The sequence below is a fragment of the Citrus sinensis genome, chromosome 3, assembly GCF_022201045.2.
Source record: "Citrus sinensis cultivar Valencia sweet orange chromosome 3, DVS_A1.0, whole genome shotgun sequence".
NCBI classification, from domain to species: domain Eukaryota; kingdom Viridiplantae; phylum Streptophyta; class Magnoliopsida; order Sapindales; family Rutaceae; genus Citrus; species Citrus sinensis.
Window position 1 is genome coordinate 19,073,546 of NC_068558.1, and position 72,089 is coordinate 19,145,634.

At 31.2% G+C, this 72,089-nt stretch overlaps 2 protein-coding genes and 3 long non-coding RNA genes across 6 annotated transcripts; 3 read left to right on the forward strand and 2 right to left on the reverse strand.

Moving 5' to 3' along the window:
- Positions 1–11,707: 11,707 nt before the first annotated feature.
- On the forward strand, positions 11,708–12,665 carry LOC127900529 (auxin-responsive protein SAUR32). The gene has a single exon (XM_052435636.1). The coding sequence runs from the start codon at positions 12,153–12,155 to the stop codon at positions 12,507–12,509; it is 357 nt and encodes a 118-aa protein (XP_052291596.1). The 5' UTR covers positions 11,708–12,152; the 3' UTR covers positions 12,510–12,665.
- Positions 12,666–31,385: 18,720 nt separating this feature from the next.
- On the forward strand, positions 31,386–32,443 carry LOC112496186 (uncharacterized). The gene is made up of 2 exons (XR_003062682.2): positions 31,386–31,723; positions 31,801–32,443. It is a non-coding gene; the product is annotated as an uncharacterized LOC112496186 (long non-coding RNA).
- Positions 32,310–37,272, reverse strand: LOC102630119 (CDPK-related kinase 4-like). 2 transcript variants are annotated; one of them, XM_025093415.2, is made up of 11 exons: positions 36,640–37,272; positions 36,130–36,260; positions 35,804–35,845; positions 35,596–35,704; positions 35,314–35,392; positions 34,236–34,532; positions 34,021–34,130; positions 33,593–33,697; positions 33,329–33,391; positions 32,724–32,875; positions 32,310–32,630 (listed from the first exon to the last, which is right to left on the reverse strand). In XM_025093415.2, the coding sequence occupies exons 1-11, from the start codon at positions 37,132–37,134 to the stop codon at positions 32,624–32,626; spliced, it is 1,590 nt and encodes a 529-aa protein (XP_024949183.2). In that variant the 5' UTR covers positions 37,135–37,272; the 3' UTR covers positions 32,310–32,623. The 2 variants fall into 2 exon arrangements, with proteins under 2 accessions (XP_024949183.2, XP_006493176.2); XM_006493113.4 differs by having other exon boundaries at positions 32,724–32,891; positions 36,640–37,270.
- A 2,032-nt stretch (positions 37,273–39,304) lies between these two features.
- LOC127900955 (uncharacterized) lies at positions 39,305–42,131 on the forward strand. Its single transcript, XR_008052865.1, has 2 exons — positions 39,305–39,709; positions 41,691–42,131. It is a non-coding gene; the product is annotated as an uncharacterized LOC127900955 (long non-coding RNA).
- Positions 42,132–49,949: 7,818 nt separating this feature from the next.
- Positions 49,950–51,351, reverse strand: LOC127900930 (uncharacterized). The gene is made up of 2 exons (XR_008052835.1): positions 51,086–51,351; positions 49,950–50,103 (listed from the first exon to the last, which is right to left on the reverse strand). It is a non-coding gene; the product is annotated as an uncharacterized LOC127900930 (long non-coding RNA).
- Positions 51,352–72,089: the final 20,738 nt, after the last annotated feature.

Here is a 72,089-nt window from a genome sequence, read left to right on the forward strand (position 1 = left end):
AGACCTAGATAGAAGAAGATCTCTTACAAGGTATCAATTCACTTACAACAACTATACTATCAATTAGAAAGCTCAATTGTAGAGTATTGTTGTCATGTCAGCTACTAAAGCTGAATAAGTAATCAAAGAATCAACATTGTCAAAAGGCATGTTAAAAATGCTTGGAGTTGATCAAAGGTTTGTGGTGATATATTATGACAACCAAAGTGTAAGCAAAAACCAAACTTATAATGAAAAGACCAAGCATATTGACATCAAGCTACACTTCATTAGATTGGAAGTGTCTAAGGTTGTTCTAAGTGCTAAGTTTAAGCTAAGCTTAGATTTAGCAAGAATTTGTGAAAGGTGAATTACAAAAGAGCGAAGAGAAAAGTAGCAAATTTGAGAAAGTTTCAAGATCAAGGTGGAGAATTTGAAGTATGAGCTTGAAACTAGGTTCCAGAGAGTGTTGCTTTGTCAATTTGTATTTTGAGCTGTGTTTCACTTGTTGGTTAGAGTAGAAAATGGAATAGACTACAGCCATGCAATGTCAATCATTTTTCATAAGTGAAGTACATGTCATCATGTGTGTTTACTTATTAAGCAGCAACTCAAAACAACAAGCTTGAGGATTTTTCTAAAATCCTCCAGATCTGTGTATAATCTTAGAGGCTGTGGATGCTAAATATTGAAGCTTGTAATTTCTTCATGAATCTTGTTGTTTGTTCTTTATGATTGAAATAAGATTGCTGCTATCTCCAACTTGAACCACTTAAATACGTGCCTCTCGTTTACTTGTTTCTGTTTTAGCTATTTGTATGTTTCAAATTGCTATTTTTAAATTATTAATCAGAGAGTTCAATGAGATTTTATTCGTTTTAGATTGATCTTTGATCGATCTAAGGCTAACAATGAGCAAAAGACCCATATATTATCAAGAAAGAAATGATAAAATGGAAGAACATAATTAGATCATCTTTAATTCCTCCTTTGTCATACATTTATTTTGATAGAGTTCAAACATAATAGAAGTTTGTTATGGAATAACCCAGTAGTGTGCATAAATTGGCATACTTATTTATTTCAAGGAAGTAATAAGATGAGCAAAAGATAAGTAGAATATCTAGAAAGAGGTGATAAAATGGAAGAATAAAATTAGATAATCTTTAATTCCTCTTTTGCCATACATTTATTTTGATAAAGTTCAGACACAATGGAAGTTCGCTATGGAATAACTTAATAGTGCGCCAGAACTTTTTCATCATCTTTGTATCTTGGGAAACAAACATTCAAATCTTAATGCACCCAATAGTAGGAGGCAAATTTGTTTAAAAGAAACTGTGGTATCACATAAGTCTCGATTCGTGTTCTATTCTTTTGTCTTATTTAATGTTGTTATTTTATTATTGTAATTAATATTTCAGCTATAATATTTGTTACATCGTAAAGACCCAATTTGTGATTTATTATTTCAAAATATGTTCCTCTTATGTTGTATGTCATGTATTTTCCCCACAAAAACTTTAAAAGAAGAAGTAATCATATAAAACCTTTTGGATATTTGAATGTGGAGCCTCTTGGGTGAATATAAACAAACTTCTCAAAACATAAGAAAAAGTATTGCAATCAGGAAAACTTTAGCTTTAATAAAGCTCAGTCAACCCATTCTGAAAGTGATTTAGAATGTATTTGTGAAAAATATTTAAAAAATCTCTAGATTTATTCAATTTTATATATTATATTTTTATTAGAATTTTCCTCATTTAGATATAGTACTTGAGAGTCATTTTATCTTCTTATTTTAATTAGGATTTGGGTTTATTTATAATGGTCGTGTGTGCGCGAGTGTGTGTTGTTTTCATCTTTAGGATTTGATTTGAACCAATTTGGTAGTTGTCATTGGATACAGCTTAAATCTGATTCAAACAAATAAATTTATATATGACTTGTGCTAAGTTGGGTTATGTGTGTTTTTCTGATATTTGGGGTAGGTGGTTTAGTTAAGCTATGCTAGGTGATGAACTAAAGTAATATGCATAGTGATATGAGGTGGTCATATGAAAAAAAATGGGAGAAGCCCAGTAGATCCCTATAGGAGTTGATATGGGGGGCCAATGTGTACGTAAGAGTAGCTTAAGTGTACTAAATGGACAACTCTAGTGGTCTTACGTAATATTTAGTGTAATTGGGATAGCCTAGATAAGCTCATACGTAAAAGATAATCCTAAATTGAAAATGTCACAAAATAAACATAAAGACAAAGAACACACAACATTTACGGTGGTTTGGCCTTTGGCTTAAATCCACGAGAGTAACTCATTATCGTTCCACCATAAAAATGAGAGGTTATATAACATTTTACATTATCTGAGATAAATAACATACAAACTAGATTGCTATATAGAGATCTTCGATGTTGATAAAGATGAGGATGGCGAATAAGGATATGAAGAGTGATAATAAAGATAATGAAAGTAGAGAATAGAAAATAGCCTCTTAAAAAGAAAGAAGTGGGTGATGATCTAAAAAGTGGAGAAAGAAAGAGTGTGTAAGTGAGAGAGAGGAGAGTAACAGAGAGAGAAGAGATAAGAGGAGACGAAAAGAGGGCCCAAAATATAGGTGAATAAGACATTTATATAGTGTAGGCTAGTGGTAAGAAAAGTGTATAAAAATTAGGGCTAGATGTCATTTTTAGGATAAAAGAAGAGAAAATTCTAGAGTTATGTGTCATATTTAGGGGAAAAAAATAAGAATTGTACTAGGTTTATTCTTTCTTATAAATATCTTGATATATCCAAACTCGACTCTTAATTTTCTAAGCCCATCCAATTTAATAAATTCTTCCAAATGTCATCTTTATATTGCTCCAAGTATTGTTTCCATTTTATCCTTGTAATTATCTACGTGTCATTCATTACTTTGTCCAATATATCATTATAAATTTATAATATTTTAAAGTGCGGGAAAATTCAGAAAAACTTTAAAATCATGCAGCTTTAAATTTTAATTTCATAATATTATTAAACTCTATTGTTTTAAACTTTTCTCATACATTAAAATTTTAGACTAAAAAAATTAATATATATATATAGAGAGAGATTAAAATCTTTTCCTAATCTAATTTTTAAAGTTTCGAAGAGATAATAACACATGTCGTTTAAGTCTTTTCACCGTTAGGATTCATTTTACTTTTAGTTTTCCTTTCTAAAACGCGAAAACAAATATTTTGGTGGCTTACCTAAATTGTAAAACAAACCAATATTTGACAGATGTTAACTCTGCCTTTGTTCTCTTTGATCTATCGACCAAAGCTTTTTTTTTTTTTTTGGGTATTTCATCCACGATGTACGGCATAGCTAGTCTTTCTTCTTGAAACATATTTTGGGAAAATATGCTCTTTAAAAGCATATGTGTTTACTTAATTGTAATAAACAATTTTTCTGATTAATAAAATAAATGAGGTATTTTATTCAAATATCTTAATTGCATTAATATTTTGATTAAAGTCCATTTAATCATATTATATGTATTTATGTGATCTCCATGTGGATTCACAGAAAACATAAATACAAGTTATCTTATGATTAAATAAATTTAGTTCGCAGTTGATAAATAAAGTTGGGCACTTTATTTAGGTATAGACTGTAATGAATTCATTGAATGATTTATCTTAATCATGTATGAATTTATTGATGTAGTACGACTACATTGAATAGGATCACATATGAGATTTAATTAACCTTGAAATGACTGTCAGACTTATTAAATCTCATAGGCATTGATTTTACTGTAATCTTAATATTGAGTTAATTATGATTTCATGATTGTAATTGTTATTTCATTTGAGTTACCAATGTGCACGACACATACTTATTGTCAAGATTACCCGATATCTTGGTAGGAGCAATTATGAGTATTGGAGTTATAGATTAACAATATAGAATTTGTACAACATATCTCTTGATGGGTTTTTGGCACTTGATCATAGAATTCTCTGGCCAGAGTGTGTCAATATATTTAGTATGTTGAAAATGATAATTAGAAAAAACCAGTAAGTATCAAGGAACAAGATATTATTAAATTGATTGGACAGTTGAGATATCAATTTAATTAACAATGTGGTACAAAGGATTGTGCAGTAAAGAAATCAATGTGGCTTGGGACGAATTATTATTCGAGTATACAATTATGGAGGTCAGTTCCAATCTTTTAGTGGAGTATATTTGAAATTAAATAATTGGGCTAATTTAATTACAAGCCTAATTATTGTAGCCACTATTGTATGTTCCTAAATGATTCCCGGGTTAGCTCATTTAATTGACTGCGCCACTACTGGATTAATAAGCAAGATAACTAGATATTTGGGTTAAAAACCTAAATATATTATTTAGTGGGAGGCTCCATGTAATGTACTTGTGTCTAAGGGGTCTTGTGTTATTTTACAAGGTGGGCCCCTATGACAAGAAAGAAGTAACGATACTTTTGGTTTATTATTTTTAATTTAAATCAAACTTGATTTAATAGAATTAAATAATATAAAAAAAGGAGTCTAGGATTTCCACTAGATAAAGATATAAAATGGCTTATTTTCTCCCACAAGAAGGAAGTAGCCACTTTATACAGGTCAGAGAAAAAGATTTTTCTCGCAATTGTTGAGAGAAAAATTTTCTCGTGCTAGTTGCTTTAGTAGCGATAAAGGCGTCCACACGTCAAGTGCATATCAAACTTGAGTCATAGCTTAGAAAATTATTTGGTGGCGGATCGTGATCTACAGAAGTGGTGATGGCAGATCGTGATCTGGGAGCCTAAATCACTTCAGCGGAAAAAATCAAATTGGATTTTTCAGGGTACGATTTCTAGATTACAAATTCTTATATATTGTATGAGAGCGATTCTAAAAGTTTTTATAAAATATTTAAAAAACTGATTTTTCTCCAACAACATAAACATATGATCATATATTCAATTGCCATGAAAGTTTTCTTCTTCTTCTTCTTCTTTTTTTATTTAACTCTAATTTTCTTATTTTGTATGTGAATTGGGTATCAACAAATATTATCTCCATTAAATCAATTCTGAAAATAAAAATATCATTGAAATGGTTATAGCTTTTAGTATTATATAAAGGTGCATTTAGCACATTTTATTAGCTATAGTATATTATAATGCATTGCATTAGGGTGTATTACATTAAGTTATATCATAATACAATACCATGTTTGGTTTAGTATAGACTGATTGTATTACATATATTATTATTTTGTAGTACTAATTTACAATTAAATTAATGCTATTTAAACTTATTAATATTGATTGTTACATTATGAACTTTTTAATTAGTTATTAAATAATTATTTTTATATACTACTTTTATAATATAAATATAATTTAATAATATACTATCATCAAATAAAAAAATATTATAATATTATATTATATTATTGTAATATTATTATAATTGTTTAATTTAAATTTAGTATTTTAGTAAATAATAAATTATTAAATAATTAAAATACTTTTTACATACTTAAAATAATAAAAGTAAAATGATTCAAATTTAAAATATAAACAGTGTTTTAATATAATATAACCTACACTCTACCTCTTATGAGATTATTTTATACTCTTTTCATTACGTTAGCTACTTTTTTAATATAGTGCAATGCAATTAGAAATTGGCCAAACATGAGTTAGTATTAGAACAATATTTTAATACAATACAATAAAGTGTAATGCAAGTTGCCAAATGCACCTAAATAGAATTGTTGGTTGTTGTGTTTTTTAAATGTTGATTGAAAGTTTGAAACCATAGTTTTGATAGTTTTCTTTCATCGTTTTTTCTTTTAATTCCCAAAAGTCAATGATGAGTTACAAATTACTTCTATATTAGAATTAAAAATAGTAATTTATAAATTCTCAAATTGAAAATTTCTGTTTAAAAATTCTCAATCTAAATTAAAAACTAAATAAAACCAACAAAATTCTCAATCTATTTTGTTGTAGCAAGTTGTCGGGTCAAATTGATACCAAAAGCTTGAGCCTTGGGATTTTGAGGAAGCAAGCAAGAAAGAAGGAAGTAGAGTTCATTATAAAGAATTTTCAATCTTGCAAAAATTTGAAGAGAGAGAAAGCGGTAAGTGGTAGTTTACTGTCATTACTCATTAGTTTTGAAATTTTAGTTTGTCACCGGAAAGAAAAATTAAAGGAAAATTAAATCCTAACTATAGAAAGCGTTAAATAACATTTATCATTATCACTTTAAAGTTTTAAATTAGGAGACAATTTTTTTATTGGTCTGAACTACGAGGTAGTCCTGAGTGGGCCCCAATTATGGGAGACACATTTTAAGTCCGTACCACAATCCAGACTAATCTCCGCTCGCACCTGGTCAACCCGTAAGGGATAAAGTGCTGAACAAAGTAGTGACTTCATACGAGAGCGAAGCTTGAACCTCTAATCTCTCTTAAGGAATGAGAGTGTCAAACCACTCACACCAACCAACTTTGATTAAATTAGGAGATGATTTTAATCCTATAGAAATAGGGTTGTAATTTCATAATTAATATGGTACTCCATCATATTTTATCAACAATATTTCAATTAATTTTTTTTTCAACTATTTAATTTATCAGTGAATTCATCATTTTTCTGAGTAAAAATTACATTTTCTAATAAATTTAAAACATACGCAAGCAAAGTCTGATGTCAGTTTCACGCCATGTCAAGAAAGGAAACAAATAATAGGTTTTAAACATGTTTCAAATACGATTGGTCTTGTCATGAACCTTGTTTCAACACGCTACGAGAAAGCAACATGCTATTCCACAACAATTTTGCAATGAAATCTGCCACAATTAGCGGTCATCATGCAATGGGCTTGGGCCCCGCGTCCCGTACGTTAAGCAAAGATCCACTCAAGGGTATCTTTGACATTTTATCCTCCTTCGTTGTGGTTCTTATTAAATTAAAAAGAGAAGGCAGGTGTGTTTGAATTAGAGATGGCAAAATCCTTGGGTTTGGGGCTCATGGAGCTCCTCCCCAAATAGAAAAAATTTTGAATAATTTTTGGGGAATGAAGTGGAGAGTGGAGGGAAAATAATACTTAAATTCTTAATGAGGTGGAGTTTGGTTTTGTACTCTCCACCCCACCCCCACCTCAATCCCCATTATATATAAATATGTTTTTAATTCTTATTTAATAATTTTTATTTTATCAATTATAATGTCAATTAATATTTTTTTTAATTTTTATGCAATATAAACAAGATATGAATGAAAGAAAATCTTATAATATTTTTCAACTCTGAAATATTGTTATATTTTCTTTTCTCTTTTAAGGTGCTACGCTCTTTAAATATTTTTCACTTTTAATATCATTTTAAGATATTGTTTCAAACTTTTAGATATTTTTTTAAAAAAATTAAATACTTTATAATATGATGATGATTTTATTTTAAGTCTCTAATTTTTAACTTATTAAAATAATATATTTATACATATTATAAAATAGATAAATGGGGAATGGGACTTTGAATCCACCAAATTATTTATTAAATTTATTTATTAAATAATTTTACTCTTAAATTTTTTAAATTATATATGTTACTTAATAAAATTCACTTAAATATCTAATATACTCTCAGTAAATCTAATTAGGTTAATTTGCACTGTAAATCCCATAAATGAATTGTACAAATTCTTGGACAATTTCGATTTAAGATGCCAAGATCCATTGATTTTTTAATAAATATCTTAATAATCATGCTAGGCCATAACATCAACATCAACAGGGAAATTAAAGATGTACCCAAATTTTGTGCTTCATCGATCTCCATCCAACACTAAATTTGAAAAAAAAATATAAATCATATTTTAAATTAAAGAAATTTATAGTTTTTTGTGATTAAAATTATTCTCAAGTTCTCATCATTGACTTGCTAATCCATAAAACTGAGGTACTTTAGTAATTAAAATTTATTTTTAAATGTGAGTTTAGTGAGTAATTTTGTAGACTCGAGATAACTTATTAAAAAATAAATAAATAAGAAGCTGATGCCACGACTCTTGATGTCTATAGAGCATGTTCCACAAATGCTGTTTGTGACCCCTAAGTGATGACGTGTACATGACATCTCGCTTATGAACATGGGCTTTAAAAATTACGGCTTTCCACGTGGTCAGCTTCTGCCACTTGTGATCTACGTGTCCTACCCGCTTGCCTAAAACCTTTCAACGGATAGTTTGCTTCTGGTTCAGGTGATTACTGTAAGTTATCAGATGCAACAATAGATACATCCGTTTGACACAGCAACAGTAACAGGCTCCACCAGCAGTACTGTTAGTGTGTGGGCGTAAGTTACGTTAACGTAACTTAGCGCCTGCCGTTTGACTACATGTAGCAAGTTGCATGGAGCTGGCTACGTTACAGAAACTGTATAACAGAACTGAAATGACAAGCAAATAAATTAGATGCTGCCATGTGTAGGGACGCGTGACAAATTGACCGGTAATTATCCGGTTAAAAGAAAACCAACGAACTTCGATTGCTTGAGTAAGGATTAATTTCATTTTAACCCCATTATTATTATTAATCATTAGCACACACTAAGTTTGATGCAAGCCATCAACCCCACCCCAAAATAGTCAAATTGTTGTCTTACGCGGTCAAGTACAATTACTGGCCATTTCTAACTAGCACAAAGACATCATTGCCCTTAATTAAACATTAGGTCAATGTAAAAAAATAAATTAATTTATTTTTATAAAAACTAAGATTTATGTAAATAGATAGAAATTTATTTTTTTAAAGAATAAAATTTAGAAATGTAGTACTGTAATTAATGAATAAAATTATATTTTATGTCATATGAATATATGGGTAAATTTCATTGTATGCTCAAATATACTGATTATTGTTAATCAACTCTTGGTAAAGCATCTTTTTATTTTTATTCCTCTTTTTATGGTCAAATGATATTTTAGAGAAAAAAATATGTTGACTAAAGTTAAACTCTAATTGGTTAGTAAACAAGTTCATTTTTTTAAAAAATAGTAAACGAGTCAAATTTGATTTTAGAACCTTTTTGTTAAAAAAAAAATCTGACTACTAAATAAAAATAAATTTGATTTCACTAAATATTCGTATATTACTGTAAAAATTGACAAGTTATAAGAGATATTTTACCTGATCAATTTAATTCAATTAAGACATGATAGTTTTTTAATTCAATAGTAGAAAAGTTAACGGGTTAGGTGTGTTGTGTGTTTCCCCCCCCCCCCCCCCCCCCCCACCTCTCTCTCATGAAAGGAATGGAAATAGAAAATATCTTCGGTATGAGTGTAACATCGACCAGGCATTGTATTGTGTTTGGACGGTTTTGTTTTGTGTTCTTATTCTGTTGTGTTAAATTATATAATATATGATTTGTTTTCTAATGATATTGTATGTATTTTTACAGAATTGAAGGTGAGATTGTTGTGAACTTATTTATTTTTTATCATTTAATATAGTGATTATTAATTAATTAATTAAAAGATAAGCATTATATAATGAAGATTATTTGTTTAAGAGTAATACTATATATTCCAAATTTTTTATCCCAAAAAGCTATTCTAAATGATATGGTATTCATTAATTAGTTGGTGAGTACAATACAATTTATTTACTTAGATATTGTAAAGAATTACCAACCAATCAATGAATAACATATTATTTGGGATAGAATTTAGGATAAAAAATGTAGGATGTCTATCATTACTTGTCAAGAATCCAATTCCAAATAATAAAAAAATTGAGATATTATATTTTATTGTATCTCTTTTTATTTTTATTTTTAAATTTAAAATCACCCTTTCTATTGATTTGTTGATCGGCTTTATTATTTTAAAAATAATTAAAAATTTTTATAAATGGAAATAAAGTGTAATATAGATTAGATCCACTAATATGCACTTTTTACATTATTAATGCTGTAAAAAAAATTACAGTATTATTGAGAAACTCATATTAGATTCTTTGGTAAAAAAATAAAAGTATGAACTCATTCATTACTATTATCGTGTTACTCGAACCGAGTCGTTTAATCGACAATTATTTTTATGGCGTGAGTTCATATTGTGTTAGTGGATTGTATGGAATTTTGGCAGGCTACTTTTAGGTTTATAATTGAAAAAAAATACACACATTTGATTGATGAAGGATTATTTAGGTATACGCAAGTGTGTAGAGTTTTCTTCTTTGTAAAATTTAGAAAATGAGAATGCAAATTAAAAAAAAAAAATGCTTCAAATTAAGCGTATTTTAGTGCGCAAAAAATCTTACCCGTCATTGATAATTGAAACCATGTATTAATCACTAATGTATTCAAAACTAAAAGCGACGAATTTTTTTATTATTCAAGGAAATGCTATCGGATTATTATTGTATGGTACAGAGCTTGCAATTTTTTTTTACATATAATAATAATAAGTTTCTCCTTCTATATTTCTTTAAAAATGGATATATTTTTAAAATTATGATTTAGAAAAATGATGCTAACTTATATAATTTTTAAAATTTTTTTATATCTTTATTTCAATGGAAAGAGAAATCTCAATCACCCACTAAGCATCAATCCTTATCTTCTACTATTATTTGAAAAAAGGTGATAGCGAGAGCAAAGCATTAATTTTATTTATTAAACCTTTCATTGACATGAAATTTAACTTGCAATTCATATTGAACAATTTTTTTTTTAAATGTTTACATTCTACAAAAATTATTACCACTTGAAGTCCACTAAGAGTTTGATTAAAAGTTCAAAACATCGGGATGTATACAACTCTTTGGTGCTATTTGTTTTTTTATCAGAAGTCTGAATTTAACTTTTTTTCAGACATTTGTTTATTTTAGGTTGTTTTTTTTTAACTTATCACTTATTTTCAAATAATTTTATCTGAATAAAAAAAGTAGAAAAACTCCACTTTTATTTAAAGTCTGAAGTCTAAATGGAAAATTTTAATTTCAAATCTCAAAAATACCCTTAACAATTCATGTATTTTTAATATTATGTATAAACATAATATTTTTGTATTATTATTGAAGTAATTTTTTTAATTGTTTAAAATTTTTAATTCACATAATAACATTAGCTAAATTGAAATATTGAATAAATCAAATTATGTCCATTGTGATGAATCAAAAATAAAATAAAAATGTTGACTTTATAATAAAATTTGATGTTATAATTACATCATTTAATAAAAAATTAAATTAAGATCAACAATGATAGTATTTTTTTTAATGCTACCAAACTAATCAACATGTGAAAATTATAAATTATGAAAAATAAATATATGCACAACTTAAAAGTATATTTGTGTCAAACTATTAGCTTTTAAGTTTTTCTCTTCAGATATTAAAAAAGAAAAAACGAACATATCATTCAGACATTTTCTTTCAGATCTATTCTGACTTCAGTTAAATTCAAATTTATTCAGATTTCAAATAAAAAAACAAATGCAACCTTTATCTCTTAATATCAATAAAATATATTTATCTTTTGACTCGTTTATGATATTATCTTGTTGGAATTAATGTCAAAATTTACCTATCCATGAATAATAGAAGTCAAAGGAACCAAATCGCGTTCGGTATTTGAGCGGAAACATAAATTGTGACCTACACGCAAATACCAGCTGTAAAATAGCATATATCTTAGACGGCAAAAATAAGCTAACCCAAAGTACGACTAATTCAGCAAGCTGTTGCAATATATCTATCTAGAAAATTAGAAATCAATAGGAAACAGAACCTTTGAGTATACTCGAAGCAAACCCTAGACCTAGAATTCTCTTTGTTGTTCATTATTTTTCATTAATTAATTTTAGTCCTCCCCTATATATACACACACCAAACTTTGCCCTCAACAAAATTCTCATTCTCAATTTAATTTCCTTTTCCTCATATGTTTCATTATCATCTATCATGAGCAACATTCCAAGATCTCTTACTGACTCTTCTCTTACCCTCTTCAATCTTGCCATCTCTTCCTCCGACCCTTGGCCTTTTTCTGTTGTTTTCTTATAACCTTATTAATCAACCAAGAAAGTTATTACTTTCTTTTTTTCTTTCTTTCTTTCTTGATCGACAAGAAAAGATTAGGGTTTGTTCTTGTTTTTGGTGGAATCTTGAAATGGGAACAGGATACCATCACCATCTAAATTTTCATCTTCACTTACCGCACATCCATTTTCATCATCATGGGAAGAAAGATGAGATGAGAAATATTCCAAAGGGGTGCTTAGCAATCTTGGTGGGTCAAGAAGGTGAAGAGCAGCAAAAGTTTGTGATTCCTGTGATTTACATCAATCATCCGCTGTTCATGCAGTTGTTAAAGGAAGCTGAAGAAGAGTATGGATTTGATCAGAAGGGTCCCATCACTTTACCTTGCCACGTGGAGGAGTTTCGAACCGTCCAGGGCATGATCGACAAGGATAGATCTCTACTTCACCACCACCACCATCATCATGTTTGGTGTTTTCGAGCATGATTTTATTTGGCAATTCTGTAATTAAAGTCATCAATTTAATTGTGGTCTTGACTCTTGATTGATTATGTATTTATTTTCAGATTGTTGCCTTATTAGATGATATTGACGAAAAATTAAATGAGAAAAATTTCGGATGAGGAATGTTATACATTTCAATTTTTTTTTTAAGATTTCATCTCAAATAATATATCATTTAAGTGATTGATAATTTTTATAAAATTTAAGTAAATTAATTGTATTTTAATTAATTAATTAATAAATATTGTATTATTTAAAATATTTTTTAAGACAAAAAATTTGAAATATATAAACACTTTTTGATTTGTCTGGATTTATCTTCTCATCTTCATTTTCTTTTTTGTTTTAATTTTGTAAATATAACTAGATTTCTGGCTTTATTGATGCTCTAATGTCAACCCATGAAAGTGGGAACCTAGTTGCTAGTGGGCGATGTGTAAACGTATGAGACACGATTGATAGTGAATTAAATACTAATTATTAAATACTTGAGCAAAGCGTTTTACTTATGGGAGTCCCTATGTTACATTGAATGTACCATACACAACCCACAAGAATCACATAAATTATGAAACCTACATAATTATGTAATTTTTATTAGTTGTGTATGGTACATTCAATGTAACATAGCAAAATCATTTACTTATAGCTTTTGGAATTGCCAAAAGACGAGGTAAAAAACACGCATGGATAAGCATTTGTCAATTGCCAAAAGACGAGGCACAAAACACGCAAGGATATGCATTTGTCAATTCATTAAAATGATGGGACGCTTGGTGGATTTGGCCTATACGACTAATAAGGAGGGTCCCGCTACGGTACATAAGCCTGCACCGTGCAGCCGCAACAAGTATTGCTTGTTCTATTATGAAAAATATAAATTGTATATTCAATTAAAAAAAATTGTTACCGATAAAAAAAAAACAAAGAAGTTTCAAATAGTTAAAAAAATCAGTAGTGCTACACATTTTAAATTTTTTATCTTAAAAAATTATCACAAATGATGTGTCATTAATTGAGTGGTTGATAATTCTTTATACGATCCAAGTGAATTAATTGTATTATCTCACCAACCAATTAATAAATAACACATCATTTAGGATAATTTTTTGAGATAAAAAATTTAGAATGTGTAGCATTACTCTAAAAAAATAGGATAGATATATAGGGCAACTGTTGCGGACACCCTAATAAAGAACGGCGAAAAAAAAGGGTACTCTCATCATTTTGTTAAAATTAATATTATTAAAAAAAATCAAATGTTTTGACACGAAGGAAGCTGACATGTCCCTCACTAACTAAGGACGGCAATAAACTCCAGATTCGATTCGTATACGTAAAGATTTGGAAGATTTGGATTCGGAAAAATTTAGTTCCGTATATTTAAAAATGTGTATTCAAATCTAGATCTAGATGCAAGTGCATCCGAAAAATCCAATATTTGGATCTATATTATTTTATAATTAAATTATTTATTTAATTAAATTTCAATTGAAAAATATATAAGTTAAATTATTTATTAAATATGTATAACCATAATTAACTCTATAATCTTTATTGACTTTGAAAAATATGTTAAGAAACTAAAATAATAATAATAATAATAATTAGAAAATCGTGTAATAAATCGGTTTACCTTAGATTTTTTTATTTTTTATGTTTGATTTATAGTGTGAATTTTTTTTTATGAATTTATGGTGTTGTGTATGTTATTTATGTTGAATTGATGTTGAATTGTTGAATGTTGAATTATAATTAGATTTTATTTGATGTTATTAAGCAAATTGTTGAATTTAAATTTATATTTGAATTTGTTATCATGCGGATTCGGATATCCGAAAAATCTGCCTGCAATCCACGAGGATATTACCCACATTCGAATCGGCATATTTTTTGGTGGATCTAGATGTGAATCTGGATATCAAAACTTAAATCTAAATCCAGATCCAGATATGAATTTTGCCATCCCTATCACCAACAAAATCGAGTTTTGTGTTGTTCGCCCTGTTTGGTACTAAAGGGACGATCTACTCCTCCATGATTGCAACTTCGACAAGCTAGAACTGGCAAGAACACGACTCTTGTTAAAAACTAGACTTAAGGTAATCATATGTCATGGGTTGCTCAAATTTTCCACCAACGAAGGTTAAAATAGCGCACATGATATCGCTCAGTAAAAGTCCTTCTAAAGGTGGGATACGCCCAGCTAGGGGTGGACATGGGTTGGTTTGGGTTGATTTTAAGTCAATTTAAACCAAACCATAAAATTTTGGGCTCAACCCAAACCAACCCAAATATTTTTAACCCAACCCAAACCAAACCCATTTAGGTTTGGTTTGGGTTTGGTTTGAATTTTATAATTAAAATATTTTTTTATTTTAATAAATTTAACTATATCAAATTATAATAATTATTAATTATCATTAATTATTAAATTAATATTAAAATATGAAAAATGTAGTGGATAAAAATTATGAATAATGGATTTTACAATAACTTTGTTCTTAAATATTAACCATATTACAACATAAATTCTAAACAATGTCAATACAAATTAAAGTAAGATAAGATATCTCATCTCAAGTATCAAAGCAATCCATCAAAATTAAATTATTTAATTTTATAAATTTAAATCTTCCGAGAAATAAATCTAAAATTTTTTGTAATTAGAAAAAGCACCAAAATTTTAAATGCAGTAAGAAAAATTAGACATGAAATCTAATTAGTTTTAAATTTAATTAAAAAATAACAATTGAATCATATTTTATTTGATAAAATCTTATAATCAATTACATTTTTAATTTTAGTAAGTTACAATACAAATAGGACTATAAAATTATATTAGAGGATTTTATTAAAATATTGTTTGAGTAATTTATTAAAACGTTAATTTAGTCTTTTAACTCAAGTTGAGACTGTAAAAAATTGTTATATAATAGTGTACTGTACAACCAATTGCATTTGTATCTGCCCTGTGCAGCACTTCTATTATTATATAATAATAATAATTAGTAGTAGTATAATTACTATATAATAATTATTATTAGTAGTATAATTACTATATAATAATTATTATTAGTAGTATAATTATTATATAATAATAATTTTAGTAAAAAATTATAATTAAAATATTGATTTAGCCTTTTAGTTTGTTTAATTTATTTTTCATTGATATGTTACCTTGAATTTGTTCATAACCCATGGGTAAACTATACCCAAACCATTGTGAAATGGTTTCTTCCATAAAAACCCAAATTTAACCCAATTCATGATTTATCCAACCCAAACCATTTTATTTGGTTTGGGTTTGGATAAACCCATGAGTTGTGGGTTTATGCCCACCCCTACGCTTAGTAGTGAATCGCCTCATGCAATTGGTGTCATGGTGCACTTAGCAAGTGGACAGCCCAAGATTGCAAGCCAAAATGAGCAAGCCCATACCTATTTCTAGAAATCTTTACACATCTCCACAACTTGTATGTCTAGACATTTCCACACTTGTGTATACCTAGACCTCTCTAGAACCTAAGAGATATTTAGGCAATTTGCACCGCTTGTGTAAAACCATTTAAACCTAGGCAAGCTCCTCTATAAATAGAGGAAGAAGCCCTTCATTTTTCTCAACACCACACCACACACAACACCAAGTAACTCAAGCATCCTTATAAACTCTCTTGTATTCTCTTTTACGAGTAATAAAATTATCTTTGGCCATATTGCTTTTTCTTCTCTCTAATCTTTCCATTATCATCTTTTTAGGCTAGCTTGAGAAGTTCAATAGGCTTACTTAGCAATTTTTGTTCTAGAATTTGTCTAAGTGCCGCATCGGTTACTGCGCAACATACTCATCCCATGACAAGTGGTATCAGAGCTAGGTTTGCACCCACGCAATCTAGCTCAAGAATAATTCCCAACCTTTCTAGCACATCACAAGAGGGCGTTGTCGATGTGGAGCAACTAAAGCAAGCAAGTGGTTGCGAGGAGGGATGCATGTAGACAAAGTCCCACAGAAAGCCAAAGGCCTCTTCCATTGATGCCTTGGAGCTTTGCATCGCCATGCTCGAAACTTCGATGTCCGTCGCTCAGGATACCCTTGAAAGTTTGAAAAGTAAGGTCAACGGTCTCGAGGGCAAGTACACCGACTTCATAGTAGCTACACAGCTTCATACAAAGCGAGCTACGAGTGATTTGTGCGGAGGTTGACAAAGTCCGCTCAGATTAGGCTTGGCACAAGCACACACTCTCTGCTAGCCTGGCTTTTATAAACTCAAGTGATGTATGCTGAATCGACATGCCAAAACCCGACGACTATGATAGTGCATGCAATGCTACTGCCGTAGACAACTTTTTCTTCGAGCTAGAGCAATAGTTCAATGCCATTAGCGTCTGAGATAAGGCATCGAAGGTAGGCACCACATTTACATTTCTTCAAGGCACCATATAACCATAGTAGTGACAGAAGCATGGTAAGGTAGCCGAAGGTATCTATACTATAGCTACATGGGCAAATTTTAAATAAGAACTTTGAAACCACTTTGTGATTACATTAATTACTTCACTACCCTTATGCTTGAGATAACCAACATGTTAAATAAGGACTCTCTCTTCTATTTCCAAGCTGGCCTTAAGGATTGGTCCAAGGTAGAGCTCGATATGTGTAGCATTCAATCTCTCGATGATGCCATCGTTGTCACGGAATCACTTGCCAATTATTTCGTTCAACCCAAAGACAAGAGGCCTAACCAAAATAAAAGTTGGGAAGACAGTCAAAAGGACAAAGGTCACAACTGTAAAGATTGAGGGCAAAACAGCATTCTAACAGCAAGAGTTGGCAAAGTGAATTAGATGGGAAACAACCACCCAAGTATCGAAGCCCATGCTTTATATGTAATAGTCCTCACTGGGTATACGATTGTCAGGAGAAGAAGTCGATTAATGCCTTGCTGCATGGCTCAAGGGCCACTCCATACCATCAATAAAGGAATCCCAATCCAACATAGGTTCTCTCCAATGCCTTGGTGCACTTAAAAGCCACCTATCTACACCCACAAAAAAAGCCCTCATGTATATGAGTGTGACCATTAACGGCCAAGTCGTTCGTGCGTTGCTAGACACTAGGGCGACGCATAACTTCATATCAAAAAATGACGCCAAGCACCTAGGCCTCAAGGTGACCAATGAAGAAGACACCTTATAAGGTCTGCATATGACACTCGGAGCGTGGAGTACAAAGCTAGATTTCTCCATCGTACTTATGGACAACTTAAATAAGGTCATTGGCATGGAATTCTTTAACTAAGTCCATGCCAACAACCAACTCTCTAATCATATTGACGGGAGTGTGGCATGCAAGGTTCCCATTGAGTGCTCTAGGACTGCAGAGAAGACGCTTTCAGCCTACAAATCAAGAAGGCTTTCCTTAGGGATCCAAGCTTTTTTGTCTCTATTTAAGAGATGAACGAGGAAGAAGATCGCGAAGGCTCGCCCAGCTAAGTCCATTCGCTTATATAAGAAGTTCTCGATGAGTTTCAAGGATGTCATGCCTCCAAAGCTTCTAAAAAAGCTCCCACCTAGATGAGAGGTAGACCACGAGATCCAGTTAGAACAAGGTGCTAAAACACCAACCTTGGTGCCTTACTGCATGGCGCTGCCCGAGCTTTAGGAGTTGCGAAAACAACTCAAGGATCTGTTGAACGAGGGCTACAGTTGCCTATCTAAGGCTCTATTTGGTGCACTAGTCCACTTCCAAAAGAATAAAGATAGATTTTTACAAATGTGCATTGACTATCGGGCGCTTAACAAGATCATAATTAAGAAAAATATATGATCCCTTTGATGGTGGATCACTTTGGTTAACTTCGTAAAGTAGTATTTCACTAAGTTCGACTTTCGCTCCAGATGCTACCAAGTTCGAATTGCTAAAGGAGACAAACCGATGACCGCATGTGCCATAAGTGGAGGAATCTCCTCAAAAGGGAAGCCACTTAGAAACACGAAAAAGACATATGGTAGTTCGCGGAGCATATCTAAAGGTATAAGCATAAGAATGGGATGAGGACAATGCGAGCATAGGTGAGGGAGAAATATTACGGGACATATTTGCAATCGTTATGAATTTTACTTGTGCTAGATGACATTATGATTAATAGACAGCTGAAATTGCCGAAGTAAAAAAAAACATTGAAATAGTAACACAGCCTAATTAATCAAGTGATCATGTGCTTGAATGCCAACATTATATTTTTCAAAATAAAATAGGCACTTGAAAGGTTGTATTTGTTTTTCCAAGGGCAAGATACAAAGGGTGGTGGTGCTGTAATGAGTGGCCAAAATAGGCTTATATCATGTCAAAGACAAAGTGAGTTTTGAGTCATTTGTGTCTACTGTAATTTCTCCTTTTCCTTTCATTGAATAATTTAATAGAAATGGGTTCATATGTGAGTTATGTCCAATGTCAAGTCCACAATGTGCATAGAGTCAACAAATGAAATGGATATCTTATTCTTACACAAGAAAGCTAGTCATCTTAATGATCAACATTTTTTCACAACAAAATAGATCATGCTCAATACACTTAGGGCCTCAAATCAACCCTTTTTTATATTCTGAAAACCATGAATAACATACAATGAAACAGAGTACCACCAACTCAAATAGAACCAGCTTATCAAACCACTATAACCTAACTTACAACCTAAAAACAACCTATCCCAACTCACCCCATGATCATTAGGATAAAAAGCCAAATCAAATTTAAATGGATAGAAGCAATGATTACATTAGAATTTGAAGTACTTGCCGATAATGAATTGATTATATATGTTCAATGAAATATGTTCTCTTAATTCATACCTAAAATCATTAAATCTCCAAATTCTTGGCAATTTAACTACTATAATAAGAAAATTAAATTGACAATGAAGGCAATTTATTTTTCAACATTATCAATCATTCCACAATACTAAAAGGAATCTTAGAAGTAAAAAAGTTAGAGTCACCTCAACTCGTTGGAAAATCGCTTATCTCATTACCACATAGACCTAATCTTTTCAACTTTGTCAAATTTTCTAATTCTGCAACTAGAAAAAGGAATTAATACTTAAAAATTAGTGTGAGGGCTATTGTGAAAGTCCTGATCAGTATGCTTAGTTAATAACATTACTGATCTGTCATTACAGTAGCTCATCTAGCCTTTTTACAAAAGCCATTTATTTATACTGAAATATTGTACTTTACTTGGTTTTGGGACCTTTAAGTGATCATGTCCTTGAATGCCAACATTATATTCATTAAAATACAACAAGGACTTGAAAGGTTGAACAGTGAGTCAGGGAATTTTAAATGCCATTGTTAGGATTCATAAGATAAACTTAATATATCTAAAATGTAAATAATAATGGGAAATTGATAATTTTCACTAGTAATATGATGATGCGAAAACCACATTAATTCTAAAACACTAACAGATGGGAATAAAATTTTAAGGCAACAAGCCCCTTTACACTATTCAAGAAGATAAGTTCAAGCAACATGCAAACAACACGAAAATAAGAATGATCATTCTAAATTCTCAAAGATGCAATGTTTCATACACCCTTAGAAGAGAGTAAAAAAGAAAAGAAAAATTAAAAACAAATGAACAATAACTTCAATTTTATCTCGTTTTTCGAATAACAAAACCTAAGTCATCCTCATTTTACCAAAATCTAAATTAGCCAAATATCAAAGCATTACCTCAAATGCAGAAGTATCATGTTGGTTGTGGTTGTCGCATGATGGCTTTGAGGAGTCATGCTCTGTGTGGAGACATGGCTATGGTTGGAGTTCGTTGTTGCTTTGCGAGTGGCTGTAGTTGTCGATGGTGGCAGTGGCAGTTGTTGGAGGTATCCTTGATGGATGAGTTGTGGGCAATTTCAAGAGAATTGTGGCTTGAGAGTGTGACCTCGATCGATAAAGGAAAAAAAAATAAATTTGCGAACAATGTACTTTTGACTGAAGTAAAATGGTGTGTTTTAAAAGTCAGGGTTTGACTCGTGCTTTGATTCGGTGTAAATAGCATTTTTCTTAGAAGAAACGTGAATAACCTATTTTAGGCTGAAATGCTATTTGCATCAAGTCAAACTCTGACTTCAAAATGCATTGTCTTACTTAAGCCAAAAAAAAAAAACATTGTTTGCAAAGTCATTTTTTTAGGTCACACTCTTTAGTTATAATTTTCCTGAAATCGCCCACAACCCAACCATCACATGTACCGCTTGCCACCACCACTGCCACTACCAATAGCCATCATGCGACAGCCACAACCACTCACAAAGCGGTAATAAACTTGAAACACAGAGCACAAATCCCTACTATGAGACAGCCACAACCACTCATAAAGCGGCAACCACAACTCCAACCATGGCCATGACTCCACACAAAGTATGACTCCTCACAACCATCGCGTGACAGCCACAACAAACATAATACTTCAGCCCCTTAAGTAATACTTGGATCTTTGGCTGATTTAGGTTTTGGCAAAATGTGAACAATTTAGGTTTTGTTATTCGAAAAGCATGATGAAGTTGAAATTATTGTTCATTTATTTTTAGTTTCTTCTTTTTTGCCCTCTTCTAAAGGTGTATGAAGCGCTACATCTTTGAGAATTTAGAATGATCATTACTGATTTCCATATTGTTTGCATGCCGCTTGAACTTATCTTCTTGAATGGTATAAAGGGCCCTGTTGCCTTATCATTTGGTTTTCAGATATATTAAGTTTATCTTATGAACCCCAAAATTGGCATTTAAAATTCAATGACCAACTATTCAACCTTTCAAGTGCCTATTTTATTTTGATAAATATAATGCTGGCATTGAAGGACACGATCATTTGAAGGTTCTAGAACCTGACAAGGTACAACATTTCCATGTAAATGCAATATGAATTAGTGGCTCTTGTGACAAGGTTATATAAGCTACTATGACGACGGAGCAGTAATGTTATTAACCAAGCATATCAACACATCTTTCCACAACAGTCCCCACATTAATTTTCAAGTAATGATTCCTTTTTCTGGCTATAAGACTGGGAAATTTTAGAAAATTGAAAAGATTGGGTCTAGGTGATAATGAGTTAAACAACTTTCCAATGAGCCAAGATGATTGTAACTATTTGACTTCCTAGTTTCCTTTTAGTATTGTCGAATGATTAATGATATTAGAAAATAAATTGTCTTTGTTGTTAACTTAATTTTCTTATTATAGTAGTTAAAATGTCGAGAATTTGGAGATTTAATGATTTGGGGTATGAATTGAGAGAACATATTTCATTGAACATATATAATCAATTCATTATTGACAAGTACTTCAAATTATGATCTAATGATTGCATCTATCCACTTAAATTTGATTTAGCTTTTTATCTTAGTGATCATGAGGTGAGTTGGTATAGGTTGTTCTTAGGTTGTAAGTTAGGTTATAGTGATTTGATAAGTTGGTTATGTTTGAGTTGATGGTACTTTGTTTCATCGTATGTTATTCATGGTTTTCTAGGCTTATACTTGGTAAATGAGAATTTGCAGAATTTAAAAGAGAGTTGATTTGATGCTCTAAGTGTACTGAGCATGATATGTTTTGTTTTAAGAAAATGTTGATTATTAGGATGACTAGCTTTCTTGTGTAGGAATAAGATGTCCATTTCACTGGCAGACTCTATACACACTGTAGACTTGACATTGGACTTGACTCACATATGAACCCATTTTTATTAAATTGTTGGATTTTTCTATAATGCTGTATGTGCTTTTACAGCATTAATAGTGTAGTTATTATAGACCCTTAGATTTGAGTGATTTAATCTTAGTCATTCATTTAATATAATAAATAAATAAGTAATTAATTAAAAGCTAGCAAGTAACTTGTAACTTGTAGGTAAATATTAGTTTTTTAATTTTAAATTAATATTAACTTTATAGCATTTAATATAAGTTATCAGAACGAGATGCATGTAATCCAAGTTGATCATCGAGTTCATGATCATGACCCTACTGCTTGGTCAATTGAGATCTTTTTGACAGTACCACATGAAAATTCATTTTGTTGAGGAGCTGCTGAAGTTGTACAGGAAGAAACAGAATCCAATCTCTCTGGCCCGGCCAGTACATTTCTCCAAGTCGCCGCCCACTAGGGTCTGGCCGCGTTGGCAATCGAATTTGCCGGTGGCATTCTCTGCTGGAGAACGGGAAAATTCTCTTGTGCTCTGTGGAACTCTGTAGTGCAGCTGGATTCATTGCCTGCTGTGGTGGTTATATCTTATAACGTAGAGGCAAAGCTAAATTGGCTTGCTCAGATTATGACAGGAGTAGGAGGTGTTGCCACTGCCAGTAGATTTATAAATGGTATGAAAAAAACTACATTAATAAGTGCGCAAGATCATGTGAGAAGGAACTCGTCGAGCTGGAGATGATCAAATCAAGGAAGGCATTGAAGGGCGAGGCGGAGAAAAGGAGAACGGAATCAGAGGCTGAGATGACTCAGCTGACAATGCAAACTCAATTGCAGATAGTCCTTTGTCGAGGGGATGAATTCGAGTCAAAAGAGAAAGCGCGATGAAGAAGACGAATCACGAGTTTCTCAGAGGTAAAATTCTTGAACATGTCAATGGTTAATCATTCAGGAACTTGAGACACGCTTCAAGAATCCAATTTCCTTCAAGAACATGAGAAAAAAAACCAATGGTTAAATTTATGAGATAAATAAAGAGATTGTATTTTATCAAATTTTTATCTCTTTTTTTTAATCTAAAACAACCTTTTCAACTGGTTTGTTAACCGATTATAGCATTTTTTAAATGATTAAATTTTTCATTAATAAAAATAATGTGTACCGTTGATTAGATCTAATGGCATATATTTCTTACACTATTGATGTTGTAAAAAAAATTACGGTATTATAGAGGGACCCTAAATTGTTTAGTGAAAGGAAAAGGAGAAATTACAGCAAACACAAATGACTCAAAACTCAATTTGTCTTTGACATGATATAAGTCTCTTTTGGCCACTTATTACAGCACTACCCTTTGCATCTTGCCCTTGGGAAAACAAATACAACCTTTCAAGTGCATATTTTATTTTGATAAATATAACACTAGCATTCGAGCACATGATCACTTGATTAATGAGGCTGTGATACTATTTTAATGCTTTTTTTTTCTTGGGCAGTTTCAATAGTTTATTAATCACAGTATCATTTGGCACAAGTGAAATTTGAAATGCATTGCAAATATGTAATGAATGTAGTGATTAGATGGATTTGCTAACCTAACATCACTTACAATAAAGAATCCAAATCGCAAATTTGGCTTTATAGAGAATGTAAGAACTTTCAATAGGTAGAAGACTGTAAACCTAGCGAAGAGAAATTTGACTTATTAGTGGAAGATGTTAGGAAGTTGGCATTGGAGATTAGGTGTTTGTTTGTTTCAATTATTTCATAAAAACTCGAGCATATGTAATAATGTGAAATGTATAGGTGATTGTTTGACAACGAAGTTTGAAGGAGACAGACACCAGGATATGATTTTATTAAAATACTTGTGATTGTCATACTATGTTTTCTATTCAAATTTTATTTTTAAGTTGTTTTAATTTGTCCTATGTATCAGGAAAAGACTTGTAGATATATGTAATAACATTTTCCTTCAAAATATAATTTTTTTTATTGTTTCACTTTATTCAATTGGAAATTATATTCAAATTGTTGCTTTGATGCTGGAATAATGTTGTAGCATCTAAAAATAATCTCATTAAGCCCTAAACCCAAAAGATACAAATGACTAAACAACAAAGTAAATATAAATTGTATTATAGATGTCAATTAACTACATTCAACAATTGAATATCTAGTCTGGATTCGGAGGATCACAAAAACAAAATAACACATCAAAACACAAGCTAACTTTGTTAATTCATCAAGCCAACTTCAATGGGCTTCAATCATGTGCTTGGTTCATTAGTTGAAAACTATGTTCGATTAGCATCCTGAAACTCTTGTTATGGTAACTGTTGAAAGTTTTCATGATGAACTCTTCCATAATTTATCCAAGACTGATAGTAAAGCGAAAATAGGCATGTTATGGAAGTACCTGTTGTGCTAGCTATTATACAACCAAAAAAAAAAATAAACACAAATACATCAATTAGATGAGAATAAAAAAACACTAACAGCAGGTAGAAGTAAACACTAAATAGAAAATGACAAATAAAAAAATTGTCATACCCATATTGCTCTCTTGCATTGGGATTGTAATAGCCACTTGAGATGATAAATCGTGTACTTCTAAGTTCTACAAAAGCAAGCAAGATACATTTAAAATATGTATTAAATTAATTTAAATATTTTGATATTATAAATCACCTCTATAGTTGTACTTAATGAAACATTATTCAACTTTTGTTTTGGCTTTCTAAATTGCTTTTGCTTTTTTTCACAAGTTAGACAAATTTTATGACGAGTTACTACTGGATCCTATACGATTTCGGTACAATTTCTTGCCCCACCAACAACTATTGTATTGTCACTGTCACAGTGAATATTCAGAGATAGCATTCTTCATTACTTTCTCGATCCAAGCCAAAATATTTTTTTAACTTTCTATGTTTTTTTCAAGATACATCAACAACATCATAAAATGTAGCGCACTTTTATTTACATCATTAATGTTCAACGCTCCAACTCCTCACATCATAACTAATTTTCAATGTACTATAGCATGTCTACACATCTTTCCTTTATCTTCGTATGATATACTTTTTAGAAAGTAATTTTATATGGTTATGTGAAAACATTGCAATGGCGTATTCGTAAAGAATTCATTTACATTCAAACATTGAACACATACAATGAATTTTACCTTTGTCTTTTTAAAAAATAACTTTAAAAGTCTTTTCTTTACTCTTTTCATCATTTTCAATGACTTTATATTCTGATCCTCCATAATTGAAAACCTCACAATACATCTTATTCAGTAGCTCTTGTTAAAATTATTGATACTTAGAAATAATGTATACTTCTTCAACTTGCCTTTCCATTGCAAAACTAATAGGACATGACATCCATTGGCTGAAACACAAAGCATCTGCTTGCCATTCTATCTCAATTTTACCTTCCATTGCTTTTTCATATTTCTCCACAAATTACTTTAGAGTTTTTTTTTGAGTTAATATACCCATCAAAGAGAGTATTCATACTCTCATGACGTTGAGTGGTTGATTAACATTCCAGCCCAAAAAGTAGTTTTAACAAAACATGGAAACTAATGATATATTTCCTCGTATAAACTATTTAACCACTGATACTTACGAAGATCATATTTCTTTAACATGTCATGCCAAGCTTTCTCAAATTCAAGAGGAGTTTATGAATCATAAACAATACAATGCAATGAAACTCTAATGTCATGACATTTTGCATGCCTTCTCAACTTCTCGGCACTTTTTTCAATAGATGCCACAAAAACCATCGATACATACTATTTGGAAAAAACAATCTTAATTGCATTTTTCATCACTTTATCTTGGTTGATGACTCTAAGGGGAGGGAAGCTGGACATAATGATAGCCATGTATTAAATAACCATGTATATATCTCAGTGTTCTCTTGCAAAATTAATCCACGTCCTAACAAAATAGAATAATCCTGATTATTAACTCCTACAAAAGGAGCAAATGACATGTCATACTTATTTATAAGGTATATGGTGTTTAATGTAAAAACAAATATAAAGTCTTTGTAAGCTAACCTGTTTTTTGGATTTGTACAAAATACATTTTTTAACCGACCTTCCTCATTAAAGTCAAGACTGAAAAAAAAAACCCATCATTTGCTGCTTGCATTTTCTTAAAATAATTCTAAATTGTAGTAGCATTCCCTTCTCCGAGCCTCAATCGCCTTACTTTGTCAGCATGATTTCTAGCATCTCTTTCTAAGAATGAGACTTCAAAGCCAATAGCCTTAACAACAATAGACTTGAAATGTTGAGCCATTTTAATTGCTGCTTTTTTACATAAGGACTAATGGTACAGCCGCTATCTACACTTGCTTGGACTCATGGCATGGTCATTTTCAAGGTACAAATTTTCAATTACTCATTTTCGATTAACAAAATCCAAACACCCTCCAATTTTATCATTGCATCCAATTTTTTGGTTAGGTTGTAGCCGCAAAACATGATTGGTTTTCCTTTTTGACTTGTCGTTTCGCCCACAAGTAAATGTCACATAACTCATACTCCCATCGTTCCCCTTTTTACAAGATTTCTGCATCACTGGAAACCCCTCTTGTAGGCCATAAGCTTTTTAATATACAAACATTTCATCAGGACTACTAAACACATCCCAACCTTAGGCTTAGCAAAGTTTTTCCACTAATTGCTCATTATTTTCTTCAAAACTAGCCTCTTGTAAATCCTGCAATTCCTCCACTTCATCAACCTCATCCATTTGTTTCAAATTGTCTATTACTACTGCAAATTAAAATAATTCAAAATATTTCTAATCAATTAGCCCAAGTTCATCAAATGTACAGTGGGTTATAAACCCATTCTAATTAATTAAGCTAAAAATTCACATCTTGTATACTAACCATGTAGTGTCTTCAATTAGCTTATTAATAATATAGTGAGAAACAACTCAAGATTCAAAATGAAATGTAGAAACAAATGCTCACATCACAACAGAAGCATGGACACCTAGCTTTATTAGCTAAGGATGGACATGTAGATATGTCGATATAAAAAAAGGAGGAAAAAGAAAAGATCATTAACCATTATATTAACTTAATTTAACAACAACAGCAATATCATCATCAACTATTAATAAAATCTGCTTCATAGAATAAAACTACAAAATTCAAGCAAAATTCAAGTTTTGAAAATAATTTACTGCTAAAGGAATTGGAAATATAATACCTTACCTTATGGTAAATCCCTCGTAGAATTGAAACTCATCTTTCATGGACCAACCAAATCTTCTGTCAAGAAATGTTCGTAGCCACTGTAAATGCTGATCTCATATTTTAAGGACTAACCAAATCTTCTACCAAGAAATGTTCATTTTTATTTAAGCTAAATCCTATTGCCTAGAAGAAAGACAACAGTTAGGGGGTTTGTAGTTGGGGGGTAAAAAAAAAAGAGAAACGCAAAAGTAAAAGAGAAAGTAGATGTTAAATTTTGAATTAAAAAAATTGATTCTCAAAAGGGCATTGCTTTTCATAATCCTTAAGGTTTGAATCGGGATAAACATCGATGCTTCTCTTCTAATCTTCAAAACAACCATAGAATAAATTAATAAACCATATTTAATGCGTTTTCCAAAATATAAGTAAAATATATTTTTATGAGAAAATTTTAGGGCCTCGGTATTATTTTGTAGCCTCCATTTTTGTTTTTGTTTTCAAAGTTCTAAGTGTGAAACTTGTTCGATAGGCCATATTCTAAAAATAAATTGTAAAACACAGAACAAAAGTTGGCTAACAGTAATAAAGCCTAAAACAGGTTATACATATGTTTCCTCTAATCTTCAAAACGAATTATAAAATAAATTAGGAAACAATATTTAATGCATTTTCTAAAGCATAATTAAAATATAATTTTTTATCTTATCTTCTTCCTCTCTCTCCCTCGTCATCAAATCTCATCTCTAACTACCTCATCTTCTGCCCCTCTCCCTTACCAGGTTATACATGTTACTGCTTTTTTTTTTGTCATTTTTTCAATTGACATTGTTGTTTTCTTCAATTTAATCACCTCTAGGAAAATGGGTAAGACAGAAATTCATCTCTCTGGTAACAGACTAACAGTTGGGAATCAAGTTCTATAGATATTGATGCTACCGGACCTGATTGGTTTGTTGTTGGACTCAATGGAGAAGCATTATTAGCCTTTTTTTTTTTTTTTTTCTTGTTAGCAGTTTTAGTACAATTTTACTGTAGTTCTCACACATAATCTTGACATTATTGTTATGTCACTACAAATTAGAACAAAACGTTCTCGAGAACTTTCAAAATGACACCACTCCCATGTGGAGTCACTAGTCATTTCCCGTGTTTTCTTGCATAGAATCAGAAAAGAACCGGCTATCTATGCTCACAACTTCGCATTAGACCTCAGGTGACTGTCTTGTAATTTTGATAATTTTTTAATCCAATAATTTTATAATTGTTTTTTTTCATTAAGCATACGTGAGTTGTTGGTAGTATTTATCTTACCGCTAATATGTCTTAATTATAATCTTCTGTGAGTATATATAAAATTTAATAATTTGTTTAGTAATTAAGAGAGGTTAAATAAATCAATTTTATTAATTTTATAACTTTTTAACTATAAGTATGCACTTTTATGTTGTAAAAATTATTTTTAAAACTAGTATTACTAAATAAATACTAATTATTTTTATCATTTTCAATTACATCTACCGAACATGTATTATAGTTTTTATTTTTTAAACACATGATTAAAAAATAATACTAAATACACATTTAAATTTAAAATACAATAATTGCAAAATACCATTCTCATTCTGATTTTTGTTTTAAGAAATACCAATTAAAAAACAGTACCTCGTGTGCCCTAAAGCTTTCAATTAGATAAACTTAGAGAAAAACACAAGTTGAATTTTCCAGCCACATAACATGATTTCAAAATAAAAAATTAATTTGGCCAAAGAATGGGTAATAGTATTACAACTTTTAGGAACAAGCAGAATTGAAGATCAATTTAAACCCTTCAAGTTAGTTTGCATTTATGACAATATCCAAAAGATTTGAGTCTCACTACCATTCCTTTTTTAATGAGAGATTGAAACCTCTACACACTCACATGCGTCGTGTTGGTAATTTCATAAAATAGATACGTGTCATATTGTTATTAGTGAGCCATAAATGAGAAAAATAATAAAAAGAAAGAAAATTAAAAGAAGTAATAAAAAGAAGAAAAATGATCTCTACACTACTTTTATTTTGTCATATGTATATCTAACCATATCAAATTTTTGACATGTTCTTTTCATCACCTTTGTTTTTAAGTTTTTATCAATAAACTATTTTAATGCTAAGAAAATGACTATTTTACCCTAAACGAAATAGAAGATCATTTTATTCTATTAAATTTTAAAAAATAAAATTATTAATTACAAGAATACCCCTGAATTTAATAAAATAAATAAATTTCAAATCCAATATGTTAATTTTTTCTAATTATAATTTTATTTAAAAATTATCGTGTTAATTTTTAGTAATTATAATTTCATTTAATTTGTGTAGGGAAGTTTCTTAATATTAATTAGAGGGAAGTTTACAATAATAAGAGGGAGCTTTTCTCTCCATCTTAATTTTTATAAACTTTCCTATACTTAATTTAATTACAAAAATTAAATGAAATTATAATTAGAAAAAATTATAATTACAAGGTGTTAATTTTCTTATAATTATAATTTCATTTCGAAATTATCATCTTAGATTTTCATATTTATTCGTTTTATTGAATTTAGGGATATTCTTGTAATCATAATTTTTTATTTTTTAAAATTTTGTAGAATAAAATAGTCTTTTAATTCATTTAGAGTAAAATGATTATTTTTAGTGTCAAAATAGTTGATTGATACAAGTTTAGAAATAAAGATGGTGTAAAGAATATGTCAAAATTTTATGGTGGTTAAATGTACATATCACAAAACAAAGATGATGCAGAGATAATTTCCCTAAAAAGAAACTAAATGGTTCTATTATATTTTTCTTTCATTTTTTTTTCAATAATTTCAATATCAGTAGTGTATTTTTTTATGCATCCCCCAAGCACCTAAGGACATGAACGATCCCTTTAAGAGTATCTCCAAAAGACTATATTAATTTTACTTTTCAAATATCTATTTACTTCCCTATGTGGCAAAAAGAAAAGTGAAAAAAATATGTTATTCTCCAAAAGGCTCTTCAAATAGAAATAAGTTAATGTTATTTTAATCAAATAAATATTTTTTTAAAAGGAAAAATAAATGGTAATTAAAGAACTTCTCCCTCTCTCTCCAATAAAAGGTAATAAAATATAAATTGAAGAGGGAGAAAGCAACTCTACAAAATTGAAGATAGAATTATTTCTTATTTGAAGAATCTTAATTGGAGTATTTTTTGAAGTCTTAAATGCTGATGTAACTCTTCAAATAAGTAATTAAATATTATTTGAAGGGTATTTTGGAGATGTTTTAAATCTTTTTAATTTGACTAACAAACAAAATTTGACTCTCAAAATGGTAAGAGGTTGCAAAATATATTCATCTCTACCTTCTAAGAAAAATGAAAATTTTTGTTATGCATATATGACTACTTCTTAATCACATTGGCTTATTAGGTCCCGTTCTTTTCAGTTTGTGATATCTTTTCTTTTTTTTTTTTTTTTTTTTTAACTAACAAAATTTTGTTTGTTCTGTCTAATTTACCCGAAAAAGGATGATTTTAAATAAATTGGTAATTACAATATTCAAAACTTCCAAGAACAACAGAACCTTGTTTTGTCCTATATCATCTTTAAATTTTCAGTATAATTCTTTGCTATATAACTTATAGTGTTGCTTGACCAAGTGTTACTCACACAAATTTCTTTTAACTTTGTTGTTAATAATATAATAATAAAAAGAAAACATATGTTAAACTTGTTATATACAAACTCTGCTTTTAAAGATATTTTATATACTTTTTATATGTTAAAGAACTTGAATTTTGATAAAATAAAAAAAGAACAACTCAGACTAAGAGAGAATTAGAGCTTATAGAAATAGATTTTTATTTTACCCATATTCACAATACAATATATCAAATAGAGTGACGGATTCTTCGAGATTTCGATTATTTTCTTATTACGTCAAGAATTTTATTTAATTTCTTTTAAACCACTATATTATTTCTTATATATAATGCTAAAGGCTCAGAGTCTATCCATCTTGAACATTTGTTACAAGGTCTCATTTTTCAAGTTGTAAATCATAATGATATTTCTAACCAAAAATAAATCAGAAGCTGTTGAACGAAGAGGAAAAAATGGAGGGACATCTGAAGTAGGATCGAAAGGAGAAGATCAAGGAGATGATGAAGATAAAAATTTTATTTTGTTTTTTTTTTGTTTTTGCTTTTATTAAATCGAATTGGCGACTTACCAGAAAGCATTTGAAGGTAAATTCCAAACTTTACTTACCATTTAATTCTTATGTTATTAATGACTATACAAATAAATCATGTTGTGTTTGCAGGTGGTAATCCAACCAATCAAAAACAGGAACTAATCCTGGTGAGCTCAAAATTGGTCGCTTTACAACTCGGATTCTCGGTTGATGTCTTTGGAGCTCCTATCTTGTGGTGATAACGATGTCACCCACCATCTTGATCTATTTCCGCACCCCCATGGTCTATTATTAATATTGCAAGTATTGTTTGCCACAAGATGCATTGTAAATTATGAAGCATAGTGATGCATGCTCATTGTGCATGAAAATTCGAGTAAGAGCTCCGTTAAAGATCTAAATTGTTTTGCAGACCACTCGTTCTGGCCTTTTTTTTTTTTTTTTTAAAAAAAAGGAAAGATATTTACTGAGTTCAAATTATGTTGGTATTATTAGAATTATTAATTTTTAAATTTTTTTCTGGGGTATTTTTAGGAAAGGGGTTTCATGAGGACTTACTGAAAAGTGCTAGATGTAGCACCACTCGTATTTTTGGTAGCAACACTTCAAAATGTGCTCGTAATATATATATATGCTCATTTGACATGAAACTGGCATTTTATTTCAGCGCAGTTGTGTTGCCTCCTTGCCTTCCAATATATATTTATCTCTACACTACATTTATAGACGTTTGTCTCTGAATTCAAGAAGAATTTAAAAAAAAAATGAAAAACACTCATGACAAAAATTCAGTCAATAATTCTATCATTATTCGACATATGTTACCCGTGCCTTGTATTGGAACTCCGTACTGTCACACCATGCAAAAACCTCTTATATCCAAGAAAGCTCAGTTTCCCGTCTGAATTTCTGATGCAATCATTGAGTAAAGAATATGCAGCAGGTGCCAAATTTAATTCCTGCAGCGAGATAAGTATTTGAAATCTCAGTGAGTTGAAGAAACTTGAAAGTGATATAGCTGTTGGTGTGCCGCCAACCACAGATGTACTTACCAGCGCCAATTCTTCGACTGAAATGACCCGGTTTCCTTCCTGTTCAAAGTAGTCAAAGGCTGTAATTGCAATCTGGTCCCATCTCTCAAGTGCCTCAAGCTGATATACACTAGTAGCAGCAGCACAGAACTCTTCGTATGCCAGTTTTTGATCTGAGAGAGGTTCCATCTTATATTAAAAAATTAAAACCGCTGTTAGCATGAAGTAATACAAGAATAAATAAAATAATTTGTTTTTCCGACAGCAGTGTGATAGCACTTAAAATAGACAGGAAAGAAAAATAAAATGAAAAAAATGGTTATGATAATCAACAGAAATTTTTAGATCAATTGCCTTCTTTACCAATAAGTAAACAAGATTTCCAGGGAAACTCTTGAAAAAAGAATGTTTGATAATAAGTCACCTGTATGTGGCATGTCTAACTCATTCTTTATTTATCCAACAGTTCACTCAAATTGCATAAAAGTTTATAGAACGATATAGAATAGTATTACAACCTTAGAAAATGAAAAACATAAATATGTTGAATAATGTGCAATTTTATCATCCTTAACATTAATCTAACATCACCGAGAAGCGGATTAAGATGTATCAAGATGACTTACCACATTTAAAATTTCAAAAACTCTTGAATCTGTCATGGCATCAGTTGCTTGTCTCATAAGAGCCTGCACTTTGACATTATAAACTTAAAATGATCATGAAAACACCATGACTGATAAGCAACTAAAATTTATTAAGCTAATTTCTACCCCCAATAAAACTTTTCTTAAATCATTATGACCGCCCGGGGGGGGGGTTGTGGTGTTGGTGTTATGGGAAGGAAGCACAATGTGATGCTATTTTATAAAGAAAGAGCACCAACTAACCACTTTAAAATTATTCAGGGAGACACAACCATCTTTTGGCTCCAAGAGCATAAACTGTGCCCTAAGATACACGAGCTCTTCTTCTGTCAATGCTTTTGAAAGTGCCTGCAGCCGTAGTGAAAACCAGCAAAATGAAGATTATTAAAGAGCTGATCACAGAGGAAGGCAAGTCCCAACAACACATGGAAGTAGCTTCCCTGAGTCAAATGGTGGCTCACATATATAACATGAGCCACCTGAGTTTCAAAATGCCAGATAAAGACAAGCTTGTGGGTGATGCATAGGTACATTTTCCTGTGTTTTTTTTTTTGGTTTTTTACCTCTTTTTTTTCTCATTTTAAATTTTTTTCTCTTTGTGGGAAGGGAAAAATAATGGGGTTATTACAATACCATATGCCTTTGTTTGTGATGACAAGTTAGAAAATTACCTTTAGTGCTGCACGTTTCAAAGGTGTGGCACGAAGGTAAGACTTAACTAACTTGTAGATCAAAATATCCAAAGGCACAGGACGGTTCTCATCATGTAACCATGGGTGAGCTGCAAATATAAGGGTGTTTATTAGTTTTCGACCATAAATTACATCAATACCATTCATGTAATTGTATATACATGCATATCAATCTCATTTTTCTCTCTACTTACTTAGAGCTTGAGCGGCAGTCATTCTCTTCCTGTGGTCCTTGTTGAGAAGTCTTCTCACAAAATCTTTGGCTTCTGGTGATACAGACGGCCAAGGTGAATCATGAAAATTAGGATCAGCTCTAAGAACCGAACGAAAAATTCCTGATTCCGTGCGAGCCCAGAAAGGTCTGCTCCCACATAACAATATATATGTTATAACTCCAATGCTCCACATATCTCCTTCAACATTGTATGATCTATGAAGTACTTCAGGTGCAACATAGTATGCACTGCCAACAATGTCGTTGAGACGTTGATCTGACAAAGTACCAAAACTGTATGTTGTTTATTCCAGCTTACAGTTAATAACTAAAGTAATAATTTATTTAGAACTTATCGTCAAAGAACAGCAACCACAATGGTTTATGGCATATTAGATGCCTCTATGTGACTCTACAAACAAGTAAAATCACATATGGTGGCATAAAGAAAGAAAGAAAGAGACCACATGAATTATCATCAGAAAAAAATTAAAGAGAGCCCATAAAAATTTCAACAATCAACATTTCAGTAAATCGATACGGCATTCTCAATAATTGTTGATCTCAAAAACTAAAATTTATACTAATCTGTTATGGAAGATTTAGGAAAACCATTTTCTCACTAGGCAGGTAGACTTTGTAGAAATCATGATGAATGTCTTCACTAATGCAATCTTTTTAAGAAGATAATGCATTTGAGGAAGCAAAGAGGACTGCAGATGATGCAAATGATAGAACTTAGCCGACTTGAGGCCCTGTGTAGATGGATATAACAAAGTCATCCCTGTATCCAGTTGGGAAGTAGTCAAGGGCTCCTATATACATAATATCCCACTTGTTTAATAATTTTATACATCAAGTCTATATATATATATATATATATATATATATAAGAAACCAAAATTATCATTCGAATTTGGACGTAAGCTAAGGCCACAAAGAAGACGACCCAAACTTTTTCATATAACCATCAAAAGGCTAATGTTCACCACCAACATACCTATTATTGCAGGATAAACTTAAAGTTAAAAGCAAGTCAATCAAGATTTGATAGTTACCTGGCCGAACAAAGTCAGATAGGCCAAAGTCAATAACCTTCAGTGGAGCATCCTCCTCTCTTGTGGTAAAAAGAAAATTCTGCCAATGCAGTCACAAAAACAAGCATCATCAATTAAAAGTTGGAATGAAACAGTGGTAGCTTGTGATGTACATTTGGAAAGGCACCACCTATTTATTTTATTACATAGAAAAAACTTTAATTAAAAAAAAAGAATAATAATAACTTTATATGCAACAAAAGAGGAAAACGACAACACAATGCTTTAATCCCTATGTCATACCTCTGGTTTTAGATCACGGTGAACAACACCTTGAAGGTGGCAAAATGCAACTATATTTAATATTTTCTCAACAATTGTTTTAGCATCTTCCTCTAGATATCTGCCACCTCTACAATGAAGAAATAATAACAAAATACACTATGAAACTTAACTCAGAAAATCAAAAGTAATAAACAAACAGCTATAGAAATAATGCATTATCATTTACCTTGATAAAATTCTGTCCAGTAATTCTCCACCTTCACAAAATCTGGTAAAAAACAAGAAAGAATTACTATAGAATAAATGTTGCACTTTTTGATGGTACATAAATTATACACATATATTAAGCCACAATTTAAGAGACTATTTTAACTAATGAACTGCTTGGAGGATTTTTTGGGTGCCTAATGGATGGTTTCATTTCATATAGTGTTTAGATTAGGCAAATATGTACATGATTTACCAGCAAACAAGCACCAAAATGAAAAGTTGAAGCACGGTTACCACACATAAGTGTTTTAAAAAATAAACTACAACAAAGGAAACACATACTCCATGACTATGTACACGCTATTTGCATCCTCGAAAGCATCATGAAATTTAATCATATGTTTATGGCCAGACAAGGCTTTCAATATCTTCACCTCCCGTCGAACATCTTCAATCGCTAATGCTGATGTCATCTACAAAATTTACCATAACTTCATTACCAATGCTACTGATCATATCGAAAAAGAAGTATGCACATCAACATAGAGCATGTTTTCAACTGTTTCGCTTCTGTTTAAGTTGTCGCAGCACCTCAATCTCAAACATAGCCTTAGCAAATTGATCAAAAGAAGTTCATGTAAAGCAAACCAAAATAACATCTGTCTAAAATCTGGCTTTCCCAAATGACAATTTGTTACTTAGGAATACTATCAATATTGAAATCGATTCACAATTTGTATGTACCTTTATCTATCTGTACCACTACACAAAACTTGTTAAGAGCAACAACAATAGATAATTTTTTTTTTGTCATCATCAATCCCTTGTTAAGAACTATTCAAAAAGACACACCTTCGCTTTTGAAATGATCTTCACAGCCACAACTTTTCCCTTCAGGGTGCCTTTTTTACCCTTAGCGCAACAAGTATGACCAAAATGCCCCCGGCCCACCTCCTTGCCAAGCTCAAACTTGGCGCCAAAGTTCTTGCCATAACCAAAGTTCTTATCCAGCTGTCTTTCGGTTGCTTTTACTCCACCATCCCCGGAAGTCGGGCCCTCTTTCGGCGGCGCCTGCATGCCCGACCCGAGCCGCCGCTTGATTGCCGACATTATCGGCTTCGCCGGCGAAGGAGGGGGTAAAGGCCACCTGAACTTCCTCCCCGGAGACGGAGACGGCGCAACGCCGGCAGGAAGCGGACTCTGGAAGGGACTGCATGTGAAAGAGCTGGAATCAGGCGGTGGGTGTCGCGGGGTCGACGCCGGGTGGGGTTGCGACGGCGGCTGTTTTGGGTGGTCAATGGGAGTGATCGAGTCGTTGTTGACGCCTTTGCTGCAGCAATGACCCATCGTTGGTCTTGATCTTGAACGGTCAAAGTCAGAGCATTCGACAGTGGCGAGGTTAGTTAGTTAACGGTAGCTATAGAGCAAAATGAAATCGATCAAACACGAAATTAGAGTTTTAACGAGACACACTGGCAGACACAAAGTCGTTGAAAATGTTGTCTTGGAAAAAGAAAACTTTTTCTTTTCTTTGTGGTAAAATATCATTTAAATCCTTCCATTTTTTCATTTTCTCAATATCTGCGCATGTATTTTTGTATTTTTGTTACGCAGGTCGCCTACCCGTCTGAACTCCGAAATGATCAATTCAAAATCAACTATAAATTTTGACCATTTGTCGTTTCACACAAAGGGTGGTGGAAACAGACCGCCAGTTACCACTTAAACTCGTTAATGACTCTCTTAAACATTTGTACACATCAACGAAGAACATTCTAAGTTGTAATTAAAGTTGCATATTTAATTACAAATTTATGATAAATTATGGGAAATAGTTGTGTTTACATCTTACATGCTTTAATGTCTTTTTTTTTTTAACTTCAATAATTTTCTGTCAAATTCTCCAACTAACCACCACAAGTGGTATTGGAAGAGGCCGAATCAAATTTGGGTTGTAATTACAGTTCGAGTATCTATACGAATGAAACCTAAGAGCACTATGAAAAGATTATTATAATTTAACTCTTTAAATATTTATTTACTTACTTGTATGATCAATAAAGGACAATTTCATTTTATCTCATTTGAAGAATTTCATTTACTGAGTCATTTGGAGTTTTTTAATTTAATATTATATTATAATTTATCTCATAATTGATTAAGAGAGAGAAATATTATAATTGTTATTAATTTTTAGAGAAAAAAATTGATTAAAAAATAGGAACGAAGATGTTATCATGGTTAATGACAAAAATAAAGTTGCGTGACCATTTGTGCAACTCGCTTATAATATGTTCATATAGTACAATTGGGTAGATGCGAACTAAATAAAATGAAAAAGATATGCCGTTGAATGAAGAGAAGGCGACCTCGCACAGGCTTCCTTCATTTCTTGAATACACCGCTGTGAGTTTGTTGAGTTTTGAACAAGACTTTCTTAGGTAACTTATGGAATTCCAGTCCCGTGAAACTATTTTTGGTATATTTAACAAGGTTGAAATATATTCTCATCCCACTATTTTTTAAATCCACCTACATTTTCAAAAAAATAATTTTAATAAGTTTTCATAATTTATAAAACATATAAATCAACAAAAAATTTTGATAATTAATTAATTAAATTTATTTTAAAATTTTTTACTCAAGAATCTTTGACCATTAGAGTTATTTTACGACAATTTTTATTTAACTATTTTATCCTAATAATATAAAATAATCAAATTGCTCTAAAAAAACATGAATTCTTGTATCTAATAGTTTATGTACTTAATTTTATTTGATTAAATCTCTAAAATTCTTCTCTATTTCTATTTTTTAAAAAATAATATGAATTATTGTAATTATTTCTTAAGAGTGAGGTGGATCTACAAAAATTGTGAGGTAGAATATCTTTTGGGTAAATTTTGATTTATCCCCACTTAAAATGATATGATTTTTAATTTTCCCCCAAATATTTGAAAACGGCAATTTACCCATATTTACCAATAAGAAGATAAAAGAAAAAAAAAACCATCAATACACTACCCATTTCCCCTAATCTTTCGAATAAAAAGGGAGTAAATTAATATTTTTACACTTTTAGAGGGTAATTAAAATTCTGATTCTAATTGGATCAACATAAGACTAATTCTCTATCTATCCATTCTCACACATTGTATGTCAATGTTTCCTATAACATGATTTTGAAGCGTGCGATTATGAATCATTAATAAGTGCATATTTTCTCAATATTTTACTATTAATGTATCTAACTTTTTCTTGTTTTGGTCTTAAATAACTCTAATAATTTTAGTTAATTTTTAATTTAGTTAAATTTTATTATGTTAATTTTTGTCTTAATTTTTTATATTTTATTATTGTATATTTTATTTTTAATTTATAGTTGCTAAGTTAATTATATTATTTTATTTGATGGGGAATTAATTGAAGATTATGAATAAAAAATGCATAAAGAAATTTAATTTGGGAAACAATCAAGATTAAATTGGAAACCGACTGAAAGATAAGGGGAAATAAAGTCAAGAAGCCGTGGCAAGCTAGCTTTTAGTAGACATGCATTAGCAAATAACGAATTGGAATTGGCAATTGCACATGCATTGTTTTATATGATATGGAAAGCAAATTGAAGAAAAAGGAAATTTTCATATTTAATCAAGCATGCACGTAAGGAACAATGGCAAATAAATGGCTTTGATTTGAAATCAAAGTGGACGGAATGTGGAAGGCGTCAGTTTCCTTGTTGATCATGGATTTGGAGGAGGCAAAGGGTACTAAATAAGTCGGGCACCAAGAATGATAAAAGCCAAAATTTGGCTTCTGAATAAATATACGACCGGCAACTAAGAGGAGAATTGGAGATTGCAGTCGCAAGAAGAGAAGAAAAAAATAGAAGCAGAGTTTGCCTTTTGAATTAATCTTTATGGTTGGTTTTATCAATTCTTTTATTCCCAATTCAATTATGTTAGGCTAAATTTTCTATTTAGTTGAGGGTGAATTCAAAACCCCAAACGTGTGATATAATTAATTTTTAATTTCTTTCATTCAATTTAATTGAAATTGTTTATGTTCTTCTATAATTAATGTCCATGATTTTATTCTTGTCTTATTTGAGTGGCAAATTAAATAGGACTTGAATAAATTCTATTACTAGATTAAAATTCTTGATCCGTAATTGTCTTGATATTTAATCCTCAGTAGCAGGTTAGAATCAATGATTTCAATTGGAGAACATTACCTAGGTTAAATAATCTGAGCTTATGTATTTATAGCCTAGATCAATCTGATATCTTTCTTGACTTAATGCCTTCCATTATATTAAATTTAAAGAGTTTATTTTAAATTATTTAATGGTCAGAAATTAGGTGAAAGAGTTTGTTTTGTCTAATAACACACTAAGGAAAGATTGACATTAACAGAATTTATTGTTGCCTACAGTTGATAGTTTCAGAATAAATTGATGATAGAATTGATATATTATGTGCATGTTTGATGGTGGCGAATGATCCTTTAATCAAAGTTTTCATCATTATTATTTCTTTCTCCTTTAATTAGAGTTTTTATTGAATTATTGTTTTCATAGTTTTAATTTTTTTTATTTCTTACTATTTAGTTAAAAATTCATAAAACCCCCCTTTTTATTTATAACTTGCATTTTCTTTAATTAGATTAATTATTATTATTATTATTATTTATTTTAAGTCCTACTTTAGAGTTGATCATAAATATAACTAGCATAATATTTGTGGGATCGGTTCTTATTCGCTTTGTACTAGTTATTTATATTATTAGTAAAGTTTTAAATTTGGTGTACTCTAATGACACTACCAATCATTTTTCTTTCATTATGATTTTGAATCAACTCTAACATGCACAAATACATTATCATAGATAAGAACATTATTTTCCTTTGGCACATGGTCAATCACATGTATAAGATCATTTTTCTTTGGTTGCATATAAGTTGCTTCAGGAGTAACATACTCCTTTTTCTTGTCCTTTTGCTCTGTCACCATCTAATTAAAATGAATGAAATCTAAAGACTCAAAATATTATACATTTTTAGTGATTCATGCCAGTAATATTAATTGAGAGAAGATAATAATGTTAATAGAAACTTCATGGTTGTAACAAAATATGCAGATTTGTTGTAATAAGAAGTGTGTAAGATGAAGCAATATCTAAGTTAGAAACAATTAAATTGTTGGAAGCAGTTTACAGTACACTTTTATTTTTAGAAATGAATTTGCCAAGGACTCGTAGGGATGGAGCCTTGGGGTACCTAAGTGAGAAAATACATAAAAGAGAACCCGAATAGCAATAGTTGACTTTTGTGGATGCATTTTTTGAAATCATATAGAGCACATCAACGTTAGGAAATATCAAGAAGCGTGCTTTTAAGGATTTTCTCTTCACCTCTATTTAGTTTTTAATCTTATTCATATGTGTTTGTAAATATTGAACCAAGACCTTGTGGGGACCTTAAGGGTATCCCATAATAATTAGCTTCATTATGAAAATTTATATGTAAATATTGTATAAAAACCTTGTGGGGACTTCGAGGTACCTCACAGCGGTCACTTTTATTATGAATAAGTATCTGTAAATATTGTGTAAAGTCCTTGTTGGGACCTTAGGGTTACCTAACAATGGTCAATTATGCTGTAAGTCTCTATAAAGACTTAAGAGATAAAAAAATATCACTCTTCCGAGGTTAACCACAGCCAATCTTGTGATGCTATGATCTATGTTTACTGATTAGTGTTAAAAATTGCATGTTTATTAAGGAATAAAAATATTATTTTTTTTTATTAATGTAATTTATATTTGTAATTGTGTAACATATTGTGAATTTCTAATTATTTTTCTAAATATTTGATTTTATGTATTTTTGTGTGTTTATTCAGTAAAAATAATAATTTCATGCGATTTGAGGCTCCGAACAAATGTATAGATGTCAAATTTGGATTCCGGAAGTCCGAGAAATTATGTCATTGTCGAGGAGGATCAAAGACTTTTGTTGTAAATTTTTACGTTTTTACCACGGTAAATGTGGTAATTGTAAAATTAGAAGTTTTTATCATGTTAGGTATGGTAATTGTTAGTGGAATGTGTTGGATATGCTTGAGTGGATAAGTTAAGTTTATGTTTTATTAGTGGGACAAATGTAAGGTTAAGATCTAATTAGATTTTTTTATTTATGTGGTGTGGATTTACCATGTATTAGTATAAATAGAAGGGGGTGAACACACCTCTCCACACATTCTCTTCTCTTCTTTCCCCCCAAATTCTTCTTCTCATCTCTCTTTGTAATTTATTTTCAATCAATAAAATTAGTTTTATTTCAATTTTCAAAATTCCATTTTTAATTATGTGTTTTTCAATTTTAGTAATTTCCTTTATAAAAAAAAATGTTTAGCTAAATATTAATAGTTAGGGGAAGGTGAAACTCTTAGGAAATAAATATGATTTAATCAAATTCTATTTTTAATTTTATAAATTAAATTATTTTCTATTTAATTTTATACATATTTTATATTATGAAATTTTGATTTATTGTAGACAAACAAGGGAGTTTGGCACAATAAATTCTTTTTATCTTAATATAAGGTATGGTAAAATGGTATTTTGACTTATTGTAGACAAATTTAATTTTGGCACAATGAATACTTAATCCATCATAAAATTAAAGGAAAAATAATAATAATTTATATAATTAATCTTTTGGACAATAAATCTAAAAAAATGGCGAAAAGAATTTATTAAATTTTATTTACTACTAAGAGTGAATCCACAACCCTGACTAATTCAATTTCATAGTTTTATTTAAATTAAGTTGTTTATATTTAGTTTTATTTTCAAATTTTAGATAAAATAAAATAAACAAATTAAAATTTTTTTTTATGGATCGACCTCGGACTCACTGAGATATATTATAAATAGACACTCTTATACTTGAGAGTAAATCAAATACTTTTAAGTCATGTCCAGTTTTTGACGCCGTTGCCAGGGAGAGGTATTTATTTTGTTTTATTTTTCCTTTTATCTTTTTACGTTTTGTATAAATTTTCGTTTGCCCCCTTTTGCTTTTCTTAAAGTTTCTTATACCCCCACATCTTTCATAATTTTAGTTTCACCCCAACAATTCTCGTTTCTTGCTCATTCTTCTCATAATTATGTTCTGACCCTAAAATCTTTCCGAATTTTTACTTTCATCCCACATGGCTCAATTTTAAACTTATGAAAATTACGATGTGGCCATAAAATTATAAATAATTTGTAATAAGATCCCTAGACGAAATTTCTCATAATAATTAGACTTGGACTTATTTGGACTTAATTTGGACCAAGCAAACTAACTACTAATTTTTTAACTAACTAACTACTAACTCTTAGCAAACTAACTACTAATTTTTTATTTCAGTTATTTAATTTTTAGTTTTTTTATTTCGCATTTTTTATTTCTTTTTATTGGTGGGTTCAACCACCAAAGTTTATTTAATTTTAAGTTATTAATTTTCTTTTGTACACTTATATTATTTGCATATTTAATTTTCATTGTTTTTGTAATTTTCATTTAGTTTTTGTGTTACTAATTTGTTTTTTATCTTTGTGATATAATTATTGTATGAGACGTTGGTCTCGCACTTCAAGTGGCAAGTTAATTTATAGATCTCAATCACCACCACCAATCATGGACGAAATTCAAGACGAAAACAATTTGGGCCAACTTAATCCTCCAATTGATCAGGGAGACAACCAATCTCAACATGATCAGAATCAACCAAGAACTTTAAGAGACTACATGAATTCAACAAAAATCGGAGCACCGTCGTGTATAGTATTTCCTGCAGAAGCATCTCGATTCAACTTCAAACTAGGTATTATCTAACTTTTACCAACATTTCATCGTTTAGAATATGAAAATCCATATTTGCATCTAAGAGATTTCGAGAAAGTTTGTAATACATACACAGACCAAAATTGTAGCATGAACATAATTAGGCTAAAGCTTTTTCCTTTTTCATTAAAAGATAAAGTTAAAATTTAGCTACAAAACCTTATATCTGGATCAATAAGAACTTGGAATAACGTGCAAGAACAGTTTTTGAAAAAGTTCTTTCCACCTCATAGACCAATTCTTTTAAAAGGCAAATCACTTCTTTCACTCAAAAAAATGGAGAAACATTATACCAATGTTGGGATAAGTTTAAAGAATTGCTTAACATATGTTCACACTATGGTTTTGAAATTTGGAGATTGGTCACTTATTTCTACGAGGGCTTAATACTACAAACTAGACAAGTTGTAGAAAGATGTGTAATGGTGAATTTAAAGATAAAAATCCTGAAGATGCACTAGATTACCTTGACCAATTAGCTGAAAATGCACAACATTGGGATACTGTTGGAACTTTTGAATTGACTAATAAACCACAACCATCTCCATCTAGTGGAGGAATCTACAACCTTAGGGAATATCATGATTTACAAGCAAAATTTGCATCCCTAGTTAGGAAGGTTGAAGTTTTGGAAAATAAAAAAAGTGATCAAGTAAAATCTGTTCAAGAAATTGCATGTGATGTTTGTAGTTCTAATGATCATTTCACTTAAGATTGTCCCACTCTGCCTGCACTCAAAGAATGTTTGCATGATCAAGCTAATGTCATCAACACTTTTAACAAGCCAAATCCATATTCACAAACTTATAATCCTGGTTGGAGAAATCATCCAAATTTTAGTTGGAGGAATAATAATAATGCACAATCTTCATAAGCACCACCTCCACAAAATTTTCAAAATACTCAGCCTTTTGTACCATATGTTCCACCACCATGGAAAAATTTGGAAGATACAATGCATTCATTCATCAGGAAGCAACATGCTATTAACAATCAAAATGCACAAACCTTTTCTGATTTAAATGATACTCTTGCAAAAATTGCTTCTGCACTCACAATTCAAGAAAAACGAAAATTCTCAGCTCAAACACAACCAAATCCTAAGATTCAAAATGCACCCATGGACCATGTTAAGTCAGTTATAACTCTTCGTAATGGTAAGGTTATTGATTAGCCTATTCCTGAACTTTGTGAAAATGAAAATTCAAAGGGTAATGAAGAACTAGATAAACTTACACCTAGTGAAGAAATAACTACTATTCCATCTGAACCACCATTTCCGTATGCATTGAATAAACTAAGGAAATCAAACCACTCTTATGAAATTTATGAAATTTTTAAGCAAGTGAAAGTTAACATTCATTTGTTAGATGCAATCAAGCAGGTACCTTCATATGCTAAATTTTTAAAGGACTTATGCACTGTTAAGAGGAAATTGAAGGTGAAAAAGAGTGTTTTCATGCCTGAACAGGTACGTACCATTCTGTCTACTAATAATAAGTTAAAATATAAAGATGCTGGTTGTCCTACTATTTCTTGTGTTATTGGAGATAACAAAATTAAGCATACTTTGTTAGACCTTGGTGCTAGTGTTAATTTGCTTCCACATTCAGTTTATCTTCAACTTAATCTTAGTGAGTTAAAATCAACTTCAACTACACTTTTACTTGCTGATAGATCAGTTAAAATACCAAAAGGAATAGTGGAAGATGTTTTAGTACAAGTTGATAAATTTATATACCATGTGGATTTTATTGTTTTAGAAATTGAACCTGTTGTGAATAATTATAAACCAATTCATGTAATTTTGGGTCAACCATTTTTAGCAACTGCTAATACTTTGATTAATTATAGGAATAGTTTAATGAATTTTTCATTTGGAAATATGATTCTGGAATTAAATGTTTTCAATATGTATAGGCAATCTAATGAGAAAAATGAGAATGGAGATGAAATTGATGAATAAAAAGAATTACTTGAATCTTGTATAGAGGAGAATATTTAAAAAGGGAGTTTTTCTGAACTTAGTGATATTTTTTTGGTTAATTCAATTGAATCAAATAAACAACTTGAACATGATACTTCTAATATAAATTTGTTGTTTGATTTTTGTCAGACTTTGCAAAGTGATGATGGGAAACCAAAATTTGAGGAGCTTGGAATTATTAAAAAGACTAAACAACAAGAAGCACCTAAACTAGAATTGAAACATTTGCCAGAGGGATTGAAGTATGCTTATCTTGGAGAAGAACAAACTTATCTTGTTGTGATTTCTTTGACCTTATCAAGCGACCAAGAAGGTAAGTTACTATTTGTTCTTAAAAAGTATAAAAACGCAATTGGATGGATTTTAAATGACATTAAAGGTATTAATTTTTTAATTTACACACATAGAATTAATTTGGAAGAAAATGCTAAAACATGTCAATAACCTCAAAGAAGATTAAACCCACACATGAAAGAAGTAGTAAAAACAGAAGTTCTTAAGTTACTTGATGCGGGAATTATCTACCCTATCTCTGATAGTAAGTGGGTAAGTCCTACACAAGTAGTGCCTAAAAAATCTAGAATCACTGTTGTTAAAATGAAAAAGCTAAATTAATTCCAACACGAATTACATCTAGTTAGCGCATGTGCATTGATTATAGGAAATTAAATGAAGCCACTAGAAAAGATCATTTTCCATTACCATTTCTTGACCAAATCTTAGAAAGAGTAGCTGGACATCCCTACTATTTCTTTTTAGATGGATATTCAGGTTATTATCAAATTCCTATAACACTTGAAGACCAAGAAAAAACCACATTTATATGCCCCTTTGGAACATTTGCATTTAAAAGAATGCCATTTGGACTTTGTAATGCTCCTGCAACATTTCAAAGATGTATGCTAAGTATTTTCACTAATATGATTGAACATTGTTTAGAGGTCTTTATGGATGATTTGACAGTATTTGGGAATTCTTTTGATGATTGCCTTGATAAATTGGAAAAGTTTTAAAAAGATGTGTTAAAAAAGAACTCGTTTTAAATTGGAAAAAATGTCATTACATGGTTATTCTGGAATTGTTTGGGTCATGTTGTATCTGTTAAAGGAATTGAAGTTGACAAAGTAAAAATTGAAGTCATATCTAAAATGCCACAACCAAAAATATTTAGAGATATGCGATCCTTTTTAGGGCATGCAAGATTTTATAGGAGGTTTATAAAAAATTTTAGTGTCATATCTAAACCACTTTGTAACCTCTTATTAAAAGATACACCATTTGAATGGACTGATGATTGCCAAAAATCTTTTGAGAAAATAATTTACCTTTTGACATCTGCGCCTATTATGCAATCTCCTGATTGGTCTTTACCTTTTGAATTAATGTGTGATGCAAGTGACTTTGCTGTTGGTGCTGTTTTAGGACAAAAAAAGGATCGTAAGTCGTTTGTGATTCATTATGCGAGTAAGACTTTGGATAGTACTCAAATGAATTATTCTACAACTGAAAAAGAATTACTTGCTGTGGTGTATGCATTAAACAAATTTCGCTCATATTTGCTTGGTTCTAAAATTGTTGTTTTTACTGATCACGTTGTTGTGAGATATTTGATGACTAAACAGGATTTCAAACCAAGACTAATTCGTTGGATTTTGTTACTTCAAGAATTTGACCTCACCATCAAAGATAAAAAGGGTGTCGAAAATGTCGTTACTGATTATTTATCAAGACGCACATCTGAAATCTGCACTGATATAACACCCATCAATGATTCATTTCCTGATGAATTTTTATTATTTGTTACTTCAATACCATGGTATGCTAGCATTGTTAATTTCCTTGTTACAGGTAAAATGCCTTCGCAATGGAATACTCAAGAGAAGAAGAAATTTTTGGTTGAAGTAAAGAAATTTTATTGGGATGATCATTACTTGTTCAAATATTGCCCTGATCAGATTTTTCGACGATGCATTCCTGATAATGAGGTAAGTAGTGTCATTAATTTTTGTCATTCTGAAGCATGCGGTGGACACTTTTCTTCAAGAAAAACTATGGCTAAAATTTTGCAATGTGAATTTTATTGACCTACCATATTTAAAGACACCTATGAATTTGCAAAACTTGTTAAAACTATAAAAAATTAGGATCAATTACTAAAAGAAACAGATGCCTTTAAATCCCATACTTGAAATTGAAATATTTGACTATTGGGGAATTGATTTCATGGGTCCATTTCCACCATCTTTTGGATTTGTATACATATTAGTGGTAGTTGATTATGTCTCAAAATGAATTGAAGCAATGTCTTGTCGAAATAATGATAGTAAAATTGTCGTTAAATTTTTAAGAGAAAACATTCTAAGTCGATTTGAAATCCCTCGACCCATTATTAGTGATGGAGGTAGGCATTTTTGTAATAAGTTATTTGAGTCTTTAATGAAAAAATATGGAATTACATATAAAATTGCTACCCCTTATCATCCTCAAACAAATGATCAAGGTGAATTAGCAAAATAGGGAGATAAAACAAATTTTAGAAAAAATAGTTAACCCAAACTAGAAAGATTGGTCTCTTCAATTGACTGATGTACTTTGGGTATACTGTACTGCATTTAAAACTTCTTTATGAATGTCACCCTATCAGCTAGTTTACGGTAAACCTTGTCACTTACCTGTTGAACTTGAACATAAATCATTTTGGGCTGTTAAAGCTTTTAATTCAAATTTGGATGATGTTGATAATGTGCGAAAATTGCAATTGAATGAACTTGAGGAATTAAGAAATGATGCTTATGAAAATTCAAAAATTATTAAGGCAAAAACAAAAAAAATTTCATGATAAAAGAATTTTTCGAAAATCATTTGAAATTGGTCAAAAAATATTGCTTTATAATTCTCGTCTTTATTTGTTTCCAGGAAAGTTAAAGTCAAAGTGGAGTGACCCATTTATTGTAAAAAATGTATATCCACATGGGGTTGTAGAAATTGAGAATCCAAAAAACAGTGTCACATTTTAAGTTAACGGACAAAGAATAAAGCCCTATCTGGAAAACCAATCACGTGAATTAAGCACCGAAATAAATTTGAGTGGCCCATAAAATCCTGATTAAGTTTTTAATAAGTGTTTTAACTTTCACTGTTGTTTTACCATTTAAATTGTTTGATTGTCTTGAATGATACGCGTTGTGATGTTTCGTACTTAAGTGTGTTTAATAATTGTGTTTTTGTCATCATTATACATCATGAGCACATTAATAAGGAAGATTCTGTTCACACATCTTAAAAGACTTTTATGAGTGAGATTTAATCTAAGAAGATTGATACAAAGCTGTAAATTACATCCAATTTGGGAACAACAACCACCAGAATTAGTGGCCTACGTTGAGGATCAAGAAGGACAACTCAGAGCAATAGAGCATGGTATATATGAATTTCAATTAGAGCTTGAGGTTAACTCAATAAGAGGATGAATGTAAATTCATTTTCCTTTGTACATATTGTGTTTCTATTTTGTTGTTCGCTTTCACTTTTGATTTGATTTTGCAGATTTGATTTTAGTGTGTTTTGATTTATTTTTCTGTATAAATGACGGATAACGGTACTCCATGACTTCTTAAGTCGGTATCTTCAGTTTCCCACAATAACTGAATCTCATAATCAAGCATGGAAGAAATACAACATAAATTGCATAAGTGTTTTCCTTCTCTCCCTCAAAATGCACCCAAAAAAATTTACAAAGTTCATTGTGAAAGATTACATTTGTTAATGATCAATGGGATTCCTTCTGATATTCGTTGGTTAATTGAAGCAAAGGTCTGATTAGCTAGTAAGTTTTCTGATCCATTTATTTCTTACATGTCTGGTTTTGGTAAAAGTACATTTGCTAAAAAACGGAGAGGTAGAAGACTTGGCTTAGAATGTCATAATTGTGTACGACTTAGTTGCAAACTAGAAGTTTGTAAATCTTTAGGAATGATTTCTAATAATCGAGAAGATAAAATTAAATTTATTAAAGATGGCATGAGTAAAAAATTGTCGGATGATATCTTACGATCTCTTGAGATGTATCGAAGCGGACATGTGCAATATGAGATACACAAGTTATGGAGACTATTCCAAAAAGAAAGTGCACAACTTAGTCTTGGAAATCTGACTCAAAAATACCTTGTTTGCCAGTTTATAAGAAAACTGGATGGGAAACCTATTCTCGACCCATAGAGGGTGTTCAAACCGTTACTGGACGTAAAATCAGAAGAAGATGTGAGCCACAATCACAACTACCAGTAAATATCCTTTTACTTTATTGTTCTTTTATCATTTACATTATTGTATTTAATGGTGTGATTTTGTATTTAGATTGAAGAAAATGCAGTGACAAGCTTCAGTTTGTCCTTCCGATTGTAATAGTTTCAAGTTCGAATATTTCCATTGCCTACATCAAATAAGAAAATAAGACAAAATAATAGGGCATTTAACATTCCAATTGACAACAAATGAAAAGAGTGAAAAATAATATTACATGAAGCAACAAGCAGGAGGCTAGCATCAAGTTCATTCACAAGGCAGAGTTTGGATATTCCTTTATTAGGAAAGTCGTGATTAACAAAACTATTGAGAAGGGTAGCTTCCTCATAATTCCATATCTTGCGATTAAACAAATATTGAACAACTAATGCATTTGAGAGAGATGAAATTATAAGAGACCAGAGGACCCATCTCACTACATCTAATAAACAACAAAATCAAAATTTATTGAACCATCTCATAGCAAAAAAACCCCATGAGTGGCCAAATTTGTACCCAATTCTACACTCTACTATGAAGCTGAAATTACTTCAACATATATCAGCTCATATGTTGGCAATCATAGTCAAAGATGGTTATCAAGCATCCTCAGAAATCGAGAAGCTAATAAAAACCAGGTTGCACTACATTAACATATATCAGTTCTTTGATATAAAGATATTGAATGTTATACACTTCTAATCCCAAGTCATAAAACATAAAACAAAAGTTCACTTCACACGCTCATAAAGATAAACTGCTAGACAAATGGAGAATAAGCATCGAATATGAGTCAATAAACTATTAAGCTAATTAATGTACAGGAAGGACATTGGCATAATAATAATAATAATAATAAAAACCCATTCACATTCTAAAAAAAAAACCCATTCAAATTCTAATTCAATATATCAACAAACCCATTCGCATTCTAATTAATAAAAACAACACCAGCCGCGGAGCAACTTCTCCAATACATTCAACAAACCTATTTTCATTTTAATCCACAAACAACACCAGCAACAGAGCAGATCCTTTGACAAACTAATAAACCCATTTTCATTTTTAAATAACAAAATAATGCCCAATCACCGATTTCTAATATGCAAAGAGTTTTTTCAAATACTAACCTTGTACGCAATTGAGTGACAGTCGCCTCTAATGCCGACAGCAAGCAACACTCACTCGACGCCATTATCACCCTTGATTCATCACATGTTCTTTTATTATCGGATTCTACGAGCCAAAGTTGCAGGATTGCGGTTGATTTCTTTATCTTCAAAGCATTTAGAGATGGAGTATGTGCATGTTTTGGTTAGATGAAGAACACTTGTTTTTTGTGATGGGTAGCTTCGATAAAGGAAAAGAAACACCGTTAAATCTACTGGATTTATTATGTAGCAATAAATGCTTTTGATAATAACTTGTAGCTCCAGTTTTTTTTTTAATTTAAAGTTTTTGGAATATAAATGGGTAATTGCCAATTTACCCTCATCCATTAACAATACATGAAATAATAGGGGAGGAAAGTGGAGATATTGTGATATTTTCATCAAAGTGGAGATAAGACAAATCTCAGGGGGAAAACTGAAAATCATCCTAAGTAACAGTAGTATGTGCGTGTTTTGTCTTGCTATGACAGTACTAAGGATTAAGGAAGACAAGTTACTATTTCTTACCTTTGTTTAATACCAATTATTATTATTTGGTGAGACCAATTAATTGTTTATACATACTTAAAAATTAATTTTGTCTAACCTTTTAATTACATTTTATTATAAGTAATTATGTGTAAACTACATCAGGAAATAAATTAATTACTCAGTCATAAAAAATACAACGTTATTTAAGACAAAAGTTTTAGTTACTATTTTTAGTTTTGTGACTATAATGACTACATTTACGACTAAAAAAACAAAGTCTTAAAATTATAAGAAATCATAATAGCTTTAGAGACTAATATTATGTGTCATTGATTGTTTGCCTAAATTTACACCTGTTTTTTAGTTACAAAATATTTTTGTCACCCATAATTATATTTCGTGACCATTTATTTTGTCATGAAGGATAAAATATTGTCTTAAAATGTTCAATTTTTTAATGAGATTTTTGTGTAAAAAAATAAATTTATTTTTTCCGACTACAATAATATTCGTCACAAGAACGCTGAATCAGATACCAAATAGTGCGTCCGAGAAAAGAAATAACTTGGTCACAAAAATACAATGTTATTCAAGACAAAACCTTTAGCTACTACTTTTACTTTGGTCACTGTAATTACTCATCCAAGACCAAAAAATGGCGTCTTAAAATTATAAGAAGTAAACATAGCTTTAGAGACTAATATATATGTCACGGATAGTTTAGTTAAATTTGTACTTAACTTTTAGTTATGAAATAGTGTCATCGCCTACACTAATATTTTGCAACCATTTTGTTTTGTCATAAATGATGAAATATTGTCCCAAAATGTTTCGAATTTGGAGGGAAATTTTTATGCCAAAATAATATGTTTTTCAGTGACTAAAAAAATATTTGTCACAAAAAAGTTGAATCGGATACCAAATATTGTGTTCCAAAATAAAATTATTGGTCACAAAATATAAAACAAGTCAGGACAAAATTATTAGATACGATTTCATAAATTTGTCACAGATAAATATCATTTTGTGACCAAATTTCAAAGCGTTGAAAAAAATATCGTCTTAAAAAATCAAATTTCTTGTAGTGAGTGGATAAATTAGGCTTATGTTTTATTAGTGGGATTATTAGTGGGACAAATGTAAGGTTAAGATCTAATTAGATTTTTTTATTTGTGTGGTGTGAATTTACCATGTATTAGTATAAATAGAAGGGGGGGTGAACACACCTCTCCACACATTCTTTTCTCTTCTTCTCCTTCCCCCCCCCCCCCGGGCCCCCAATTCTTCTTCTCATCTATCTTTGTAATTTATTTTCAATCAATAAAATTAGTTTTATTTCAATTTTCAAATTCCATTTTTAATTATGTGCTTTTCAATTTTAGTAATTTCCTTCATAAAAAAATGTTTAGCTAAATATTAATAGTTAGGGGAAGGTGAAACTCTTAGGAAATAAATATGATTTAATCAAATTCTATTTTTAATTTTATAAATTAAATTATTTTCTATTTAATTTTATACATATTTTATATTATGAAATTTTGATTTATTGTAGACAAACAAGGGAGTTTGGCACAATAAATTCTTTTTATCTTAATATAAGGTATAGTAAAATGGTATTTTGACTTATTGTAGACAAATTTAATTTTGGCACAATGAATACTTAATCCATCATAAAATTAAAGGGAAAATAATAATAATTTATATAATTAATCTTTTGGACAATAAATCTAAAAAAATGGCGAAAAGAATTTATTAAATTTTATTTACTACTAAGAGTGAATCCACAACCCTGACTAATTCAATTTCATAGTTTTATTTAAATTAAGTTATTTATATTTAAGTTTTATTTTCAAATTTTAGATAAAATAAAATAAACAAATTAAATCTTTTCTCTGTGGATCGACCTCGGACTGACTGAGATATATTATAAGTAGGCACTCTTATATTTGAGAGTAAATCAAACACTTTTAAGTCGTGTCATTTACCAAAGAGGATTCTATTAATGATTACTGCCTATCTCTGCTTAGAATTACAAGTAGATAGCTCACTTACCCAAGATCCTCACATGGATGCGCAACAGCTCATCTAGATCAGATTTATCACTACTTAATGTTTTATGTAGATGATTTATCCTTTACCACTATCTCTTGAGAAGTCATAAGCATAACTAACCTATCCAAAATTTGCACTATGATGTGATTATATGACCTTTTTTTTTTCCTGTTGTATATCATATAAGTGTGATCTTTTTAATCTATCTAGCATGGATGATTCATATGGATGGTTTATCTTTTATTGCCATAGGAATGAGTAGTTTGTCCTAAAATAATGATCTATTGCCACTAAATATTTATCATTTATGATATTTTAAGATGTTTGCTTTAGTTAAATATACTGTTAGAGATTTACATTATGATGACACCTGAAAAACATAGGTGGAGTACCTAGCCTATCTTGACCAAGGTGATCTACTCTAAGTCAGAAATCAATATAAAAACGGTACCTAACTTGGGCTGAGCGAAGCTGACATACTCATATCAAGGACTAAAAGCAAAACACAAAACGAATAATGCATTTTAGTAGAGACTTGAGAGTGCAAAGATCCAATAAAGGGAAGGTTGTTAGAGAAGGCCCAACAGAATAAAATCGTTATTGAATGATAGTGAAGTATAATTACCAAACTTTAAAATAGTTGGCCAGCTTAGAACATACATAAGTTTACCACAAGAGTTGGTTAGAAAAGAACAGACACAAGTTAGTCAAGAGAGTTAGTTAGTTGAGAACACACAGAGGTTGGCCATAAGAGTTGATCAATTAAAAAGAATAGATGATTAAAAGCCCATTCGATTTCACACTTGATGAGGGGAAATTAACATTAAGCTTGAGGGTAGCATAAAACCAAGCATTCATACACGATTAGGGATGGCAAACATAGGGCCTGGGCCGGGCTTTTTCACGCCCATGTCCAGGCCCTCTGTCAGCTAGGGGTACGGGCTAGGCCGTGTCGGGCGCATTGCGGGCCTGGGCCGGGCTCGGGCCGGGCTTGGGCTTTATTTATTTTAAAATTTTTAAATTATTGTAAATTTGAAATAAATTAATGATCAACAAGTTATTACAATCATAGATAAATTAAAGAAAATGAATATTTCAAATTAAAATAATAAATAAAGCAAATAAAAACTCATAACTTTAATTTTCTTTAATACTGGATTTTCAAACGCTCTCTTAATTAATTAACACAAAAGAGAGAATTTAATATCATAATTTTAGTTTTTTTGAATCATAATTGATTTGTAAGTTAAGAATTTAAGTTTTCTTTTTTATTTTTAAATTACTTTTCAATTTTAATTATATTATTGTAATTTTATTTTTTTATAAAGTAGTGGGCTTGGGCTTTGTCCGGGCTTTTTTTCTTGGGCCCTTGTCTAGGCCCTCATGGGTGAGGGCCGGCCCATGCTTTTTTGCCATCCCTATACACGATCATGTGGGTTAAGAGTACACTTGAGGCATTCAAAAAACGGTCAAAAGTACCCCTACGAGTTCAAAATTGATTGGTGTTAAAATTGTATGTTCATTAAAGGGTAACAATAGAATTTTGTCCTTATATTATAATTTAAATTTGTATTTATATAATAGATTGTGAATTTCTAAGTATGTTTCTAAATATTTGATCTGGTACATTTTTGTGTGTTTATTAGATAAAATAATAATTTCATGCAATTCGAGGCTCCAAACTTATGTATGGACGTTAAATTTAGATTTCAGAGGTCTGAGAAGTTAGGTCATTATTGAGGATTATCCACAACTTTTGTTATAAAATTATAAGTTTTTATCACGTTAAGTGTGTTAATTGTGAAATTATAAGCTTTTGCTATGTTAGGTGTGTTAATTGTTAGTTTAATGAGTTGTGTGTGCTTAAGTGGATTGAATTAGGTTTATGTTTGGTTAGTGGAACAAATGTACGACCATGATGTGGATTTATCATGAATTAGTATGAATAGAGAAGAGGGAACACACCTCTCTACCCACCTTTTTTCACTTCTTTCTCTCCAAATTCTTCTCCTCTTCTCTCATCTTAATAATATTTTAATAATTTGTAATATATTTTCAATAAATAAAATTAATTTTATTTCTAATTTTCAAAAACCATTTTTAATTATGTATAACTTAATTTTAATAATTACCTTTATTTCAATTATATTTAGCTAAATACTAATAATTAGGGTAAGTTGAAACTTTTAGTAAAAATAATATGATTTATTCAAATTCTATTTTTAATTATATAAATTAAATTATTTTCTATCTAATTTTATCCATATTATATATTTTGAAATTTTGATTTATTGTAAACAAAAATAGGAGTTTGGCACAATAAATTCTTAATATCTCAGTATAAAGTATGGTAAAATAGTATTTTGAATTTTGCCGATAAATTAAATTGTGGCACTCTAAGTAATTAATCTATAATAAATAAAATTAATGAAAAAATAATTGAAATTTATACAATTAATCTTTTGGGCAATAAAATAAAAATAAAAATAATTTATTAAATTGTATTTAGTACCAAGAGTGGATCCATAACCTAACTAATTTAATTTCATAGTTTCACTTAAATTAAATTGCATATATTTAAATTCTTTTTTATTTCTTATATAAATTAAAATAAATTAATTAAATTTTTTCTCTGTGAATTGATCTTGAACTCACCAAGTTATATTATAACTAAACATTCTTATATTTGAGAGCAAATTAAAGATTTTTTAGTTGTATAAAAAATGTAGGTCAAAAGTACTACTATAGAGTTCACTTTACTCCAACATGCTTTGCAAAACACTGCTTATGATTAATTTATTTGCCATACATGTTGGATTTGCATACCGGAGTCAATCGTCATTAGAAAATGGGATCTTATTGGGGGTAAATATAGAAGAATATTTTAGATCATCAGTGGACAATTACAAGGATAAAATGAGCATAATACTTAGAGTAATCTAAAGATATCATTTGATAATTTACTATATTGGATAGGTTTACAAATTAAGGGCCAAAATTAGACAAATCAATATATTTACAGAAAACAATAAACTTACTACAAAAAAATATCTTGTCTTTTTGTTTCCTAAATATGAAATAAAGGCCTAAAAATGTTCTCTTATTTTAACATAAGATTAACATCTAACCCTAAATTTTATACACTTTCCTTACTATTAATATTGACGATAAATGTATTAATCACCTATATTTGGGGGGCCAACCCCTCTTTTTCTCCCAATCTTTTAGATCATCACCTATTGCTCCAATTTTGGAATTTCATTTTCTACTCATGAAATATGAGTGTGCAACCCAAGAGGGGGGGGGGGGGGGATGAATTGGAATTTTAAAATTTATCCTAGCAAATCCACACAACAAGCAATCTAATGTCTTAATAAAAATTAAAAGCAATAAGTTCAATAAAAGCACAATAATTAAAGAGTAAGAGAGAAGAGAAACAAACACACGAATTGTTACGTGGTTTGGCAATCCCCGCCTACGTCCACGCCTCCAAGCGATCCAAGCTTGAGGATTTCACTATCCAAGCCTTTCTAAGGCTTCAACGATTACAATTGACTTCGAGGTGTCAATAAACCTTTACAACAAAGAGATTATCTCCCAATCTTTTCACTCAAGTGTCTCACACACTCAAACTCTTACAATTGAGATGAATAAATGAAGGTTATAATGAAACTCACTCAATGAGTAGATATTCAAAAATGAAGAACAAGAAAAGATTCAATGTTTGTATTTCGCAAGTTTGAAGGCTCAAGATATCACGTGTGCTTTTTGTTTTTGCTTGTTGGAGAGACTCAAATTGAGTTGGATTTGAGTTCTTATAGTTTGAGCTCAAAAACTAGCCGTTACTCACATTCTGGGCGTATTCGGTTTGCCATTTATGGAATCTGGTAAGTCGGATTTATGTTACCGTTCAGGCAAAAATTTGAATTTTGCCTATCCGGCTTGCCGGTTACGAAATCCAGTAAGCCGTTTGCGTTCTAGATGCTTACTGCCCCGTATCCGATTTTTCAATTTTTATATCGGGTAAGCCGCTTGCTACAGTAACTTGCTACAGTGAAATTTTTCTAAATTTTCAGTTTGACCTCAAAACTTTATAAAACTGTAGTATGGCCCAAAACGTTATGAAACTTTACAAATAGGTCCAATTTTCAGAATTTCTAAGTAATGCTTCGTTAATCCCAAAAATTTTTGAAATTATGATTTCGCCCAAATTTTGTGAAATTATAGAATGACCCAAAAATATTTAAATAATTTCAAATAGGTCCAGATCTGAAATTTAAAATACTATCAAAGATTTTAAAATTACTTTCATTTTAGTTCAAAATGCTTTAATTCCATAACATCATTTTCTTATTATAAAAGCACAATTCATAAATCTTTACTTAATAAATACATGTGGTTTGTTATCATCAAAATCAATATTTATAGCCATATAGACTAACAATCTCCCCCTTTTTGATGATGACAAAACATATTAAAAACTTTAATCTTGTTATGAAAAATCTCCCCCTTAATCAATGCAAGTTAAAAAATAATTTGAAAATTGTTTAACAAAAACTTCCCCTGCATACATGCTCCCCCTAGATACATACATATTTTCATAACACATATTAAATCATTCTTCCCCTTCATCATAAAAAAGAATAAAAGCTCCCCCTATCAATCATCAAAATCGTAACATAAGCACATTAGTAAAAAAAATATCCATAAGCATAAGAAAATCCATATAATCCATAATGATCAATCAAAACAAATCCATAACATCCAACATAAATAGTCGCAACAAATCCATATCATCCAAAAACAAAACCATAAACCGAAAATCATAATAACCATTCATAGAGTCGAAAATAAAAGAACACACAATGCAGTAAATGAAATGTAGGTGTGTCCAAATGCAAGCATAAGATACTACTCAGGTGGTGAGGTGGAGGTGATAGAGGTGGAAATGGATATGGAATGCCGAAGTGCTCAAAGAGGAGTCGCTGTCCATGAATAAGCTGCTGCTGCTGCTGCTGAAACTCAGTCTGCCGCTGCTGAAACTCAGTCTGCCGCTGCTGAAACTCAGTCTACCGCACAGAGAGTGTCCGCACTTTATCTATAAGCTGCTGAAGAGTGACCTCTTCAGAGGTAGGAGGATGTAGAGGTGATGAAGCGGATGCAGATGCTCTAGGAGCTGAAGCAACCGTGGAAGAAACTCGGCGTCTACGCTGCCCTCGAAATGAGAGTGAGAAAACTGAAAGCTGATCAGCTGGAATCACAGCATTAAGTAGCCGATAATCACTTGGGGCTAGAAAGGTAAACTTATTATCGTTGTATTTGACCCAAGTGCCATCCTTCCACTCAAAGCCTAACCTAATAATAACCTCATCCCCAATACCCTTGGACGGCCTATAAGATGGTTCTAGAATCGGCACTTCAAAGAATTTAAGAATTCGGGTAATGAAGTGACCATAAGGAAGAGAACGGGTAATCAAGGCAGGAATGCTCAACATGGTGCGGATGATGGAATAGCCCAAGTTAACCGGGCGACCTCTAAGAATACAGTCAATCATAGCGACATCCATGTGAGAAACCTCATCCAAATGTCCTGATCTAGGAAGTACAATGGACTGGATGATACGAAGCAAAAAATGAGTTCGAAGACAAAGACACTGAGTACGAAAATGAATGGTACAGTCTTCAACAGAAAGATCACTACGCCAACAAATATTACGAACGGCATCAACATGAACATAGTCATCAATATCAGGAGGTTTCCTAGGAGAAAAAATGTCCAGGCCATCATCGGAAGATCCTAGGATGGAGTTCAACTCCAAATCATCAAATTCAATCAAAACTCCTCCAACTGTGGTGATTACTCGATTCTCTTTCTTCGCGGAACAATCCATATTCGAGTAAAATACTTTCACCAAGTCAGGATATACATTTTCCTCAACAATAAGTGCATTAAGCCAACCAACATCTTCCAACAATTGAAAAATATTTCTATAACTAATCTTGAGAGTATGCATAACATCTGGTAAAACAAAGAAAGTGTTGAGTACCTCACGAGTCCGAAAGTTTTGTTGAAACCGTTTGATCAAGTGTTGCTTGTTCTGAAAATGAATGGACTCAAAAGTGGATTGATTTGAGGTGCCCCTTGCTTCCCGTGGCCGGGTGGTTTGTTGAACCGATTCTTTGCCTTTTCTTCGAATTGGTTGAGAGCTTGACATTGTGATTTGGTTGATTTGGGGTTGAAAAGGATAAGGAGAATGAAGATGATGAAGATTGAAAGAAATTTGGAGAAACAATTTGGATAAAAAATGGCTTGAGAGTGAGAAATCTAGAGAGAGAAAAATTTAGATAAACCCTAGGTTGAATTTGAGATCTAGAGTTTTGGATGTTGAAAATGGAGTTTAAAGATGGTTTTAAGTGAATGAAGTAATGGGGAATGATTTTCTTGATTCAATTTGATGTGAAAAATGAGGAAAACGATGTATTTTGGAGTGAGAAAGAGAGATAAGCAAAACGATTTTTAGAGAGAGAACAAAGTCTGGTTGGCCGAATGAGAGGGAGAAGATAAATAGTTGAAATACCTCTCGAATCTGGCTTGTCGGATTTCATAACCGGCTAGCCGGTTAATGGGCAGAAACGTGAAAACCAAAAACGGCTTGCCGGATTTGTGATCTGGTTGGCCGGAAATGGACCCGAGAGCAAGAAGCACGAATTCGGCTTGCCGGTTTCCTTAACCGGTTGGCTGGATATGGAGAAACACTACAAATTTGGCTTTCCGGATTGCCTTGAACCGGAAATCCTGTTTTGTTCCAGCAAGCTTCCATGAGAATTTTGGCTTTCCGGTTTTGCTAACCGGTAGTCTGATTTGAGGCAGAAAGTTACCTCTTGAATTCGGTTTTCCGGATTTTAAGAACCGGTTATCCGGTTTTAGTTAGAGAGAAGGCGTAGCAAATCCGGTTTTCTGGATTGATAAATCCAGTTATCCAAATGATGACCCGAGAGTAACTAAAGCTAATCGATTTTTCGGATTGAAAATCCGGTTTTCCGGATTGATAAATCCAGTTATCTGAATGATGACCCGAGAGTAACCAAAGCTAATCCGATTTTTCGGATTGAAAATCCGGTCATCCGGAATTTGTCCCGAGAGAAATCAATAAGAAAAAAATGGTTTTCCGGATGAGTAGAAATGAAATATTTGCTCGCTCTTATACTTGTACTACACACACCATTTCATTTTTGGCCTTAAAATTTGATTAATTTTAAATCATTTTGAGATTTAAAACTTTTCAATAAGCCATTTAATGCATGAAACACAAAATCATAAAATCATAAATTCACAAGCATATCAAGTTATCTAATTCATGAAGCATAAATCTATATAATAACAAACATATCAACCCATGAATTAAAACATGAATTAAGATTCAACATTCATTATTCCAAGCTCATGTCTTATCTTTATAAAAAGCTCTTTGCTAAGAGGTTTTGTAAAGATATCCGTAAGCTGATTTTCAGTAGAAACAAATTTAATTACAACATCTCCTTTTTTAATATGATCTCTAAGAAAGTGATGTCTAATTTCTATATGCTTAGTTCTAAAATGTTGAATGAGATTCTTGGAAAGATTTATAGCACTAGTATTGTCACATAAGATAGGTATTTGATCCAGCTTAATGCCATAGTCTCTAAGGGTTTGTTTCATCCAAAGAATTTGTGCACAACAACTACATGCGGCAATATATTCTGCCTCTGTGGTTGAAAGCGCAACCGAGTTTTGTTTCTTACTAAACCAAGAGACAAGAGAATGGCCTAGGAAGTGACATGTTCCACTAGTATTTTTTCTATCAACCTTATACCCAGCAAAATCGGTATCCGAATAATAAGTTAAATCAATATGAGTTCCTCTAGGATACCAAAGGCCAAGATTAATAGTGCCAATTAAATATCGAAAAATGTGTTTGACAGCAAGCATGTGAGACTCTTTAGGACAAGATTGAAATCTAGCATATAAGCAAACACTAAATATAATATCAGACCTACTAGCAGTCAAGTAGAGTAAGGATTTGATCATACCTCGATATGTCTTGATATCAACTTCCTTACCTTTCTCATCTTTGTCTAGCTTGATGGTAGTACTCATAGGAGTGCTTTTTGCTGTTCCATTATCATAGCCAAATCTTTTGAGTAGATCTTTCACGTACTTGGCTTGGTTTATGAAAATTCCTTCCTCGTTTTGTTTGATTTGAAGTCCAAGGAAGTACTTCAACTCTCCCATCATACTCATCTCAAACTCTTGGCTCATACATGATGAAAAATCTTTACACAATAACTCATTAGTAGTACCAAAAAGAATATCATCAACATAAATTTGAACAATAAGTATGTCTTGGTTTTTATGCTTAACAAAAAGAGTTGTGTCCGCTTTTCCCATTGAAAAATCGTTATCCAACAAGAAGTTTTTAAGCCTATCATACCAAGCTCTAGGTGCTTGTTTTAAACCATACAAAGCCTTGGATAACTTATACACATGATCTGAAAATTTTTCATTTTCAAAACCAGGAGGTTGTTTCACATAAACTTCCTCCATTATATATCCATTTAAGAAAGTACTCTTGACATCCATTTGATATAAAATAAAATCCTTATGACATGCATATGCTAACAACATCCTAATAGATTTTAATCTTGCTACAGGTGCAAAAGTTTCATCAAAATCATTTCCTTCTTCTTGGTTGTAACCTTGAGCCACTAATCTAACTTTATTTATTACAACCACACCGGATTCATCCATTTTGTTTCTAAATACCCATTTAGTGCCTATAATGGATTGATGTTCTGGATTAGGAACTAACTCCCACACATTGTTTCTCTCAAATTGATTCAACTCCTCTTGCATTGCCATAATCCAAGATTCATCATTTTCTGCATCCGCAAAGGATTTTGGTTTAATTTGATAAATAAATGCAGCATGCTCACATGTGTTCCTAAGAGATGATCTAGTGGTAACACCTCGTGAGGGATCTCCTAAAATTACATCCTTAGGGTGAGAGGAAACATACCTCCACTCATTGGGGAGTGTTTGAGAAGTACCTTCATTTTGCTCCACATTTGGTTCTTCATGATGTTCCTCTTGAATTCCATGTGGTGCGTCTTCTTGGTTGTCATTTGATGCTTCTTCTTGTTGTTCTTCTTCTGCATTATCATCAACAACAACTTTCTCCGTAGAGGAGGGGTTAGACTCATCAAATGTGACATGCATAGATTCTTCCACAACTAAAGTTCTTTTGTCATAGACTCTATAAGCTTTGCTTGAATTTGAATAACCAAGAAAAATACCAACATCAGATTTTGGATCAAATTTACCAAGATTATCTTTTGTGTTCAAAACAAAACATTTGCATCAAAAAACTTTAAAATAGCCAATGTTGGGTTTCTATCTTTCCAAAGCCCATATGGAGTTTTATTAAGATTAGGTTTAATCAACACCCGATTTAAAACATAATAAGCGGTGTTGACGGCTTCGGCCCAAAAATACTTAGGCAAAGAGTTTTCATTCAACATTGTCTTAGCCATTTCTTGAATAGACCTATTTTTTCTCTCTACTACTCCATGTTGTTGTGGAGTCCTAGGTGATAAAAATTTATGTTCAATGCCAAGGTCATTACAAAAATTTTCAAATGCATGATTTTCAAATTCTCCACCATGATCACTTCTAATACAAGTAATAGAATAACATTTTTCATTTTGAACCTTTTTATAGAAAATTCGAAATACATCAATGGCATCATCCTTATTAGCTAAGAACAATACCAATGTGTATCTAGAATAATCATCCACAATTACAAATGCATAATATTTGCCACTTAAACTAGCATATCTAGAAGGTCCAAATAAATCTATATGAAGCAATTGAAGTGGCTTTGAAGTAGAGACATGATTCTTGCTTTTGAAGGAAGTTTTGATTTGTTTTCCAACTTGGCATGCTTCACAAATTCTATCTTTTTGAAAACTGATTTTTGGAAGACCTTTAACTAAATCATTTTTCACGATTTTTTAAATCAAATCCATGCTTTCATGACCTAATCTTCTATGCCACAACCAGCCATCATCATGCAATGCGAAGAGACATTTATCATGTATTGATGCACAATCTATATTAATGGTATAAACATTAACACATCTATTTCCTACAAACAAGACTTTCCCATCACATGCATTTTCAATAACACATTTTGATTCATCAAAGATAACTCTATATCCTTTATCGTATAATTGACTAATATTAAGCAAATTGTGTTTCATGTTTTCAACCAAACACACATTTTCAATGAAAGTAGAGGATACATTACCGACATTTCCAATCCCAATGATTTTTCCTTTTGAATTATCTCCAAACGATACATCTCCACCATTTTCGATCTTAGTGAAACTTGAAAACCAAGAATAATTCCCTGTCATGTGTCTTGAACAACCGCTGTCCAAGTACCACTTATTCTTCTTCTTCTTCTTCAAGCCCTGTAGAGAAAATCTCAAGTTTTAGGTACCCAAACCTTTTTGGGTCCTTGAGAGTTAGCAATGGTTCCTTTCGGAACCCAAACACATTTCACACAATAATATGCATTTCTCTTCACCACGCATCTATTTTTCATATGACCATCTTGATTGCAATAATGACATACAATTTGATTGTTAATAGATGTATTCTTCACAAAATAACTCTTGTAAAATTTTTGTTTCAAATTCGGTTTATAACCTATGCCACTTTTGTCAAATACACATTTTTGTGAGTTTAGCAAATTGTCCAACATCTTTTGCCCATTTGTGAATTTTAGCACAATTTCATTTAGTTCATTGCTCTTCTTTCTAAGCATTTCATTCTCATTTTTCAAGTCATTCATGTGTGACTCTAAGTGCTCATGTGAAGTGCTAGAATTCTCAAATAATGCAATACTATCATGCAATATTTTATTTTCTAATTCTAGGCATGTAATCTTTGCACTAAATGAATCATTTTCATTTTTAAGCTCTATCAACTTCTTTTTAAGACATATATTCGTTTTACCAATCTTCATTAGCTCATCATGCAAATCGTTAAAAGCATCATGCAATTCATCATATGTAGGAAGAACACTTACCTCATCAAGTTCATCACATGATTCTTCCCCAACAACCATGAGAGCTAAGTTTGTCATTTCTTGTTGCTCATCATCATCACTTGTTTCCTCATCGCTATCATCCCATGTGGCCACCATAGCTTTCTTCTTGAGTTTGTTGAGAAGAGGACATTCCGATCGTATGTGTCAGGGCTTCTTGCATTCATAACAAGTGATTGGCTCCTTCTTCTCCTTCTTATTCTTGTAGCCTCTGAACTTTCTCTGCTTATTATTCTCTTTGTAAAATTTTCTGAATCTTCTAGCCAACATAGCCAGCTCCTCATCATCCATTTTGCTTTCCTCATCACTCTCACATTTTGAAGCCTTGAGAGCAATGTTTTTCTTCTTTTCCTCATGTTCTTTTTCAGCTGCTAAATCTTCTTCATATGAAATGAGAGAACCAATTAAATCGTCAATAGGTAAAACATTTAATTTTTTTACTTCCTCAATGGCAGTCCTTTTTGATCTCCATTCCTTAGGTAGTGACTTAATAATTTTCTTGACTTTCTCGCTATTTGAAAAAGTTTTCCCTAGGGCTCCTAGAGTGTTCACTATGTCTGTAAATCTAGTATACATAGAGTACACATTTTCATTTTGTTCCATTTGGAACAATTCGTATTGTCGAGTATACCTACTTATTTTAGATTCTTTCACTTGGTTTATGCCTTCATAGACAACTTTAAGTTTGTACCAAATCTCATTAGCACTTTCGCAACTAGACACTTTATGAAACTCTTTCTTATCTAAAGCACAAAACAAGGCATTCATGGTCTTGGAATTTAGAGAAAATTTTCTCTTTTCGAATTCATTCCAATCCCGTGAAGGTTTTGGAATATCTTCTCCGACTTCATTTTTAGTCAAAGGCATGAAAGGACCATCATTAACGATTTCCCAAATTTCATAATCTAAGGCTTGCAAGTAAATTCTCATCCTAATTTTCCAATATGGGTAATCGTTTCCATCAAAGTAAGGTGGTCTAGTGGTGGACTGTCCTTCCCTAAATGTGGAATCATTTTAAGTTGCCATTGATCTTTAGCTCTAGACGGTTAAGTCTTAAATAAGAGCACCTTGCTCTGATACCAAATGAAATATGAGTGTGCAACCCAAGACGGGGAGTGAATTGGAATTTTAAAATTTATCCTAGCAAATCCACACAACAAGCAATCTAATGTCTTAATAAAAATTGAAAGCAATAAGTTCAATAAAAGCACAATAATTAAAGAGTAAGAGAGAAGAGAAACAAACATACGAATTTTTACGTGGTTCGGCAATCCCCGCCTACGTCCACGCCTCCAAGCGATCCAAGCTTGAGGATTTCACTATCCAAGCCTTTCCAAGGCTTCAACGATTACAATTGATTTCGAGGTGTCAATAAACCTTTACAACAAAGAGATTATCTCCCAATCTCTTCACTCAAGTGTCTCACACACTCAAACTCTTACAATTGAGATGAATAAATGAAGGTTACAATGAAACTCACTCAATGAGTAGATATTCAAAAATAAAGAACAAGAAAAGATTCAATGTTTGTATTTCGCAAGTTTGAAGGCTCAAGATATCACGTGTGCTTTTTGTTTTTGCTTGTTGGAGAGACTCAAAATGAGTTGGATTTGAGTTCTTATAGTTTGAGCTCAAAAACTAGCCGTTACTCACATTCTGGGCGTATCCGGTTTGCCGTTTATGGAATCTGGTAAGCCGGATTTATGTTACTGTTCAGGCAAAAATTTGAATTTTGCCTATCCGGCTTGCCGGTTACAAAATGCGGTAAGCCGTTTGCGTTTTGGATGCTTACTGCCCCGTATCCGATTTTCCAGTTTTTATATCCGGTAAGCCGCTTCCAGTTTTTCTAAATTTTTAGTTTGACCCAAAACTTTATAAAACTATAGTATGGCCCAAAATGTTATGAAACTTTACAAATAGGTCCAATTTTCAGAATTTCTAAGTAATGCTTCGTTAATCCCAAAAATTTTTGAAATTATGATTTCGCCCAAATTTTGTGAAATTATAGAATGACCCAAAAATATTTAAATAGTTTCAAATAGGTCTAAATCTGAAATTTAAAATACTATCAAAGATTTTAAAATTACTTTCATTTTAGTCCAAAATGCTTTAATTCCATAACATCATTTTCTTATTATAAAAGCACAATTCATAAATCTTTACTTAATAAATACATGTGGTTTGTTATCATCAAAATCAATATTTATAGCCATATAGGCTAACACTCTCCACCTCCATCATCTTCCCTATCATATTATAACTCTTAATATCTTTATTCACTATCTTCATCTTTATCAACAACAAACATCTTTATATAGCTATTTAACTTGTATTATTCATTTTGGATAATGTAAAATATTATGTAACCTCTCATTTATATAGTGAATTGGTGATGACTTGCTCCCTTACATGTAGACCAAAGGCTGAACCACATAAACATTGTGTGTTATTTATATTTATGTTTATTTTGCTAAATTTTCAATTTAAAGTCGAAATTATGATTCATATACAACTTATTTGAGCTATCCCAATTACACTAAGTATTCTACAAAAACACTTAAGCTATCTCTCAAGCTCACTTGAGCTACTCCTGAGCTAACATCAACTCCCTATAACAACTTCCCAAATTACTCCTACGAAGCTCTATTGAGCTCTACACATATCACTTTAACTCATCATCTAAAATGAGAATAATTTTTACTGAAATTTTCTTGATTCTAGAAGAACATTATTAGTGAATTTTTCTCTAAATTGAAGTTTTTAGAGAACTTAAATTATTCCTTGAATCAATTTTTGAAAAGAATGATTCTATTATTTAGGAACTTATTCTCCTTGTTGCATAGAAAAAAGTGAATTATTCCCCAAACCGAAGAATTTGAATTGGTATTTAAATCAACGAAGTAGATTCCTTGAATCATTTCCCTTGATCTGAAGTTCTAGGGAGAAATATGAATAATTTTCCCTAAACTAAAGTTCTAGGAAAAATGTGAATTTTTTTCGAGTCAATAAAATTTGATTCCATAAGATTTTTCCCGTATACTAAAGTTCTAGGCAAAATATGAATAGTTTCCCCCAAACTGAACTTCTAGGGGAAATGAGAATTTTTCAAAGAATCGATGAAATCGATTCCATGAAACTTTTCTTTTAAGGCGAAGTTCTAAAGAGAATGTGAATTGTACTTAATCAAAAAATGATTAGTATTATTAAATCACCTATAAGAGTTAAAAGGGCTTATCTACATGACAAAAAATTGCCAAAGATATAAAATGATTAGAGCTAACAAAATCAAACAAAATCCTATCATCCTTGCAGGAAAGAAAAAAAATTAAAAAAGGATAGTGTGCTTATCACTATATCAACAACCTGTTGTATCATTGTAAAAACATGAACTTATGTCTTCAATATAACTCTTAGGACAATCTTTTATCCTATGACTAGTTTATCCACAACCAAAACAAGTAATTGTGTTTAAATGACATTTTCCACAATCCATTATCTTCCAGAACATAGACAAAGAAAAAAGATCTATAATCAATCTTTTATATATACATTTACCATTACTAATACTTTTATGATGTCAAGGACTTGCATTAAACCAACCACGTGGGGGTTGGCGGAATGAAATCCTAAATTATTTATTATGGTATAAGAAAATAAATATATATAAATATTATACATACATATTAAATTTGGATCTGATATAAAATGTTCATATCAATTTTGTTTAGTATTATGGTATAACATATCATACGTAATAAAATTTAATTATTATACAAATTATGAAATTTACAGATTTTTAAAGTCATTGTCAATGCAAATTTTTGCTGCACACGTAAGTCTATTCCGGATATTCTCCACACGTAAGTCTATTCTGGATATTCTCTTACATCAAGCTTTAATATTTTTTTCTTCTTGAGATATGGATTTTAGATCACGTATATTCTTATTGTTAAAGGTTCTGTAAAAAAAAAAAAGAAATTGTGAAAGTGTGTCGAGGTTGCTGGCGATAGCCCTTTGATCTCAAGTCAGCTTTTTGTACTCAATTTCTAGAGAGAGAAGGACATCATCTATGTAAGTATTTTTCTCTTACTCTTACCTTCAAATGTTGAAGTTTTGCCCTTTATGTAGAGAACTTGACCTATTGGGTGGAGGTGTAATCATGACATGTGGCATTGTCATAATTACAAGTGCCTACAAAGCCAATGCGTAAGGACACCTATCATTATGTATCAAAATTTGTTCATAACAAGTCTCTTTTGGATCGCTTGTCCTAATTTTGGCCTTTGACCCTCAATAGGATCAAGCTTGACTTTGACTTTTCAGTTGGTTCCTCATGAAAATGATTGGTTTTATGGCATTTCATGTGTAAGCAACCTTCGAAGAATCTTACTTTAAGTAACTAGAATATTCTATAAACACTTTGGTCATTCTTTGTAACGGATGAACCTAGATCACTTTTTGTGGAACACCCTTGCCACTTAGTCAAAGATTTGCCATTTGAGAGGTTTACTTAGAAACTATTTTCTAGGTGACGAGGTCATTCTTTGTAAAGAATGAACTTAGGTCTTCCTTTGTAAAAAATTAAGTTAGGTCTTTTTTCGTAAAGGTTGGTCGAGTTAAGATGAGCCTTGGTCACTCTATGTAAAATAATACCGAGTGTTTTGTTAGAAACTCTCTTTCTGGGTATTTTACTTAGAAATATTTTCTAAGTGCCTAAGTCATTTTTTTGTAAAGAATAGACCAAGTTATTTTTTTTTGTAAAGAGTAGATCTAGGCCATTCGTTATAAGAACATGCCTTTATGCTTTGTCAAATGTTCGCCCTTTGGGCATTTTACTTAGAAATATTCTCTAAATGCCTACGTCATTTTTTGAAAAGGATGGACCTAGGTGATTTTTTATAAAAAAGTAGACCTATGTCAATTTTTATAAAGTCATGCCTTTGACACTCTGTGAAAGACTTGCCCTTTGGGCATTTTACTTAGAAATATTTTCTAAATGCCTAAGTCAGTCTTGATAAAAAATGGACTTAAGTCATTCTTTCTAAAATCACGCATTTGGCACTTTGCCGAAAACTTGCCCTTTGAACGTTTTACTTATAAATGTTTTTAAGTACATATTTTTGGAATATATATGCATATATATTGACATATAATTTTGCATATGCTCTACATAAATATAATAATATACCAAATGTGAAAACTTAGTAATTTGCATGCATGTTGTTGTAAATTTTAGTATATGTATGCAATGGTACAATTATACCTTTTTGGCACAAACATTCCCGTAGATTTTGAACAAGAGGTTCCTAATATGCCAAGGTACTTGAAGCAACAAATGACAAGATTTGTAGTAAGGATTCGTTTAAACATGTAGACATTAAAATTGAATCCAAGGATAAGGAAAATAACTTTAAAGTTTGGTATAATAAAAATTGTGCTAAGATGTCTAGTGTTTAGACCGTGGACAATTATGATAATTCACTTAATTGGTTTGGCATCGAAATTCTTCAAATCATATACCAATTTCTTCATTCCATTCAAATGAACTTATTAAAGAGTGGTTTGATTTGTGCACCCTCTACTGGTTATATTGATTTACAAAGGCAATGCTCAAAGTCGAAGTCTCTTTTCCTTTTGCCCAATATATCTAAAAGGTTCTCCATCTTTGAATTTACCTCTGCTTAGCTTGCTCCTATTGCTTGGCCAACAAAATTGGGATGTGGGTTGTTAGAGAAATCTTTGATTTCTAGACCCTCTTTGTGACAGAATTCCAATATCTGTCTCTTTTATGTTGTAATCCCAAAACTTTTGACCTTCAGCAGTTTAAAACTTATGAAGATTCAAATGAAGTTCTAATTAATCACGCTCACATCTCAATCAAAAGGTGGAAATATTATTATTTTTCGGCCAGTGGAAATTGGGAATTTAGGGGTGAAGTCATTGATGCTCGAGTTCGAGTTCCAACCCGCTTTTGTGAACCAAGTGCCATTTTATTTATGCACACATATTTATACATATCATGTGGCACATATTTAATTTTTTTTACTAACCTTAGCTTCTTTATTTTTGTAAATATTTGGGAAGACCTAGGCTCTTCGACAAAAAGGAAGAATGTTAGGTCTACTCTAAATTTGCCCTCAGAAGATCATCATTACAACTCTTTTTGGTCACTTAAGACTAGAACCACATTATTCCAAGCATTCTCTTATTTACTCATGTATCCAAACTCATCATGGATTCTTCAAATGATGAACCTGCTGGAGAAAGAAAAAATGTAGAGAAACCATGATTCATGGAGAAGGTACATTAGAGTGATGGTACATTAGCCTAAATTTTGATTCCAAAGTAAAGAACTAAAAAATTCATTGTTGGTCAGATCACCAACCCATCTGCAATTCTTACCTTAGGTGCTAATTCTTCTCCAGCTCACACTTTTGCAACTAAATATGCGAAGTGTGAGGGCAACACCTCCATGTCCTCAAGCTACTAATATCGATTATGACCAAATTTTGGGTGAGGCTGGAGGTACTAAATATAAAAGATTTTGTGGCCAATGAGACTCTCAAGATTGTAGCTGAACTTAATATAAACATAAAGAGCTTTTTTTCTTTCATTGTTTTCACACTTCATTTTTATCCTGCCCCTTTATCATTATCATTTTTTCTTTTTACAGCATTCAGAGTATTTCTTTTCATATGAAGCACGTATTAGAGATGTGGAGATCGTATTACTAGCATAAGTAAAGAATTATCTCAAGCTTTTGATGCTCAAAAGAATTCAAAATTTGACTTCATTGCTTTTCAAAAAGAGAAGTTACCCATTAGAAGTTAGTTGAATTTAAACAAAGAGGAGCGAGCAAGGGCTAAAGAAAAGATTGATCATGGTGCTGAAAGGATTCCTAGTTCAAAGCCCGTATGAAAGATCTTGAAGAATCAAACGAATAGCTTGAGGATGACTTTTTAGAAGCATTAATTGAAATTGAAAAAGTTAAAGAAAAAAAAGTACTAAGGGTAAACTAGTGGGATTGATGATTTTTGTGCATTCGTTTTCAAACATGTGCCTAATTTTGACTTTGATCTTATTGATGAGAAGCTTGAAAGTGAGAGAGGCAAAACTTTTGGGAAAGTTTTAAATGACTAATGACAATCCCATTACTTCATAAACTTTAGTACCTAAACTGCGTTAATGAATACTAATGTTCTTGCTGCTTTACTGCAAAAAAAGTTCTCATTGGTCCTTCGTTAGATTTTATGCTACCATTGACTCTAGTTTTTTATGGTTCGTATAAA

What these genes read in the sequence shown, in the direction of transcription:
- LOC127900529 (XM_052435636.1), top strand. Translation starts at nt 12,153, where the DNA reads ATGGGAACAGGATACCATCACCATCTAAATTTTCATCTTCACTTACCG.
- LOC102630119 (XM_006493113.4), bottom strand. Translation starts at nt 37,134, where the DNA reads ATGGGTCATTGCTGCAGCAAAGGCGTCAACAACGACTCGATCACTCCC. An exon ending in AGATCATTTCAAAAGCGAAG is followed by an intron (nt 36,261 to 36,639) that starts GTGTGTCTTTTT and finishes TAAATTTTGTAG; the next exon opens with ATGACATCAGCATTAGCGAT. An exon ending in CTGGACAGAATTTTATCAAG is followed by an intron (nt 35,705 to 35,803) that starts GTAAATGATAAT and finishes TCTTCATTGTAG; the next exon opens with AGGTGGCAGATATCTAGAGG.